The 60,948-nt window shown below is 39.9% G+C and overlaps 4 protein-coding genes across 4 annotated transcripts in view; 1 reads left to right on the top strand and 3 right to left on the bottom strand.

Moving 5' to 3' along the window:
- Positions 1-581: 581 nt before the first annotated feature.
- On the bottom strand, positions 582-28,593 carry LOC310949878 (frizzled-3-like; the record flags this gene model as incomplete). The annotated part of the gene is made up of 10 exons (XM_083917477.1): positions 28,438-28,593; positions 9,087-9,283; positions 8,182-8,484; positions 7,870-8,032; positions 6,932-7,231; positions 6,416-6,667; positions 3,246-3,394; positions 2,710-2,824; positions 898-1,061; positions 582-804 (listed from the first exon to the last, which is right to left on the bottom strand). The coding sequence occupies exons 1-10, from the start codon at positions 28,576-28,578 to the stop codon at positions 582-584; spliced, it is 2,007 nt and encodes a 668-aa protein (XP_083773603.1). The 5' UTR covers positions 28,579-28,593.
- Positions 28,594-34,092: 5,499 nt separating this feature from the next.
- Positions 34,093-36,738, bottom strand: krtcap3 (keratinocyte associated protein 3; the record flags this gene model as incomplete). The annotated part of the gene is made up of 6 exons (XM_083919963.1): positions 34,093-34,164; positions 34,421-34,555; positions 34,761-34,958; positions 35,080-35,139; positions 36,214-36,398; positions 36,726-36,738. 6 exons carry the CDS (start codon positions 36,736-36,738, stop codon positions 34,093-34,095), a joined length of 663 nt encoding a protein of 220 aa, XP_083776089.1.
- A 1,487-nt stretch (positions 36,739-38,225) lies between these two features.
- LOC310951331 (nuclear receptor-binding protein-like) lies at positions 38,226-52,887 on the bottom strand. The gene is made up of 18 exons (XM_083919506.1): positions 52,757-52,887; positions 52,005-52,423; positions 50,868-50,990; positions 49,911-50,012; positions 49,352-49,441; positions 48,766-48,806; positions 48,526-48,620; positions 47,225-47,308; positions 46,235-46,293; positions 46,049-46,147; positions 45,128-45,260; positions 44,598-44,685; positions 44,425-44,475; positions 43,737-43,872; positions 43,499-43,552; positions 43,289-43,352; positions 40,525-40,580; positions 38,226-40,155 (listed from the first exon to the last, which is right to left on the bottom strand). The coding sequence occupies exons 2-18, from the start codon at positions 52,368-52,370 to the stop codon at positions 40,096-40,098; spliced, it is 1,701 nt and encodes a 566-aa protein (XP_083775632.1). The 5' UTR covers positions 52,371-52,423; positions 52,757-52,887; the 3' UTR covers positions 38,226-40,095.
- A 1,003-nt stretch (positions 52,888-53,890) lies between these two features.
- kctd3 (potassium channel tetramerization domain containing 3) overlaps positions 53,891-60,948 on the top strand; it is a 15,251-nt gene continuing 8,193 nt past the window's right edge. Inside the window, exons 1-13 of the mRNA XM_083916723.1 lie at positions 53,891-54,208; positions 54,408-54,461; positions 55,375-55,420; positions 55,687-55,760; positions 55,876-55,934; positions 56,755-56,835; positions 56,977-57,135; positions 57,761-57,851; positions 59,066-59,256; positions 59,407-59,522; positions 59,672-59,759; positions 59,934-60,050; positions 60,263-60,433. Coding sequence (XP_083772849.1) covers positions 54,138-54,208; positions 54,408-54,461; positions 55,375-55,420; positions 55,687-55,760; positions 55,876-55,934; positions 56,755-56,835; positions 56,977-57,135; positions 57,761-57,851; positions 59,066-59,256; positions 59,407-59,522; positions 59,672-59,759; positions 59,934-60,050; positions 60,263-60,433 — 1,318 coding nt within the window. The 5' untranslated portion in view covers positions 53,891-54,137. The remainder of the gene's footprint in view (positions 54,209-54,407; positions 54,462-55,374; positions 55,421-55,686; positions 55,761-55,875; positions 55,935-56,754; positions 56,836-56,976; positions 57,136-57,760; positions 57,852-59,065; positions 59,257-59,406; positions 59,523-59,671; positions 59,760-59,933; positions 60,051-60,262; positions 60,434-60,948) is intronic.

Here is a 60,948-nt window from a genome sequence, read left to right as displayed (position 1 = left end):
GCAGTCCAGAGCAAATGGGAATAAACAAGTCTCAGTCAAGACTGAGACTCAAGTAAGTCAACTTTTACGTGAGACATTACCAACCAATTAATATAGTTACTAAAGCAATACTCAGTTTTTAACAATATCCACGTAGGTCCTGCAAGATGGTGAAAGGTCCATCTAAGTGTTCTTGTCCATAAAGTATGATGACTTCTCCTTCCAACTTTTTCAGTGTCTCCTATCCAGTGCTCTGGGTCACTTGAGCTCAACAGCAATGATCATAAAGATTCATAATGAATAATGTCAGCATCATTGATGTCATCAAATATGAGTCAAGCATTCAGGAGTCCTCCGCCATGTAAAGTCAAATAGTTACGTAAACAAACTTCAGTTTTACAATGTAACAACTGAATCTTTGAGAGATCAGTTAAGTTCACTGACTGAACTGTGTTAGCCACACTGCTAACTTATGTGGTACACTGTCCACCTTCACAGAGAAAAACACTTTGTTTACACACTCAACAGACGGGTGTGTATCAGCAGAAGGCAGATCTTCCTTTAAAAGGCATCGAAAACATCCTTACAATAATTTCCTCTTCTCAGGCGCTTGTGCCGTCATTCTCAGCAGCCTGGCTGTCACTTCCCGTTGTTCCGTGGGTGATGAGGGTTGGTGGGGCCTCAGATATGTCCCGCTGACTGCCGTGCCTTGACTGGCCATCTATCTGATGGAGGCTGCTGTGAGCAGAAAGAGGGTGGTTGAGACGTGGCATGCTGCCATGGAAACTGCGCTCCTCTGTACCTCGGTAAACCATAGTATCACTCCTAAGAGAGGAGAGGCACAGGGAGAAAGATTTAGTTTCCACTCATCCACAACTTTTGACAAATAAACAGGAAGTCATGGATTTCCTGCTCTACCTGTCATCACGGGTGCGGCGCAGGCTGCCGTGGTAGCTCGCTTTGCTGTGGACACTGCTGGCCTTACTCCTGGTGGAGGTGGGTTGGACCTGGTGAGTCCGGACTGGCTCGTCAAGGTCGTCTAGGACAGCCAAGTGGGTGGAAGAGGCATGGGTAGATGTGCCCTACAGGTGGATGACAGGTCAGATTGGTGTAATAACTGCTGGTATTAAACTCTGGAGCAGAGATTTGCCAAAAACATTTCTGCTCATTTTTTGTTTTTTAAGTTAGAAAAACAGAATTCACAATATAACAAAAATGATATTCATTATCTGTTCATTGCATAATTTCAATGAAGCTATTATACTGTAGCTTCAGTGCAAGTGATATACAGTAGTACACAGTAAATCTGCTTGAAACATAATCTAAAGTTCTACCCAACCAAAGGGCTTCAAGGTACGGTACCTATATGCCATAAAAAGGTATTTCATAAAAACTGCAATAAAAATGTCATAGTATAGTATCTCATGAAACCGTCATAAGATATGTCACAGTGGGCTGAGCAGGCACAAAAAAAGCCATAGTACTATGTAGTATGTTGAAAAAAACGGGAAAAATTTCATAATATAGTTTGTTGAAAAAAAGTGAAAAAAGTCATAGTACAGTATGTCAAAAAAATAAAAGAAATGTCATAGTAAAGTATGTTGAATAAGTGAAAAAATGTGATAATATAGAAGAAGAAGAATTACTTTATTAATCCCGCAACAGGAAATTCAATTTTTTCACTCTATTATTATTCATGTTGCAAACAGGACCTATATACATCCAATTAATGGAGAGATTTCAGAGCGAGGGGGCTGCCAGTGGACCGGCGCCCCGAGCAGTTGCGGGTTCGGTGCCTTGCTCAACAGCACCTCGGCAGTGCCCAGGAGATGAACTGGCACTCGAACCGGCGACCCTCTGGTTCCCAGCAGAGTCACCTATGTACTGAGCTACTGCAGCCCCCAGTATGTGGAAAAAAGTCATAATATAGTATGTCAGTAAAAAGTGATACAATTTCATAACATAGTATGTTGAAAAAAGTAAAAAAAAAAAAGGCATAGTATGTATGTAAAAACAAGGGAAAGAAAATGTCATAGTATTTCAAAAAAGTGAAAAAGATTTCATAGTATAGTGTCGACAATAGTGAAGAAGATTTCATAGTATAATATTTTGAAAAAAGTGAAAAAGCACCATAGTGTAGTATGTCGGAATTTTTTTGTCTCACAATATAGTATGTTGAAAAAAGTGGAAAATTGTCATAGTATAGTATCTCATATACAGATATATGTCACAGTGGGCAGAGCAGTCATGAAGAAAAGTCATAGTATAGTATTTTGTAAAATTGTTATAGAATGTTATGAAATGTTATCAAGCAGTAGTCAGTCAGTGGGTCAGTGAGCGTGATAATAGTTGTCAAATCTGGTAGGATTCCATAAATAAACCAAACAGAATCCAACTACTCATCTACACAATGATTAAAATAATTCAAACTTTAGCATAAAACATTTTTGGACAAATATGCATATTGAAAACATGATTCAAAATGACAGAACATATTAGAAGACTGTTTAATACTTATTAAGGGTTATTAAGAATAATTTAACATCATAGCGGTAGGAGACGTTCAAGCCAACTGATGATTTAATGTGGTCCGTGCTTTTGCCAATCATCTGATCATGCACCATGTGTTGCAGGTAGATGCCCAGTGGGAAGAGGAAACAAGTGTGGCCAATTTAGTATCGCAATGATACTTTTGATACTGCTATATGACTGCTGTGTTTGCAGTCCTACCTGAGTGGATGTTCCTCTGGACTTCCTAACGATAGGGGTGTTGGGTTCACGCAGCAGAGACTGGGCAAAGTCTGGCTGCTCCTGCAGCACCTGACGGGACTCATTCACCCCGCTGCTGCAGAGAGAAGAGTGTGAGGGAGGCATTTAAAAATGGGAGAAGAGAGGAAGGTGGAGGGGAAATAGGAACGATCCAGAAAGAGCACATAGAGAGTTTAAGGACAGAGGGAAGTTGGCGGAAATACTATTACTGCTGGTTTATCTCTGAGTTTATTTTGGAATAGACACAGACAAAATGAAAAAAACCAAAATGATCTGATATCATAATCAGATATACAGGACGTGCCCTCACAAATTTGTTTTAAAGGAACAATGTGTAGATTTCAGGAGGCTCTATTAACAGAAATGGACTATAATATTCATAATTATGTGCTCTGTGCTTGATTTTCTATCCCTGGGGAAAAAAACTGGCCTAATAAGCCTCATCACAAAATTATACAAGGGAGGAATTATCAGGCCTAAAAACAAATTCATCTTACTCTTTGCGTCTGCGTCCATGCAGGAAGTTGGCCCATTCAAAACAGGTCTTCTTGCTGCCCACCCAAAACACAGAGGGGATCCCCACCACCAGCATCATAAGATATTTCATTAGGAACAATACCATGGCTGGGCGGCTGGTCTGCTCCACCTAAAGAGAACACAAATATTAAGTATTAATAACCATCCAATCAAGACAAAAGACTGTTGAAACAGCCTAAAATATAGAAGACATATTTCATTATTGCATTTAAGTGCTGAAGTGCAGAACAAATAATTCCTCAACAGTAAAACACACGGTAAAAACAAAACATTAAATGCTTAGGATGCCACTGAAACAACTCGCACATTAAGCAGACCAAAAGTATTCAGCAGTGACAAGTGTTTTTAGCCCAGTCGGTCAGTTTGAATGATGGAAGAGGGGAGGTAATCCTAGAAAAACCCAGCTGTTTCAGCAGCTGAACTGCAGCTACTGCTTTCTTCTCAGTTGGACTTGAACTTGCATGCAGGATACAGTATCTCCCACCAGAGGGCAGGAGTTTAAAGCAGTTGTGTCGATTGGGCAAAAATACAGCAGTTCACACTGTGAATTCATAACCAGAATATTTTACTCATTATATTGGAAACAAATTAGCAGTGCTCTCACACTGCCAGGGTGCTGCAATGTGTACTGTATGGAAAATACAGCAATATGGGCATTTTATGTTTTGATGTCTTGTTTTCAGTTGAGTTCAATTCTGACGGACATGGTGGTAAACAGATGACAGTGGTTTATGGGGATAGTGCATTAAAATCTAAATTATATCCTTGCACGGACGTTATTGAGAGAGCATTTGAACTCTCACAACATATACAGACAACTCCTTGGGGAGGACTTTAGGCGCTTTTGAAATAAACACACACACACACACACACACACACACACACACACACACACACACACACACACACACACACACACACACACACACACACACACACACACACACACACACACACACACACACACACACACACACACACACACACACACACACACACACACACACACACACACACACACACACACACACACACACACACACACACACACACACACACACACACACACACACACACACACACACACACACGTCACTTGAACTTGAACAATGGCCACAAAATCTTCAATTATCCAAAAACATGCAATTGTACACTCTTACACATACAAACATTTGCACACAAAACCGCCCTAGGGTTAAGGTCAAATTACGCATGGCAATATTGAAATTCCAGAGCTACAATAGCACATAAAGGGAGTCCCTCTAGATGAGCTCTCACACACACACAGCTACAGACACATGCATGTACATATACACTAACAAGTAACATAAGCACTTGCACCTGCCTTCACCCCCTCTCATACAGTCTGTCAGTCACAAATTAGCTGACACTTTAGTGTTATAAAACAACTGTAAGAGCCCTCAGAAGAATGATAGAAACATAAACAAACACTTGAAATAAACATTTAGTTACAATATCTTATGATTTATGTGAGAAAAGCTTACATTGCCTTGTGTGTTGATTAATCTGTTGGTTATTTTCTTTAATAATCGATTAGTTGTTTGGTCTATAAAATGTCCACAACTCAAAGATATTCACTTTACTGTCAGAGAGAAGTAAATAAACCTGAAAATATGTTAAAGAAGCTGGACTTTGACTTTTGTTTTCTTAAAAAAAACAAACTTAATTTGATAAATCGATTGAAACGGTTGATGATTAATTTAATAGTTGACAACTAATCAATTAATATTTGCAGCTCTAATGCAGCGAAGTGCATTGTGCATTGATTCAGTTATAAGCATCAGACTTTATAAAACACCACACTCCCACCACTCTTCACAACTGCTACAAAGAATTAATAGATGACAGGCAGCAGAGCATGACTGAGCAGGCCCTGAGAGAGACACAGAAAGTAGAGAGGTAGCCGGGGGAGACTCCCTGAGAGAAAGAAGTAAGTATGTGAGAACCAGCAGAGAGAGGGAAAGACAAAGAGACAGAGAAACAGAGATGGAAGTTTTGTGTGGAGTTGAGTCTTGAGAGCTGTATTAGCTGAGCTAATGATGCATACTGCACTCTGCTCCCTCCCCTCCACAAATACCTACTCAGTCAGCCCACTCACATGTGCAACTGACAGCACAGTGCCCACAAAAACTGAGTCTGGCAGTGCAAGAAAAAGAACTGGTCAGAGGATAAAACAGGTTGTAAATAAATCCAGAGGTTAGTCACTTATTTAAAAGAGGAAACAAACCTAACTGACCGTTCTTAGACCCCTATCTGGTTTGAATGTGATCTGACGGTTTACCGTATATACATGTTTTTCTAGATTAGATAATCCATCTGAACTGTTGGTTTGTTTACACCTGTTGACCTTGTTGTAGCAATTACGTCCTGTTAAGAATCTCAGTAATTACTTGACTGAGGACATTGCATCATAACTGATTTATGATTTATGAACAAAATTACAGGACAATAAGGCTCAAATTTAAAAAAAGAGATGAAGTATCCTTTAAAGAATTGGCCATTGGTCCGCTCTTTCACTGGAGAAGCATCTTGTGCCCTCACTGATACTGGTATGTTTACTTCTCTCACAGACTAATAAACACACACATTTCCTCTTTAATAAACACACAAGGATGACTTAAGGATAGACAAACACTATATCCTCCACAGTGCAGGACTGAGTACTTCACCCCAACTGACTTTGGCAGTGTGACACTGTATGCATGTGTGTGAGCGAGATGAAGAGAGATCAAGGGGAGTTTGCATGCTGCAGCATGTGCTGTGAAAGGAATACAGCTGGATAGCCTGTCAAGAGTGCGCCAGTACATTTGTTTTCAATGTCCAACTGAGATGACAGGCAGACCCTGAGAAGGCATCTGTTTTCAGACAGAATGTAATAGAATAGTTTTGAGGAGCTACTTGACAGGTATATTCATCTTGTGAGATCTAAGAATAAAGCTACAAGTGCAACTGATCACAGATGGATAATCTGGTGGTGTCCACTCTGATCCTTAAGTCTCACCTTAGACCTACACTCGGCAAAGTGTACTCAAACATCTTCACAAATAAAATGAATCCCTAACTGGCCAATGATACATATGTGGTCTTACACAGACACATCTCTCCCTACCTTGTATGGGCAGGGGATATGATAGCGCCTGCAGTTCTCTTCCATCCACGTTATTTCCCATAAGCTCCGGTAAGTGTGTTCGTAGAGGTAGCACCCGATCACGGTCAACAGGGGGACCAGGTACAGCACCGAGAACACTCCCATTCTGATCATGAACTTGACTAGTTTGGTCTGGTTCTCCTTCTCCAGAGGGATCTCCATGCGCACCCGATTTAGAGCAACAATGCCCACTAACAGGAGAGAGATGCCTACCTGGAGATAGAAAGATGAATGAGAAGTTAGACTCTGTGACAGATTCACAAAATAAAAATGAATGATTATTCTTTTTAAAGAGCTGGATGAAAGACTGTCAACCATCCGCCCGTACATTTGCTTATCTCTCCATACTTTCAGCCAACAATACACTCTTGTTTCCTTTCATCCAGCAACCCATTAATCTGTTCACCCATCCATCCATCCTACTTATCAACTCTTTTCGTCCACCCACCGACTCATTTATCTTCTGACTGTACTCACCGCCACGTTGAGGCAGAGCGGTGCCAGAACAAACCACCTCAGGGCGTCTATGTCATACAGTCCTATGAAACACACTCCACTGATCCCATCGCCTTCAATTTTGTTCAGGGCCAACAGGGTGACGGTCAGGGCCCCTGGGAGCCCCCAGGCGACAGCATGGAAAAGGAGAGCTTTCTTCTCAATGGCCTCGCTGCCCCATTTAGGAACAGCGGCCAGAAACCAAGTGATTGTCAGTATGACCCACCACACGCTGCCGGCCATGGTGAAGAAATACAGAACCATGAAGAACAGGGTGCATACCTGAGAGAGAAATGAGAGAGAGCAGGAGCCATAACATTTGATTAATCAGGTAGGAGCCATCAACTAGAGAATTCTTGAGAAAGTTAAGCATCTAATAAGCATCTTACTGGAGTTGATAAAACCTACATTTCTGAGCTGCCACGAGTTAAAAATGTGTCTTAAATATCTAGATTGGTTGTGATCAATTATGTAAGAATAACTACATCTATCCAGACGTAGGGTCTGGCCATGAGCAACAGACCTTCCCAACTCAAGGGGCGGCACCGATGCATGCGTTTCAAAATACCACTGCATGCAATTGGATAGCACTTCTATTGACTACAACCAATCAGAGCAATGAACAATGTGACGTATCTAGCTGACTTTGACGGCACATCACTGTCGTCATCGGTAACGCTCGCCCATTACAGATTTGGTACGATTTGATTGATGACTTGGGATTTTTGACATAGTTAATGAGTGCCAACGGTGCTTACCCAGAGGCAGCAGCAGAGCAAACTGAAATTTGCAAGCAGTGCATCTGGATTTTCAGGATAGAGATAGTGTACATCTTACACCAAACAGGCTTTTTAAAAAGGAAAGGAAGGTGTGTGATGTAAATGTGGTGATACTAGATATAAACGAGCTAAAACTCTCACCTTGTTGTGAGAGCCCTGTGTTATGGTTGAAGCTCTGAACTGGGAAGGGCTGACTGCGTTGCATGCTACCCTGTCTTCCAACATGAACCCCAGAAAGAAAACCAGTGACACCATGACATAACACACAGCGTAGAAGATTATTGGCCGCTCAGGGTATCGGAACCTAAAGAGGAAGATGAAAGATAAAATCACAGTGAAGAACTTTTTTTTTGTATGACTTTATGAATCTTGTGCAATAATTTTTATAGGTAATAGTTCTGTTATCATCTCAATCCTTAGTTAAGATATATTCAAACATTCAGCCATTCAAACCTGGTGACATCAATGAGAAACGTCAGGAAGGTGAAGAGTGTTGCGGACAGACAGACAATCGAAACGACGCCTATAAAGTAGCGGATGAAGGTCAGCTCCTGCTGGTTGAAGAACATTGAGGGACACGGGGCGGAGCAGTCCTTCTTGCCCATGAATGTGTATCCCAGGTCTGGGTCAACCTTGAGTTCTCTGGGGCACCAGAAACCGTAGTCTCTCTGGACAGTCATGGATGACTGGTCGGTGGGGTCAGAGCCTGTTTGCAGGTCCTCTCGACGAGGATAGGGCTCATCGCAATCTGGGAATCTGAAAAAGGATAATCATGCCGGATCATGCAACTTAATCTGAGGAGAATAATGAGAATCTAATTATTGACTGATTTATCTCAGAATAATCAAATACAATTCAACAACACTGGAATCTACAGCTTGCAAAATTACCTTAAAGTTGTCAACACCTTTCAACAAAAACTAAACATTATAACCTTTATGAAGGTAGAACTCATTGCAGGTCTGTTGTATTAGACTAAACAAGTTTCAGCTTGGTGTACATAATAAACTGGCCACCGAGTGTAGACACATACAATCAAATAAGCTGATAGAAAAGACATGTGAGACATGGGCAGATACCAGAAAGATAGCTGAATTGAAATATTTTTCAAAGTGAGAGAGGTAAGAAGAGAAAGAGGAAGAAAGGGGGCTGCTCTATGGAGATACAGAAGAGGTGAGTCAAAGAAAGTTAAAACAGTGGCGAGACGCTGAAGTGCAGAGTGAAGTTAGGCATTGTGGATGTGGCTTGAGTTCCAATAGAAGCAGCGGGCACGGTTACAGAGCAAATTTGAGGCATATGTAGAACCGAAAATATACATATATTCAAAATAAAACAACCAGAATAATATACATACACACCTGCTACACTCCATGTCATCTGGCCAGGCTAATCCAAATACCTCCATGAGTTTGTGGCACTCGTCCTTTGCTCGCTGACAGAGGGATCGACACGGCATGGACACCTGGCCGTACACGGTGCACACCGGAGCGTACAGGGCACACAGGAACATCCTCAGGTCAGCACTGCACACTAGGTTCACCATTGGATGAAAAGGCTGCGCAGAAGAGATTTGTATTTAGTTTTTCATTTATGTTTGAACCTGCAACAAAGTTCTTAAGGTGTGAACTGAAAAGCATTGGCTCGTGCAAAAAATACTATCATAGTCATGCAATCGTCTCATGGCTCTCGTGCAAACATCCACACATCCTTCAAATGTTCCCATCCCAATATCAGCGGAAACCAGCTTGACAAGGTTGTTATTAAATCTGTCATGCGTGCGGGAAGGAAGGTTAAAGTCAACTGCTATCAGTGGCAAACATGAGAAGGCTCATATGTAACCTGAAATAGCCATCAAAGAGGATGGAGGGAGCGCCAAAAGGAGGACAAGTGTGTTCTAACTCCTCTGCTGCAACTTAAACTACTCACTCAGTATACCATCAATATTTAGAGGCTCTTGAAAGATGTAGAGCAGCAATCATATTACCAAACATCCCTTTGAAGTAAGGGACAGCCAAGACGGACCTCTGAAGGTTGGGCCATGTGCCAATACACTGAACAAACAAACAGCAGGGCTCTCCACACACTACAGATTATAGATTCTGTCCCTGTACTCTAAAGGTTTAAGAGTCAGGTTTGTGACCTTTGCAGACTGCTGATTCAAATCCTAAGAATGACTGAGAAAATGTCTGATAGAAAAGACAAAAAGCACCCCTTTAAAACTACTGCTGACACACATCTGAACAAATACTCTAAGTGGGGAATTCAGTGAGAGCCGTTTAATTTCTATTCTATATAAAAACACAGAGGCAATGGATCCATCACCAGAGCACTGAGGGCACTACCGTAACACCTCTTTCCTGTTGATGAAGTTTACCTGGTGGCTACCTCTGCTCATGCTGACGGATGAATTAATCATCAATAAAAAAAAATTATAAAAACAATCCCATTCCATAGAAATTAAATTTAGACTTTAAGGGCCCACTTTGTCAGACTGCTTTGGAATATTTTCATCTGACCAAATCTGCAAACACTCCACCTCCGCATCAGAGCATCTTTTAAAATGTCCGTTACTGGGAACAGTCCTATATATACAGACACCAGGATCGCCGTCAATGCTCACGCTCATGCTTGTACACATGAGCATGCTTGTGCTCATACATGTGCATCTGTGCTTTACAAAAGCCCACCTCGCTCAACCGGGCCGTGGCCGGCAAGCGTGCCGTGCCTGGGCACGGAAGAGTTGTATTCACACTGGTCAAACGAACTAGACTTTAGCTGTGAAGCATGCATGGGCACGGTAAAAATGGACAGTGTGAGTGCGCCCCAACACTGAAAGTGCACAGTGCTGAGACTTGTGAATGTGTACAAAGATTTAAAACTGTGTGAGTAGCTCTCAGTTTTCGTTCTTTCTCTCAAGTCACAGCCTTGTTTGTGAGCTTCATGTGGGAAGAGTAACACTAAGTTCAATGAGGGTTAGTATCATGAGACAGAGACTCAATTTGTCTGTAGGAAGTTTATTTAAAAATAACTTTTGCCAGCACCATTATGTGCCATGTGCGCTGTGTTATGGTTGTGTGTGAAAAGTGACCTGCATCTATTCAGCTGTTTAAAAGTTTACATCGGGCAGCACTGAAGCAGAGTATTCAATGCAGCTTTCACGAGAAATCAGAGCAGAACCACGACAGCAATGGAGACTTGAACAATGAGCAATGTGTGTTTCTGTGTGTGTGTGTGTGTGTGTGTGTGTACAGTATGTAAAATGTGTACATGAGACACAAAACAGTGCACTTGTGCTTACCAGTGCACATTGATTGCTTACCACAAAAGCTACAGTGTATGCTTACAGACTGTATGAGTGTATTTGTCCAAATACTCATGCATCAGTGAGTGTGTATGTGTGCGTGTGCGCGCGCATGCATTTTATGCATGTTTCTGTGTGGAGCCAGGCCCTGTGAGTATGTTTTGATCGTTCTCAATTGCTGTGTTCAAGATCTGCACATTGTAGAGATGTTCCACCAGTAAATGGGTGCAGCGGTGCATGAGCTGCGTGACATAGTTTTGAGTATTGCACAGAAACCCACTTCACTCTGCTCCATTCAATAATTCACACATTTTACAACCCATGTGTGAACACGCAAGCTTCACTATGTAGGGACAGGATGCACATGAGCAACGATGAGACTAAAGCCCCATTCAGCGTGCCCTGCATTTGAACTACAATGTTCTGAGTACATTTATGTTTGTATACTTAATATTGAATGGGTTAGCATGCTCATTAGTAGCCCGATTTTAAGCCTCTCTCTTTATTGTTTTCTTCTACCCTCTTTCAATCCATCAATCCATCCCCGTACTCCAGGTAGCTGGAGTTCTCCTGGTTTACATGCAAAACACACATAACCGGAATATTTCAAAGCTCCAATCGTAAACAGGATACTAGTGCTCAGGGCCAGCCACTGTGTTTTTTTACCAGACAAATTTTATTTGTGCCTAAAATAAAAGTGAACGACTCAGAAAATGCATAAGAATGGTTCTTGAACTTGTACAGAATACACATTAAAGTGCTGTTGAGTTAATAACCAACTTAATCTCATTAATGACAAGACCTACATAATGACTTACAACTGTATCTGACATGGTGTGGCAGACATTTAGAATAGAACATAACAGAAATAAAAACTGTCAATCATCTCATTGATCTCATTTATGTAGTTAACACCCAACTGCAATCAATTAGTCATTGTTTCTTTGTCACTGTAGTGTCATTAGATATCCAGGCTCAACATTTTTTAGAAACATTACATTTATAACAAATTACTTATAAATGTATGTTGCTTTTCAAGATTACATATTTTGACGATTTTGACTGGATAACATTTAGATAAACAACAATAACAATCATAATAATTAACAGAAACCATACTACATTACACTGTAATGTCAAGGTCAGACAATGATTGAAAAACCCTTTTCACAGAGCGTAGATTATAGATTGAGGGCTCTGAGTCCTCAAAAGAGGAGGAGCAGACACTTCCCTCTGCTTCCTCCACTTGCCATACATAAGGCAATCCCGACAGTGCATCTCCTCTGTTGTGGCGTCGTACACAAGCCAGTCGTGAACCTTGCCCTCCCTTTCCAGTTTGTATTTAAATGTCTTTCTTTTTTTAAATCTTCCTCCTCATCCTCTTTTTGTTCTGTTGCAGCTAGCGGCCTCTTCCCGCCAGCAATATGCGGCCACATTTTTTATTTTTCTTCTTCTCGTTTTTTTTTATTTTGAAAGTCCAAGAAAACGGCGGGGTTTGCGTAGCAACAATAGGCTACCTGATTGGTCAACAACTTTCTCAGTGTTGTGTTGTCATAATGGTGATACGCCATTGTGGCAGGTATATTGACAGTTTCACTCGCCAATCACAAAAGCTACCTGCATTTGCCGTGTGGGCGGGTACCAATTTCATGCCCTGCTATTGCTTATGTACTGTAAACACAGTCACTCACAAGCACTATCTTGTAATTTACAAGTGGAAAAATGGTGGGATATTCCTTAGGAGCCAGCTGTACAGGACAGGTGCCTGATTCATTAATACCTGAAACACTGAGGTGTTTAGGGATCTAACAGTCAGTGAAGAGCGGAGGACACCATTAGCCAGTGCAATCCCAGATTTGAGACATATTCTTTAATAATAGTAGTCATGCAAAAAAGTTAAAGTCCCGAAGGTCTTCAATTGTCCTAAACAAAATTTGCTGTGGCCATTACTCTGAAGACTGTCCTTGTCTGTCCACCTCTCTCACTCATATTCCGGGTACGAGCCTAAGGGCACACTTAACGGAGTGGTAGTTGCTTTCTGCATGAGCGTGTCTCACTGCCCAGCAGAATGAAGTCTTCCTTCATGTTTCCTCACACTGAATCTACAGTGAATATGTGTGAGACTCCCATTTTGTGTGTCCCCATTCTGCCCAGTTACACACGTGTGTGTGTGTGTGTGTGTGTGTGTGTGTGCCCCAGTTATTGTGTTTTCCGGTATGCAAGTGTGCGAGGCTGGTGTGCATGCACAAGTCAGTGCATGTGTGCAGATATCTGTGTGCAATTGTTCTGACAGTCAAGGCAATTGCCCTCCAACTCCAGCCACAAAGAGAATATTGATATTAAGTGGCCTAACTGTGCCACCCGACGAGCGAGGAGGGGGGAAACAATCAGCTTTCCATGGAGGACGACTAGAGTGAATTGTCTGGCATTTTGTAGTCAGTTGTGATGGAAGAGGCGGGAAGCGAAAACGTAAAAGCCCTGAGGTTGCAGACTGCTAGTGAAGGATGTAAAGCTGTAGAAGGAGATGGGGAGAAGAGACAAGATAAAGAGGAAATCTAGTGCATCTGCTTGTTTCTCTCTTTCCTTTCTTCAATGTGTAGTGGACAGAATCCACTTAAAGGGATTGTGTGTGCAGATGAACAGTGATAGGCTTCCCTCCGTAGTGAAATCCGTAGTGTAGCCAAAATCTGTCGGATGACCATCTACGATCCAGCAGATCTCAGAGGACATCTGGACACACTGCCCACATTGCCATGACACAGAACTGGATTCAAATCATCAATATATCTCTTTAATAACATACGAGTCATTACAACAACAAATACATACTAGATTGGAAGCACAATTTTATCTCAACTATAAAACCAACAGTGCTCCTACTTGGTGAAGCTACAGTATAGTGGTAAATGGGCTTAGCCATTATGTATTGCCAAATGGAACTTCTTAGTTTGTTGTGTTTTACTGGAATAATGATTAATTAAATAGCTTTGGTTCATTTCACAAATTTACAAGGCACTGCAATGACTGAGCAAATAAATTTGCTGAGAAGTTTGTAATTCACCACAAGCAAATCATAATTTCTTTACCATTATGTTCCCTAACCTAGCACCCATGAGTTACGAGTAACCACAATTTACGACTGATAGAACAGAGCGGCAGTCTACAGCTGTTAAGTAACAATATTGGGATCCTTCACAATACCAAGCTCTTTGTAATGTGTCATTAATGGTTGTGGATCCCTCTATCACTAGAGCTCTCTACATTTCTTTTTAAATGATTAGTGTGTTTTTTGCTTTAATTTTACACTGCCACACTTTGTATGATGTCCAGGTACAAAAACTGCTGACTAAAGATTACGGTAAACAAGGTCTCTCGTTTTGAAAAAGGCAACAAAATGCAAAAGGGCTCCTGACAAAATGGTCAACAAACATTTTTTTTTTTGGCTTAACTAAACCTTCATAATGCTGAAATTAAAATCTAATATCAAAGGTCATCCTGCAAACCACATGTTACCCAAACACCACCCATCATGCAAAGCTCCAACTTGACGTATCCTCCACAAAGCTTTAAAAGGGTATGAATGGCGGCTTGACCTCAGCCATTTGGCAACTATATTTGTGAGGACCATTTCAGAGAAACATTTTAAGATTCACAAATGCATCCCTTATAAGTGCACATACTGCAGCATGACTGCTGTTGATTCAAATGCTGTGCATCCTGAATTATGCCATCCAAAAGGAGGGACAGGTGTTGCCCTCAATCATATCAAGTCATATTAGAATCAAACATTATTTAATCATTAATTTATTGAAAAAATGCATTTAGGACGTTTTAATCTTATCAACAATAACGGGCACCCAGCGATTGACAAAAAATGACCCTGTTGTCTCCCCATATACGATTTATAACAACCCAATTCCATTTGACACCTTCTGATAGATATCCAGAAAAATAAAAGATTGTTCTAACCAGACATATGCCACTAATAGGTTGTACAACAAGTAATTGGTAGGTTAACAGACAATATTGGTTGGGAAAAAAGATTGCCTTTGTGTATGTGAGTGTGTGATTTAGAGGGGCAATTGTAAGCAGGAATGAGAGGCAGGGTGGGTTTTTTGACACAGAGGAAAATGAGAAAAAAAAGCCCCTGACTGGTCCACCTCTTGTTCAATAGAGGGATTAAGTTTCTTTCTCTTTGCTCCCTCTCTCCAAAGAAACCTAGGGGGAGGGAGAGAGAAAGAAATAGAAGAGGGAAACAAAAACTTCACGTTTAAAAAAAAAGAGAAACAACAAAGAAAAAACAGGAAGAAAGAGTCATATGATTACCGGTCACGTAATGCATGCAATTACGCATTTGGCTAAGAAAAGATAGATACCAATAACTGGTGTAAAGTAGATAGCCAAAACAAAAAGCAGTGCACAACATTAAAAAGTACAGGGGCTGTTTCTTGTGAAAACTTTTTGCACCAGTACTTTTCTGGTTGAATTAAGTGTCCTGTTCAGTGGGTGTGTTGAGGATTAAAAATGGCAACAATACACCAGAGCACCGTTGCACATAAACTCCAGTCATCAGCTAGTCTGTTAGCCCAAGAAATGCTAGCGCTGAGATTTTGGAAGTAAGTGACCATCAACAGCCGATCCCTTTTCTATGGCTACGCTTTCCTAAAAAGGATTATATAAATAGCTGATCTCCCCAATCCCATGCTAATCATTTTCAGTGTACTTATTACACAATAATAAAACATTTTGGGAATCATACATTAAGTGGAAGATAAGATGATTAGTTGTTTTGTTTTGTCTTTAATACATGGTTTACAACGTAAGGCCTAGATTTTAGCTCCAAAACAGGTAATGTCTTTTTTGGCATGTGTAATATCTTTGAGTAGTCTGTTTACCCAGTGTGAGTGTGTGTGTGTGTGTGTGTGTGTGTGTGTGTGCAGAAAATCCAGTTAGCCAACTCTGCAGAAACTCCTACACATTTCCAAGTATGGAGGGAGGGAGCGGTGGCAGAAAAAAGGAAAAAAACTGGAGTGGCATAGAGAAAAGAGTGGTGGTTTTCTGGTGGATTAGAGAGTCAAATGGATTGGAAAGAAAGTATAGAGTGTGAGAACCTCAGACAGACACACATACACTTCCTGAAACTGTCACCAGCTTTGTGTTATGGTCAGATCAAGGTGACAGGCCAGTGGGTCTAAGCCTCTAAAGAAACAGCTACTGAACTGGCAGCAATGCCTGCTTAAAAAAAATCCCAAATGGTCCAGCTGGTCTATCTGGTATTCAACATAGAGAAAATATCAAATGTGCAATCTCTTAACTGGTTCTGGATTTCCACATGCAGAGATGCTGTATTTTTGTATTATCAGTGATTTTAATTGACTTTATGTTGTTGTGATTATGACCGTAAAGTGCTCTTTTTTGAGTGCTTATAGCCCTCAATCATGATGCGGAAACCACTCAAATCACAAATCAGATAATCTTGACTGAAGTAAACCCCAATGAAAATGTTTTATTATATTATAACATATTATATTATATTAAAGTAAATTCCCTTTTAAATGCAGGCACAGTTTTACTCTGGTAATAAAACCATGCATACATGTGGCATGTGTTCTTTCCTTAAAGTGTTATGGAACATGTACTGTATGTGCACTGACGTCTATCAAATAACAAATCAGTAACCTCAATCTCTTAAACTTGCACATTAAAATGAATAAAATGTTGATCTCTTAATGCACTGGTAGATGCAACTTACCATTTCTTGCACCTCTTTCTGACAGAAGAGGAGGAATTTAGATGAGCAATACCAGGCTTTTTTTTGCTACTAAATCTTGCCAAAGTCCATCTGGACACATTGCCCTTGCGCGCTCTCTGTCTTTTTTTCTTCCTCTTGTGCCGTCTCTATCTCACACAGTAACTCACTCTCAAATCAGAGTCGGTCAGGCCCTGCAGCACAAATGCTGTCAGACCACATCAGCTCTACCTCCATTAGCTAGCTACGATATAACATCCCTGCAACATTCCCTCTACACATCACAATTAAATCCTCCATTTATGTCTGAATTTCTGCAGAAACTAATATTCCATTCTGCTTCCATCTCTCTACTGCAACTCAATCCCACTTATTATTCCACCTCAAACTCAAATTATTAACTGCATCCTCCTTCATTGCATCTATACATTAGAGCCAATTACATTCTCCCTCTCTCTCTCTACAGCATAAGAGAGGTGCATCGTTTCACATAGCGATTATATGATCTCTCCATCTCCCCCTCCTTTCAGCAGCTCACCTACTATTTTCTATTTTATTTTCCAAGCATAGCATTTTTTCTTCCTGCTGCCCCTCTCTTCTCCACTTTAACTGGATTTTTTTAGATTTAATCTCAAGCAACATGTTCTACTCTCTCGCTCAGTTAACGCACACATGATAAATGTGTTCATAGACAAATTCACACAACAACACACACTTTCTCTGGCTATGTGCCTGCCTCTTCAGTCCTCTCACAGGCTCGTGAGAGAGACAGGCGTTGTCCATGAATAGATGAAGTGAAGACCGTGATGCTCTCCTCCCTAATCTCTGAAAAGACAGTTAAGAAAGGGGCACCCTTCTCTCACACTCTCTCCCTCTTCATTCATTTGTTCGTTTATCCGTGCCCATCCATCGTTCAGTTGGGATGACCGGACAAAGCCGTTAATGGCATTCCCCTTCACGTTCACTTCCCCTCCTCCTCTCCTCCTATCTTCTTTCTCCTGTATTCATCTCTTATTTTCCTTGCCTCCCATTTACCCATGGCAATTATGCTGACATGCACTTGTCCTCCTCTTCCTCTTTCCTTTCCAACATCAGCATTCATTGATTGATTCTCCAAACTATTGAACCTTGTTAACAATTAAATCTCAGCTTTATAGATATATTATCAGGTATGAATGACCCATTTCTTCAGTGGATTGTTTTAACTTTGTTCTGTGTGGAAAAATATCAAATTAACTGCACCTAGCAACCACTACTGCAGCTTCCGTGTTAACTGAAAACGACAGAGGGCAGACACTCACTGCTGACTGGATAAGACAAAACAAAACACTCTTCCTTTACTAACAAGAAATCAGCTAACTTGAACACAATGTCAGGTTGAATCAAGACGAACAAAATGACAACTCACTTTAAAGCTCAGGCTATGATAGTTTAGGAGAAAGCTCATCCTAAATTAAGAAGAGAACTGTCAATTATCTTAGAGGTTGAAATTACTTGAAATTAACAATGAGCGAAGCAAAAATTGTGATTTGACTTTTCAAGGCTGCTGTATGTCTCCACGCCATATTAACTGTCATTGGCTTGGGTGGAGAGGCATTATATCCTTCAAGTACACCATGTCTGTCCATAATTACATGGCTTTGACTGCAAATATCGGATTTTTCTGACTTTCCATTACTCTTCCAAGACAAATAGAGTATTTTTTTCAAACAATGACTACCAGTATGAGCCTCCTTTCTTTCCCTTTTATTACCAGTCCTTTCCCTCCTCCTCTCCTTGGTTTAGTCCGGAACATGCAATCATCATCCAATTTCCCTCTCCTCCCCTGCCTGTCTGTCTCCCTCCATTCCTCCCCTTCCTTCTCTGCCTATTTAACTGCCATGGCAACAGGTGATATAGTGGCTCTCACAGGACCATGTCTCATTGAGGATAACAGGACAAAGCACATGCATGTGTACAGACAGACAGATAACACACAGACATTGTGGTAGGTCTTCTATAATGTGCGATACCATCCAAAAAGTATAGCAAGCAAGTTTGGACAACGAGCGATACAAAGGAAGTGTGAAAGTGAGCGTAAGAGAAACTGAGAGGCGTAGGAGAGAGTGCCAAATGAAATGATAGAGATGTAGATGGAGAGCCAAGAGTGCGGTAGTGGAGCTTAATCAGATAGCACCCACACACGTCCTCACACCATACAAGCTGCCTGCGCATATCCATCTGCCTACCACTTACATATATACACTCTGTTACAGCCGACAAAAACCTGCTGTTTGAATCAAAGAATTATTGTTTTGTTAACCGATGGGATTTGGAGAAGCCTTCAAATTTGAAACTACAAAATCTATTACTTTATTAATACATTCTTTTAAAAAATGTTGGTTGATGTTTAGTTTGCAAAGCACCTCCTTTCACAAATTAATTTATACGACAAAGTAACAACTCCCCTGGTGAATATCATATCATACCAGCTTTGTAATTTTGACCATTAATATGCTGTGTGTTTAGTTCATAGCGTACCTCCTGTGTCTATAAAATCAGACCATTACTCAGGAGGAAAAAGGAATACTGCTGCTGCTTTGCCCAATGGGTTTATTTAACCTTTTTCATCCGGTAATGAAATTAATAATTACAAAAATCACAATAATAATGGTAAATAAAAGGCGCAGCCATGTTGATTACAAAGTCAATGCATCAATGTTGATGCAACTAATTGGATGAGTCACAGAGTGAGTGGGATACTGGGGTTGGGAGGACTTGATAGGAAATAGATGTTCACATGCAGAAGTGCACCATTTCCACTCAGGCAAACTGTGGCTAAATTGCTAAAAACTTGCACAAAAGCAAAATAAAATTACTTGCAGACCATGCGGGATAACAGTTGTTGTCAGACAGCAGTATAAGCAATATTACATCCTAAAAAGGGAAACATGTCTGCAGCACTGTTTAGCTATTGACTGTTGTCACTGATTTGAACTGTTAAAAAAATCCATGTGACTATAAGCATTTATAAGTGAGCTATTTCAGGAGAGTTGAGAGTTGCACTAGAGCTCTTAAAGCTGATGCTGGTCCTGACCTGCAGCATGCTGAAAATGTTAGAGCTGCCTTGTGTTGAGTGGCTTTGCGTGAGAAGGGGATCAATGGTGTGTGTGTGTGTGTGTGTGTGTGTGTGTGTGTGTGTGTGTGTGTGTGTGTGTTAGTGTTAAGTTGGGTTTAACAATGAGGGTTAAACATCTTTCACCACACGTACATACACACATACACAGTTCCCAGGCTGGATCATGGGTTCAGATTAAGACCATAAGACATGGGTAACCTATATTTATGCGTTTTATCAGAGCTGAACATCGCAGGGCTCCACACCAATACAACACAGAATGGACTATACGTCATACAGAGGTAGCGAGGGGTTCGTGGAGGAGTACTAAGCAGCCCAAATAAAACATGACACAAAAATCTGGAAGGAGAGAATAACAGGTGGACTAAATAAAAATAAGAAGAATGCAGGGAGAAAGATGGACCTCCACTGTCATCAATACATCACTGATATCAGGATGGGGGTGGAGGTTGGATGGAGCATATATGGACAGCTAATGTAGATCAGAGCGCTTGACAAACTCCATGCTATAGGGCCTACTTAAGTGCTGAAATGATTCGTCGATTAGGTGATTAGTCAATGATTCAAAACAATGATTCCGGATGGCAACATATGTTGAATGTCATACATAATGTGTCTTTTACCACACTGTCACAATCTAATAAATGGCCTCATGCCAAAAAAGACCATTTGGAAACATGAATAATTGATGTCATTTAGCAACCAAAAAGGTCAAAAATACACTGGTGCCAGCTTCTCCTATGTCAGGATCCTCTGCTTTTTCTAGTTTTACAGGTTAACTGGAGAGGAAATAATGGAGACAAATAATGAAAATAAGTTGGCTGTATTATAGATGACAGAATAAGCTCACAAAGAAGGATGGATATTCGTGGTGTATGTTTTTTGACTTGGCACAGTTACATCTGAAGTAGCACGCTGAAAAGGATGTTATTGGGTTGGGGAATTCAAGCGGCATAGACTAGTGCTTCACATATTCCTGAAAACCTGTGGTGTTTTATTTACAGTGGGCTACGGAGCAGTATTTGAGCAATGCAAAATCTCTCCAAACTTTCCTAAAATCTCTTTCAACTTGGCATTGTGAGGCTGGATAAGCAGCGGTGGCAGCTATGCTGATGGGAACATTCAGCCAAAAAAACAGCGCCAGGCAGTGCCTTTGTTCCACGCATAAATAAATGATTGCTTCATTTAGGCTGGCAGTTTCAATAGAGTCTGTCGGAATAAGCAGGATAATCAAGAGTTCAACTGAAATAAACAAGAACTTTTAAACTGAATGAGGACCTGTCTATCTTTGACAGAGTGAATGGGGTAATGAGACTCTTTAGACACACACACACACACACACACACACACACACACACACACACACACACACACACACACACACACACACACACACACACACACACACACACACACACACACACACACACACACACACACACACACACACACACACACACACACACACACACACACACACACACACACACACACACACACACACACACACACACACACACACACACACACACACACACACACACACACACACACACACACACACACACACACACACTCTCTTATTCATACAAAAAACACAACAGGCCATGCTTAAGCACCACAAGCTTCAAACTCTCCAGATTTGGCACACACAAGCTCCCTCTGTTGTGGGAGACCTGGTGACCCGGGGGTGGCTCTACTTGAACAGAGCAGTCTTATTTTGAAGGACAGGACCCCATACTGAGAGAAACACAAACACCGGAGACAGTAGGGCGTAAGGACTTTACACAACCTGTCACTCTGTCAGTATTTACCCGTGCTTAGTCTATGCCATTCGGTTCCTGTTCAACTGCCCCATTTTCTTCTTTGCCACAAAGTTCAAATCACTAAATCATTCTCTCAGTATGATGAATATGTTAAATGAGCCCACATATTTGCATAAAGAAAAACAAGCACAGTATTTTTATGTCATTCCTTGAAACATTGTAACCAATAGTAAACAAAAAGAAAAATCTACTTTAATCAGCGCTCCATTCTGGAGTAGGCGGAGTTATGAAACAAGAGTGGTCTTGTGGGATAAGAAAAGCTCTTAAGAGTCTTTTCACAGTTATTAAGTCCTGCCAGGTCATCATATTCTATTGATGTTTTTGAACTTTGACGTGGGGCCCACCACAGATATAAATCTTAGAATCTACGTGGCTCCAACAGGTCACATGACTGCAGTAATGTCTTAATAATACCAAAACCAAATATTAATATATTAACTTGGAGGACAATTTTAAAAAGGCCCACATGGCCTCCGTAAAGAGAAATATCAATGGACAAACCACATAAGAGATTGTGATTAAGCGTCAAACTCCCTGCATCTAATCTAAGGAGTTAATAAGCTTTTGTCCTCACAATAAACCAACTCACAAGAAAGAAAGCACAATCTCAGTTCAAGTCAAATCAGCTTCCAACCCTTAACAACATAAATGGAGAGCTTCATATCATATATCTGACATTGACACTAAGCAATGTACTGCTGTATAAGGGAATTACCTTTTGTTGGATATGCCTTGTTTCTTGGCCATGTATATAACCTTGGCCTGAGTTTTAGTGACAGCAGTGTGTTACAATGAAAGAAAACATAATTACATGTAGCGATGCATCCTTGTTCATTAAAAAAAGTTACACTGACACTAAAATATGAGTCTAAATAAGATATCCATAGCTAAACAGTTGACTGTAAATTTCGAGAGGCATTTTCAAATACAGTACCAGTCAAAGGTTTGGACATGCTTTCCATTCATTTTCAATTTCTTTTCCTTTCCATTATTACCTAAACCTGATTTCTCCCAATAACTTGGTCTTGTAAACGTAGTGACAGACACATCTAAATCCCTTCCTTCAGGGCTAGGGTTGCTGTCTATTTGCTTTGTAAACAGTGTGCTCTGCTCAGGCCAAAATGAGCCTTTCTCTAACGGACCGTTAGACCGGGGGCTCACTAATCTCTTTCACACCAGGATCCAAATGACAAAAGATTGTACCCGAATTGTCCAGACAAACTCAATGAGCTATATTGTCAGCAAAGAATATCCTTCTGCTGTGTAGTTTCATTAACCATTACAAAGCCACCGTCTCAATAATTACTGCAGAGTTCAATCAACAGCTCTCTGACAATATACGCTTCATAAACTGCAGAGCTCCTGTTTTTGACAATAATAGAGAAAAGATTTCAGAGAAAGCGAATGATTCATACCAACAACAACTGTATTTTTCTAAATTGCTAAATAAAATTAATTCAACCTCCAAATAATTTGTGTATAGCAGATTGTTAATGGCTAAGAATGCCATTTATCTCACCTAAATAAAAAGCCAAATATCTTCCCACTAACTCAAGAGAAACTCCCTGGCCGAGCAGACATCTGGGCTCCAGAGGCCACAGGCATGGCAACTCTTGCATGATATGTACCTATTTATTTATTTAACAAAAGCAGAATAATGGGCACGATGAGCTGTTATCTGCTTCACAACTGTCTTTTCTTTGAAGGACAGTGCAAACATCAAATCATCCCCGCATTTCTGCCATCTTTCTTTGGAACTCCACCAGAACCTCTCTACACATTTTTCTAATTAACTTGTATAATTGACAAATCATGTCAAGTGTATTTTTTCCAAACGTGCCAACAAACGATGTCTTAGGAAGCATCAATAATAAATAATAATATATTTTATTTCTAAGTGCTTTCTGAATAATCAAGGAGACTATCAACAGATAAAACCTACACAAAATGATAAAATGGAACAATGTCATTAAAGAGAGTATGATCAGACCATATGTCATTCTAATATGAACTATAAATGTGTAATTTTAGGAGGAGGAATTTTGTATAAAATAATCTTCACTTTTAAGAAGAACTCATTAGGTTCAAGCCATGTGATCAGTTCTGGTCTCTTAGCGCAGACACACAATCCCAATGATGTCATATGTCTAACATGCAGAGAGCTCAAATAATGTCACAACCTACAGCGCATCCTCTGGGAACTGTAACATGCAGCGGCAGATGGACAGCACAGGTCATATTCCTACGTGACATGCAGGCACAAAAGCATGCAAGTACACACCCCCACACACGAACATATTGCTGAGGAAATAATTTCACAAGTCATACAATCTCCCACTAATTTCATCTCCCTTCTTGTCCACTTTCCCCTCTTATGTTTCAGTCTCTCCCTCAGGTTTAATTGACTATTGTGGCAGATGGGGTGGCGGTTGGTCTGTGGGAATCAATGTCTTCATTGTGAGACTGAGAGAGAGATTAGCAGCTAGTTAGCACTAGTGAGAGGTGACAGCTGGCACTGTTAACTTCCCTGTCACTCATACGCTTACGCTCTTACACACACGCACGCACACGCACACGCACACACACACACACACACACACACACACACACAGTTAACCCTTAGCTGGGCTAAGCAATAATTACACACAAGAAAAATACTGCACCTTGAGCATGTCACTCAAACACTGAATAATTGCGGCCTAGTATGCTAATCGTGCACACTCACACATATTCTGGGATAATCCATTTTTGGCTTAGCTTGACATTTAAAAAAAGGAAGGAGCAGGAAAGGCAGTATTTCCAATGTCAGCCAAAAACTAAGGACTCATCGAGGGCACGTCTCCACACTATTCTAAAGAGAGCTGGGTGTAAACATGTTTTTGCAATCTAAGGCTTGAGTATGTCTCAAACTATGACTTGAAGGCAATTCACAACAAAAAGAAAAGTAACATGACAGCTCACTGATGTTTGAAAGGAAGCCAGGACACGAAGGCTTTGCCACTGAGGCAGAGCAAACATTCATCATGAGATATATGACCCAAAAAGTGACTACGACAGCTGCTGACAATGGCTCCAGTTTCATTAAGGCATCTGAAATACGTCACGCTGATTTGGCAGCAGTTGTTTATTTTACATTTTGCACAAGTAAGATTCCCAAACAAGCACTCACACAATCTCAACCGTCAGTTGGTTAAAGACTTCCCAAAACACTTCTTCTATTCTAGACGAGGCTGCACAACATGGGAAAGTATGCAATAAGCAAAAACACTCTTGAAATTTGTGATAGCGGTATTACTTGCAATAAATAAACGGCTCTTAAAGTGTACTCAGCTCTGCTTTTTTGCTCCTTTCAATATACAGCATTAAACATTTTGCTTGTTGCTTGTGGAATTAAATTTCTTTTAAAGGAGATTATCGTATTGAGCAAATTGAACTGAACACAAAAAGGCCCCATTAAAAGATGGTTGTCAGTTGTCTTCTGATTCTCTCTTTACTAAAAAACAAAACAAGAGTCTTTTGTGATTTGTTTACTGTCCAAGTTGATATATTTATGACAATAAATCAAATTCATGTGCAGTCCTAATTGTAGGGCATCTTTGAAACCACAATTGGCTCCATCAGGCCGATCATATATAAGGATTTAAGCTATAATGTTTCACACTAACCAAATACAACAGCTGAGTTAGACAGACTTTAGCACTGTCATAGACCAAAATGGTTCATCATGAACAGTCTATCATCTTTCACATCTATTTGTATTGCACCAAACCACAACAACCCCTGCTAAACACATCAGAGCACAGAAAGCTAAATCCTCAGATTTATGACATTGAATGTGCTGACAATGAACATCCAGATGTTAGCCCTGCTGATCTGATGTACAGCTGCTCTGGACCACAGCTCCTTTTTTATGAAATTTCTACTGATACTGCGGTCTGCTATTACAGTAAAAGAAACAATTTCATCAGCCCACTGGGGATTTTCTTAAAAAGGAAAAACAGTTGCCATGGCTGTAAGATTTATGGACGTTGGGATCTGCTGAATTAACTCTGAATTTATTCCAAATCACTTGAATTACACGTTTCCTATTATTTTTCCTAGTACAACATGCCAACTTCATATCACTTCCAAATTATAGTGCCATATAGATGTCAATTAACCAGGAATGCTTTCTGTCTAAAAGGTAAAGAATGTAAAAGCCAAAGCCATTCATCATATACAATTGGAAAAAACTACAACAACTTGGTAGTGATAGTCTATTCACTAAATTAAAATAAGTAAAACAAAATGTGGAATCCTTCCAAAAACCTTGCACACTTTCATACCTGCACATAAACCCATTCATATACATGTATAGATCTTTCAACACACACAAGTTGGTATTATACAGCCACTGTCCCATGAGAAATATTATTAAATTTCCTCCAGGGTTCCCACCAGGACTGACATGCCTGGTCAAAGCAGACCACAGCAGGGAAACTATGAGGGCTCATGTTGCTACGCCACCATCTTCAGAAAGCTGTCTCTTCCATGACTGGAGGGTGTCAGTTACTTAGCTCCTTCTTCATCTGGGTCAAATCAAGTTCAACAACAAATGCTTCTCACAAGCTCTGACACAGCGTGTTTTGACATGACACCGGGGATTCGACTTGATTTTAATATTTGCACGGCCCTTAATGTACCGAGTGAATCCTATGACTCAAGGTGTTTCGTCATCCATTCAAAACACACACACCACGCAAATTCTGAATGCTGTCAACCCCAAATAAAGATGTTTATCCTAATTCCTCAAGAGGAACAAATGGAGCGTCAGACAACATCGATCCGAACGGTCTCCTGAAGAGACCTGCAGAGTTTAACATAAGAAAATGTTATAAATCCCTTTGTGTGATTAAATATTTAGAGAGCAGCATAGAATATTTTTGATGTTTGGATATTTTGGATGACATTCAGCTGGTTTTGACATGGGAAAATATAAACATTAACCAAAAATAAAAAATAAACACCCAACATGCTCAGCCAAAATTAGCCCTGGGTAATTTAAAATGCCAACTATGAACATTTGGAGGCAGATTTAAATCACAAATCACTGTATTTTCCATCTTACCAAGTTTTTCAAAAGCATAAGCCACAGTGTATACATGTTAGCCAAAACATGGGTGAAACTACGCCAGTCAGCATGTATAGTGGGACTGACTGGATGGACAAAGACACAAAACATAACTAACATAATATGATCTAAGTTTAGAGATTAAAACTCAACCTGTTTTTCCCACTACAACAGGCTGGGCCTTGCCTACAAAGATTTTTGTTTCTTTGTATTCAATGTTTGTTTAGAATAAATGATCTTTTATCGTTAGGAAAATGACTAGGTAGTCCTAAAGGTAGTTTATCGCTGTAAAACTGACTAGGTAGTCCTAAGGTAGTTTATCGCTGTAAAACTAACATACCTACATGTCCAAATCCCAAATACAGTCCCATACAAACCTTTGTTACTAACAAATACTTTTCTGCAAACAGGTAATTACAGTGTAGTTATATTGAACAACACCTTACTCTGCACTCTATCTCCCTCTCCAGGGCATAACAAAGGAGAAGGAGAGAGAGGTAACATGATACAGATGGATGATGTGCGTCTACTGTTGCACTCAGACAGTGTGTAACGCAGCACATTTCCTCTTTTTGCTTGAAACTAATGCCCTTACACTCAAAAATATCAATCACAGAACCACCTAATTGATTTCCGTTTTAAAATATCTCCCACTTCTGCTGCTCAGATTGCACCTTCAGTCCGTCAGCTACTGTTCAAATTTAAAAGAGGCGGTGAGTGCCTGAGTGAGTACACATTCATCTCCCAGGAAGAGTAACGTGCAGCGAGAGGATAGAGCTGTAACATGAGGAGCGCAGATCGGCTGTCACCTTTTCTCAACTGTTTCTCTGCTCCTGGAACTCTTTGATATTCCATGCATGCATGAAAACCTACTTAATTCCCACTGTGGCTTTGTCTGTGTATCCAATTTGTTCCACTGTAGCCTACAGATTATTCAGAGCGATGTTTTAAAAAAAAGCAACCTGTTTCTCTTTGTGTAAAACAAGGCCTCTCCATTGTTTATGTGCAAACCATCTCTGTGTGCTCTGAGGATAAAGGATATTGGTGATTTGCTGGTTGATAACTTATAAAGTGTTATATTTGCAGAGGATGTAAACAATGTCAGTCTATGAATTGATTGTATTAACACAGAGCTCATATTACAACACTGCCTTGATTAAAACCAAAGATTTTATGCTTGAAAGGGTGAATTAATTAAGGATATAACAAGAAGAGTGAACATCTTTTGAACCTCAGCCAACAATATTTGTTGTGACATTTGTTCAATTTTCCTTTACAGATATAATTATATATGAGCCATTCCACTCGTCCCTGTCCTTTTGTTCTTAGCAGGTGCGTGACACTTAAATGTGAAACTCTGCAGACTGTTGGTTTGTATTTCTACACCTTGTTGCCAGACAAAGATGTGTGCCTGTGCTGTAGGTGGTGACTTAATGTTTGTGTCCTTGATAATATAATTACAATGTACATTTTCTTTTACAAACAATATGTAATTTCACCTCTCTCATTCATGGCAGCAGCTATCCATTTCCCTCTCTTATGCAGTGACACACAAACAGTAAACAAAATAATGACACACACACACACACAAACAAAACAACCTACCTCCATGGCTAGTGCGGCCGTTTGCTGGTCGTAGTGATTCAGGAGATTGGGCATAAAGGTGTTGTTGTAAGGCAGATCCTGGCACATTCTCAGTCTGATGGGCTCACAGCTAAACTCACTGTGGCTCTCTATGGACTCCATATGAATGGACAGAGCGGGTGTGACCAGGGTGAAGAGGAGTAGTCCGGGGATGAGGAGGACAGAAAAACAGACGGGAACTAGCTGTCTGCAGTAAATCGTTGTAGTTTTTGAAAACCAGTCTTTCATACATCCTCTACCGACAGGTGCTTGCATCTTTGTGTTAGGCATTTCTGCAAAGTGGCTCAGTCTGATGACTTTATCATCACCCTGACAACCACTAGATAGCCCCGAAAACATGCAGGGATTGTTTTTAAAGCTTCTTAACCTCAGAAGCAATGGAGACAATTTTTAGTGTCAGCGGTGAAGGTAAAAGAAAGAAATCCACAAAGCGGGTACACTCTGTATGCACCCTGAGCTGCACATGTGGTGGAGTCCTGATTCATCTGTCAGCTGCTGCTTTTTGTGTCAGTCTTTGAATTCACCAGTTTCTTGTAGCGTCTCAGAATGTGCTTTTACATTTTTTATTACTCTTTATTGTTGCTCATTTTAACAAAAAAAAAAAGCCATGCCCTGCAGCTAATCCCCTGTTCAAAGACTGAGGATGAAACAGGCGGAATCCAACTGAAAGCATGACGCTGAGATAGTAGATCCCCCATCAGCCGTCTGCCGGAGGTTTCAACTGGGCTGCTGGACGTCCTCTCACTCCATCTTCAGTGATGCTTGAAACATCCAAAGTTGAGCCATGTCATTATCCTACAAATGATTTTTATAGATCCCCCTGGAAGACATAAAATCATGTGTCTTTCACATTCAGTTGCCACACTGGAGTGGATCCATCCGAGCAGGTCCTGCAGGTTTAAACACACAAAGAAGAAAGGCCTCATGGTCAAACAAGCAGAGTGGGCTTGGTTGAGATCAGGGGTGGGGAACCCTACTCCCGGAGGGCCACGGTCCTGCATGTTTTAGGTTTCTCTCTGCTCTAACACACCTGAGAGCAGGGACAGACCTAAAACACGCAGGGCAGTGGCCCTCCTGGAGCATGGGTTCTCCAGCCTTGCTTTAGAGTGAAGTTACACTGTATCTGGTATCGTCTTTGATCAGCCACACCTTTGTCTCTATACAAGTCAGGATTAAAACTTCTGATGAAATGTACAGCAGCCCATTGGGTGGTCGTTGGTAAGAATTTCTGAAGGAGCATGACTGACTGTGTATTGAACCTGCAATGTCAAATGATCTTCGTCTATGCGCGTTGTGTCAGCGGGGTTCACGCACAGTTCATGTTGCAGCACATGTTCAAAGCAAACCGCAAATGACAACCGGGGCATGCTTTCAAGCTGCTTCATAAGAACGTTACACCTGCGGATGATCAGACACTCCCCCGCTCTCGTGTTTGTGTGAGGTTGGCCGGGCAACAGTAGCGTTCCCCTGCGAGGTTTCACACTCTGAGACTCGGTGTCTTTATGGTCGACTACACGGTCTCTCTGTTTTGAAGGAGAACATGGCCAGTTTCTATAAACATTAACCTGTAAAAAGGTGGGCTTCAGTCAGAGGCATAGTCGCTGCGCTGAGACGAGCATCACACACGCTGACACGCAACACGAGACCGGATCAATCTTGAGCTGTGTGTTTGTCCCCGCAGTGTCTTCAGTTCAGCCCAACAACGGCGCGCTGTTCGTGCACGATTCATTTGAAAGCGTTTTTAATCTGAGTCTGTTTGTCTTGCACGCATTGTGTCCTGGCTAACGTTACAATCATAGATGCTCTTACCTTGTGTGAAGAATAAGGAGCGGTGTGTTGGGCGCTCCTCGGCTCCACCGGCTCCGGTCACTGCAGTACTCCGCTGCTCCTCTGTTTGCAGCTGGTTGTCTGTAGCGTGCAGCCGACACGTTCGTGCCCGCGGATTCATCGTGACCGCGCAGAGACAAGAGGGAATTATTGGCCGCACTGGACGTTTGCCTGCAGGCTGACTATTAATGTCTGACAGCACCGATGGGAATATGTGGTAGGTGTTTGTTGGCGAGGAACTGTGTATTTCAATAAAGGCGAGTTGGGCCAGTAATCAGATATGCTTTTAATTCATCTATTTTTGAATTTGCACTTGTCTAATCCTTCTATATCTTCGAGATGTCTGTTATTCATCTAGAGTGTATTTCTCTACTTCTAGGTTTCAATTCATTTACCAGTCATACATTTTTTAATCACTTTATGGAGTTAATTCTCGACTGAGGGAAATTATATACTTTATACTGTCATTTATATTTATTTAACCCTTAGGATCTTTTAGGATTATTGAGAGTCAACTTCATTTGTATCTTTGATTATGGGTGGATATGGTGTGTCGTGTCCTCGAACTGCTCATGTCTGTTTGATTTCATGTGTGAAGAAGGGATTGTTCGGATTGACTGCAGGCTTGCAGCCACTCCCTATTAAAGATGACCTTGCACTCACTTATATGTTTCCCTGATGAAGGTCTAGCACCAAAACGTTGCTATCTATTTATTAAACCACTTTTGCAAGTAAGAAAGTGTGGGATTTAATTTTTTTTAAATTATCATTCGTCTTAACAAATGGACAATGCAATAACTAGCTGGAAACCTTTGTGTGTGCTGGATGAAGGTGGGAGTTGAGGTTTTTGATCGATTTCTCCCTGTTAAAAATGGGTGATAGGGAATTTATTTGTGCATGTTAATAATAAATCCCCCTTAATCTGGCATTCAATTTGTACTGGTGTACTTTAACATTTTACGGTATTAATGAAATTAAACAGTTTTTGTGAACAACACAGTACATTTGTGTTTCTCACTAGTACCATTGAACTCAAAGGCTCCAGAGCCATCAGGAAGTCAGCATCACTCTCAGGTCACATGAAGGCTATTTTAGGGTTAAATGGGATCCAACCTGGGCCTTCAAATATATATATATATATATATATATATATATATATATATATATATATATATATATATATATATATATATATATATATATATATATATATATATATATATATATATATATATATATATATATATATATATATATATTTATATTTATATATATATTTATATTTATATTTATATATATATATTTGACAGTGTCTGTAGCATCAAACAGGACACAAAGAGTGAAAAACAATTTTTAAAAATCTGCCACTGAAGTGAAGGCCAAGCCACTGACTCCCTCTGGGGCTAGGTGCAAGTAGGGACAGCAGTCCTCCTAAGATTTAAACTGAAAATATATGATGCATTGGCAAGACTATAAGCACAAAAAATACCATGACAGGTAACATTATTAAAAATCTGGTTAAAAACATCTCATCTCATCTTCATCCGCTTATCCGGGGTCGGGTCTAAAAACGATACATTAAATGCAAATATCGCTAGAAAACCATAAAGAAAATATTGAAATGTACATGACATGTATATGATACATTCAAAAGTTTAATAAAAAAAATAAAATAATCAAATAGGGGTTAAAAAATACAATACTTTTAGCAAGTTTACAGCCAGGCTAAAACAGGACAAAAGATGAGGGATGGCATTTGTTTTCCTGTCGGGAAATTCCAAATTCTTATTTGGAAACAACAATGCAACCAACATGCATTAAAGTGCACTAGTCTACCATAAATTCAAATCAGTGCATTTTTAATTTGTATAAAATGTAGGTTTTCGAGTCAATCAATTTCAAGAAAATAACAAGATCACTTTGTAACTGAGAATCTACGTAATTATAAATACCCTTTCACAAATGAGTGATTTTCTAAACGGTCAATTATTGAAAAAAAAATATGAACAGGAACAGGAAACGATTTACCCAAGAACCAACTGATAACACACTCAAACATAAATTTCTGAAGATAAACACATCCCAACTTACAATTTTCTAGAAATCAGTTCATTGGTCCTGACACCACATCTGCTCTTACCTCATATTCATCTTGTGAATTTACATACACATTTTATTAGTTTACAGTGTGACATAAGCATCATACATCCTGAAATGGCCAAACATATTTGTTGGGATTTTATCAGTCAGCACTATGTCAATATTTATCCCCAGCAGCTTGAGGATTAGTAGACTACTGCGTGCTATGATTCCCTTCCACACAATTGAGCACGGCATTAGATTAACCGTTTTAACGCTGATCTGATCTTCTCGGTCGAGTTGAGTTGTGGGGGGTCTGTGCCAGCTGAGGCGGATGGCCCACATACTGGTTTAACGTCTTCATATGACCCTGCTTGACATTTAACCGCAGTAGACTGTACTTACACAAATACATTCTATGTACATCCACACAGCTATGCTGCAATCCAGATTACTTTCAATCAAGGGCATGTTTACTAAAACATCTTTTAACATCCCTGTGACACAGCCTTTAAGCGATCTCAACTGTAACTCTGGGACCAGAGAACAATATTTAAATTTGCTAATTCGTTTTCTCCATTCTCGTCGTTTTGTCACTGTATGTCTTGAGCCAAAATCAACAATCAGAGTAAATAACATGTTTATATAACAGTTAAACATACCGTTTGATTATATCCTGTGGGAGTTTATCCGCCTTAGATTTTCACATAGCTTTTCAAAAATGTGTTTTCCATACCATTAACACAAGGCTCACAATAATGATGTCATCGGAGGAATATTAAAAATAGAAAATGAACACAAAAAACTAAAATAAAACATAAAATGTGGTGTTCAGCTGCGACATCAAACCACAGTGGACTCCAGTGACCATGTCATAACTGCAGTTATCTTTATAATTATCTATAAATACAAACTACTTTCAAAAAGTAGCAGCAATTAAGCATGTCCAATTTAATTTGAAGCCATAAACTGTATCTGCATAGGATTAAAGATAATTTGTTTTTTTATGTCAAACATGATATGGCACCACATGACCATTGACGAGTATGGTTTGAAGATGCATCTCAGATGCGGCGGAGTGTTTTAGAATCTATACAAATGGTAAAATATTAAAAACATTTAAAACGATAAAATATGTTTTGGCGAAAATCTAAAATATTTTGCTAGATATAAAAACGTATTTTCTTCATAAAAGATTTCTTCATATTGAAAGATGTGACATATTGGGTACTATTGAACCTAAACAGTTGTGGATGGATACTGATGAGACTCCATTTATCATTGTAGCTTCCACACACATACAGTATATGCACACTGAATCCCAACACAGGTATCTGCACTTTAGACCTTAAGACCTACTGAAACGTACATTTTTTGATGTGTCACTATTAATGAATGTACCATTTCTGGGTTTTCACAGATTTTCGACTGTATTCTGCTTACAGCTTCACACACAAGATAAACTGTTTTGTGTATAAATGAAAACAAATACAGCCACTTGGTAACCCCCATCTGTGAAACAGAGTATGTGGCTGTATGATACTGAAAAGCAAGAACCACTTTCTCAAAACTTCACTCCTGTTCCATAGAGACACTCACCGAGCTGACTGTAGGGAAAAATCTATTGGTCTCAATACAAGGCAGCAATGCCTTTTGGGATCTTGCTGTGCATGTCTACATGGAGTGTTGTCCTTCTTGCTTTTTGTTCTGTTAGGCGTCAGGGTTCAAGCGCTGTCTAATCAGGCGTTGGCTGTGGGGAGCACCCTCAGCTTCTTCCTCTAACTGGTAGAGAGAAAGGAAGGATACGCTCTATGTTATTATGAGCGAGTGACAAGGGTGTTTCTATGTTCTTTTGACTTAGAGGAACAGAGCATGACAGACTTAGTGGGAGTAGATGAGTGTGGATAAGTGTTAGTCTGTTTTAATTAGACCAACTGAGTCAGACGGAGATTCAGACAGACACACACCACAGCTACACCTCTCATGCACGCACGCACCCTCCCCCCCACCCCACTCACACATGCACAAAGACACACACCTGCTCTTTGATGTAGCTGTTCCCACAGGGTGCCAGCCCTCTGAGAACCAATCCAACAATGAAGCACCAGAGAGACAGTCCAGCCTCAACTGCTGCAAAGACAGCACAAGTGACCCACAGCGCCAGGGTGGTGTCCTGACAGACAGGGAGTGATGGGAATAAGGAGGAAAAAGTGTGAAATTAAGGAACAATACAACTTCAATTCACAGTTCTCCTGTGATGCTTTTTTTGAAATTTCATGCCTTAAATGTTGCCGAAAAAATGACATTGGGGAGAAACAGGGGTAACACCGCAAAAGGATGAAGTGAGGTGGAAAGTTAAAAAGAAAGTTTAGACTCACATAGATTCGTGTTGTATCAAATGGGCATCTGGAACTGACAGGAGACCGAGCGTTGATGGGCACCTCTGTGTCATTGCATCCCAGCATCAAACCCTCACCATTGTGGGCAACAGTGATACTAATGGCCAAGAGGAGCCCAGTGCAGCATGCTGCTGAGAGCAGGGCATTCAGGAATGATGCAATTAAAAGTCCTATTTGCTGTAGACACATAGACAAAAATCATAAAAAAACAACAATAGGTGAGGTTACTATTGAGTAGACACATAATGAATGCCTGAAGTGATTATAGCAATAGTTGATAACAAATTCAATTCTTTACCAGTTTTAACACATGAAGGTTCCTTGACATCACAATGGCAATAATCCCAGTGGCAATGCTCTGGAAGATTTAAATGACAAGAAGATTGTTGCAGCTTTGGAGTAAGGGTTATTTAATTATGTGCCACAGTAGTAATCCTGGCCCCAAGGATCTGAGGCTGAATTTTTCATTTGGGAAGGAGACTTCAAACACAAAAGGAAGAAATGAGTCTTACTAATGACAGTAAGTGAGAGATCACCGATGGAAAGCGGTGCTGGTCTTTTGTCTAAATTGTGTAATGTGTCATTAACACAATCTTAGCATCAACAGCTGCCAGTTTATTTGATGTCTCGATGTAATGAAGCCTGCCCTGGAGCAACTAGTAACTGGTTTGAAAAACCAGCTCCCTTATAGGCAAGTTCAGTCTTGATTGCTGAGGAAAATACAAAACACTATATAGAGCTAGCAGTGCAAATCACTTGGATGTTTACTGCAGGTGAATACACTGGAGATCAATATTAGAGAACAAATTATCAATACTTGTTTTATTCTGAAAACTGTTTTTTTATTGTTCAGAATTTGCACATCTGCGCACACAGGTCATCACTAGTTTCTCTCAGTTGTTCCTTGGTCAATTCTTCTTGCAGTCTCTTTCACAGTTTGGTAACTGTAGTGGGTTTCTTAGACATTACTTTGTTGCCAAGGATTTTCAAGAGATTCTCTGTGGGGTTTAGATCTGGACTCTGACACTTCCTCCTCTTAATTTTAAGGACTTCTTTGGACACTGGGTTCAGTCGTTCCCAGTCTAACGTCAAACATAATGTTTCCCATCAGACCCAAATAAATTTAACTTGCAATGTCATGTCATGGTTTGGGGGATACTTTCTGCAGCAGGAGTTGGGCCTCTTGTGCAGCTACATGGGAGGGTAAAAGCAAATGTTTATGTGAACCTCCTTCAGCAACATGCAATAGCTTGACTGCAATTGTCTCCCAATCGGATGCACAGAGCACAGAAAGTCGCAGGGATGAATTCAACATAGTTATTTTCATAACTCACCAAATTCATGGTAAAAAGTTCAGATCAGAGTTGCTTTGCTTTTGCTTAGGTGCACACTGTAGATAACAAAAGGATGAATGTCGCAACTATAGACTCACCAGCAGGCCAGAGGTGACAGAGATGATGTTGGCTACAGTGTATTCAGTGGTGATATGCTGGCTGGGTTTGGAAATGTGGCGGAGGACACTGCCATGGACAATAGCGCCAAGGATGAAGTTAATATGGCCGACCAGGATGAGAGTTAATCCCTTTTGCATCAGCCTCCTTGGCCCTTTGTCCTTATCTGGATGACAGAAATAAAAAAATAAATAATGTATTATTATTGTTATTATTAACATTATTATTAGATACAGCTTATATGAAAATAACATCTGAAACACCGCCTGAGAGAAAGTTTGAAACCGGTTGGTTAGAGTTTCTATACATTCTGATACAAGATTTTTAAGGGCCAATACTGATATCAATATTAAAGAGTTTAAAAAGTCCAATAACGATATCTCGACCAATAGTAATTTTTTTTACATAAACCCTAAATATCAACAAACAATCTTGTTGAATACTGAATGACATCTTTTTGACTTCCTTTTCTATTGACTACATTTATGTATACCTGCACATTTCATGTAGATATCTACCACCAAACTCTAAAGCCCTTTACTTTGTGAGGCAAATATACATCATTCTATGTGTGAACCTGTAAACTAAAATACTTTATAGCTACTGTAAATCATTAAAGTAAAACATTGTTTCTTTATTATTTGATTTCTTTATACTGTTTTACACATTTATTATATCTTTCATTTGGACTAATGCTTTTGTCATCCACTATTTCCTTCGCTGCTGTGACACTTCAAATATCCCCCCTGTGGGACTAATAAGGCATTATCTTCTCTTAAGACGAAAATCAATTATTAACCACTGCAGCAACATGAAAGGAAAAGGAAGTCAAACATTAGGCTCACAGAGATAAAACATTACAAACTATACACTTGCAACAAATGACAACATAAACTTTAAACTCAAGTTTGAAGCTTAGTAAATTATCCTTTTTAGACATGGACACCTGCTGATCGGGGGTTACCAGTATAATATAGTCCCTGTTTCACAACAGACATTTTCATTTGTTAAAGCAGTGAAAGCACAGTGACTGCTTCCCATATAGCGAGCCTGATCCAGAGCTCTGGTATTGTGCATGCTCACTCACTGACTTGGCTTACTGGAATGAAGCCATCTTTAATTTGATTATTTAAACCTGTTTTTCCTGCTTTAAAAGGCCAAACTGTCTGCTGTGACAGGGGTCTATTGGACATTTCCACAAAACATGTATCATATTACACGTTACATGGAAGTTATAAAAGTTCAACTGTAGCCTACCATCCTCCCTGCTGCAGGCCTGTGGTCAGTTACACCCGCGGGGGGAAACTAGCGTCGGACACACATGCAGTTTAATGACATTATACCGAAAGAAAGGCGGTTTTCTGTTGCATGTAATGTTACAATTACTCACCAAAAGCGCACATCTCTCTGCTGCGTCAGACGTTTCCCTTTGAACAAATGAATGGCCGTAATTTTCGAGCAACTGTTCAACAACAGAGAAGCAGAAAAACTCCAACGTCCCTCTGCCCACTTCCTGTATGACGTCAGGAAACTCACCTGTGAATCACCTGTGGCTCGCTGGACGCTGAGGGACGCGCAGTTATTCCACACTCACAAACATCGTATCAGTCACGAAACCCCAAAAAATCAAAACACACATAACAGCAAAAAAAGTACATCAGAAAAAGTGAAGCATTTCACACATTTATTTGAAAGAACAGTCATACTTTGCAGATTCTGTCAGGATACACGTCCCAGAAAAGACACAAACATTTACTGACGCTCTGGTCACATACAAAATAGAAGAATACACAAATATAACCAAAAGCTCACATCCTTGAGTGACAGGCTAAAGCGGCCCACCCTGTACGATTATTTAATAACCAGTTTCAACACCACCAGTAATTTGGGTGGAAAAATATATATGAGAGAGAGAGAGAGAGAGAGAGAGAGAGAGAGAGAGAGAGAGAGAGAGAGAGAGAGAGAGAGAGAGAGAGAGAGAGAGAGAGAGAGAGAGAGAGAGAGAGAGAGAGAGAGAGAGAGAGAGAGAGAGAGAGAGAGAGAGAGAGAGAGAGAGAGAGAGAGAGAGAGAGAGAGAGAATAAAGCTGCTCACATTGGTTGGTTTTTATCCACTTATCTATACAGTGGCGTGCACTTACATTCTCCTGGCTGACTTTAAAACATATCTTTGGAATATACATTCTTAGCAGTTCACAAATACACATACAAAGAAAGGGAAATAAAGTAAACAATGCATTAGGATGGACCACACATGGATGAATGTGTGTGTGAATGAAAAAATACTTCAGAAATATACTGTATGAATGGAGATTATAGATGATATGATCTCACTGGTGAAGTGACCAATTTAACATTAGAACAGAGGGAGGCTCTGGTACTGTGTTAATAGGACACTTCAAGTATAATTTCAATAAAATGCCAGAAAATGTTGTATTCAATAGTATCATAACCGTTGTTGTATTTTCTGGACATACTGAGAATGTTATATGTTCTTTGCATCCTTGCTGCCTGTTTAAGGTCCTGAATTGTGCGAGGTTTCAGACACAGTAGTACCAGAAGGCCACAAACAGTTCTGAGCAAAAATGTCACAAAAAGGCCAAAGGCAACTCCCTGATCTGAATGCATGTCTAAAAAGGATATTTTTGTATTCAAGTTTAGGAGCCTCTGCACTCTGTCAACTCGCTAGGTCCCACTTTTATCAAATGGTGATCAAATGAAAACAATAAAGTAAAAAAACAAGAGGAGTCCTGTATTGGCTCAGACTACCCACCAATGTGGTCACTGTGTGAAATCACAGAAAAAACAAAAAGGAGATAAGTAAAGAAAAACACATGCTACACAGTGTCTGTAACATAAATAAAACATAACATGCTCTCACACATATGTATCAGGAAAAGGCTGGGTCCTCTTTCTACAGCATATGGCAGCTGAGTTCAGTACACACGTCTCACATGAATGCGTTTTACAGGCAGAGTAACATGTATGAACCCAACAAGCAGCAAATGGTAAAACGATGAATAATATAATAAAATCTAACAAAGAAAAGAGGACAAGAAGGCATGTGCGTAGGCCCAGTATAAGGCAGAGTAAGATATAAAAACAAACACACAAACAGAAATTTAGTAACACTGAGCTCACAGTACCTCAAAGTAACTGAGTAACCAATATTCAGAGAAAACTGGTATGATGCCTGTGTTCTGTATCAAAGGCTTATTTTAAATATTTATCATGGGTTTATCATAGTCAACTGAGAACGTTGCATCTCTGCCATCCAGTTTTCTATTAAATATATTTAACCTGATAGGTCCCAAAAATCCAAAAGTTGGGAATGTCAATACATCATATATTCATGTTCATATGAGGCAAAACAAAAAAGGGAACCAAATGAAAGGGGGAACCACAAGGAATGAGGCTAGAATTTGCTGGTGGTCAACGGAAGTAACACAAACAGGCTGGGCTATTCATTATGTAAACACCTCACATAAAAATACACCTGTGGCTTGAGAACAACTAGTAAGTAATGTCGTCAGTACTGTTGGGATCAAGTGTCTGTTGCAGCATTAATGAGGTTTACCTTATAGCCAAACCATTCATGTATGTTTAAACTTTTAATAAATATGTGAAATCATTCGACTGTAAAATTGGCTTTATGTTAAAGGTTTTCGTGTGCTTTGAGGAAGTTTTAATCCCTGATGCAGAGGAATAATCCCACCCTTTTGGTCACATTACCACCTAAGGCTTAGAAGAAAAGACATTAAAAACACTAAATATAATCACCGTATTGAGTAACCAAAGAGAACACGTAACAGGGTTGAGAGAGTGTACTTATGAGTTGACAGTAACATAGTCAATGAAACTGTCGCTAGTGAAGAGCTTGGCTGAAGGATTCTTCAAGTAGAGAGGCTATTTGGTTTTGGTCCACCTGTGAAGAGAACACAAACACTTTCAACAACCCAGGACACTACAGATAACAGATACATCAATATATAACATGGTGGAGATAATTAGGCTGAATTCACAGACTCAGCTAGATCCAGGAAATTGCCACAGGGTTGTCCGGTGGTGGGCGTACATATACTGTCGCCCCACAGAGAGAGGAAAGTGACTATATAACATTAACATGGGTAGGTGAGTGGGCAAAAAGAGTATATAAGTAGCAGTGAATGTGCATAAGGCTCTGAGAGGGGAAGGTATAGAAGTGGTGGAGTGTCTGTACGAGAGTCAGGGGTCAACTCATCTTTTTAAACCAACACAATTTTCACATAGTTTGGTACAGAAATAGCGATCTCACCTCACTGATTAAGCCCAGCTGTACCAACTCTTCAGCCAACCCTTGAACGTTCTCATCTGAAACGCACACCGGCATAGTTAATAACAGTAATTCATGCATACAGATATAACATCACCTTTATCATCAGATCTACAGGTCACACATTATCTCTCGCAAATACAATAACCCACACACACCTACGGCTGAAAACAGGTCAGGCTAAGAGTAAAAATACCAAATTCAGGCAATACGGTTCAAAAGGCTTTTGAATCCATATCCCACCTTAAAACATTAAAAACCATTAAACAGCAGCCATTGCTATTGCTCTTTGTATCTCTGAACATTTTCTTCCGGTGAACATCTGGCATAGTGTAAATCAAAGGTTGAATATGTAATACTTTATTAAAAGCTATATCTAAAAAAAGAAAAAAAAAAAAAAACACCCACAGGGGCATTTTGAGGCGTACAGAATGAAAGTATTGCTTTTCCATAAAAAAATATATTTAGTCAGAATTAATATTTTAAAAAGGTTTTGACGGGTTTGACAATGACTTTCTGTCACGTCCTGTTTACAATGTACCAGCCAATAGCGTTGGGCAGTGTGGGTTGCCAGGATTGTCTGTTGTTACTACAGAAATAAGAAATAATTTTGAGTTGAGAGCTAGCTCAACACAAAGAAAGACTTCCAGTTGAAGACTGGCTAAGATTAAATACTGTTGTAAAATTAATTGATAAGTCGAAATTAGTCGTTACCCTGTATGACTAATCACTTGACATGGCGCAGGCTGATTGCTTGACACTCTCGGCAACGAACCTGGCAACTCGACTTCTGGAATTATTTATTGTTGTGGCGACTACGATCTTGAGACACTAGATGGCGGTGTTCTGCTTATTCTCCATATTAAACCTTTAAGTGATATCCAATACAATTAAAGAAAAAAGTCTAGAACGGGACTCATCTGGAATGAAAATGAAAAAATCGACATGTTTCAGCCAGCATGGTCATTCGAGCATGATCTGTTAAAACAGGTTAGCTTTTTAAATATTCCTCTTCAGTCTTGCTATTAAAGGCTTAAAGGTTTAATGGACAGCCCTAAAGCCCTTCTACTTTAAGATATACTTTCATAACCCTTCTTGCAGTCCCTGACCTGTTTTTTTTTCTTTTTCAAATGGAAACTTTATATGCAAGTGTTTTTTACTTTTATTTCAGTTCCCACCTAAATTGAGACATTCTTTGCTTGTGCCCAGTGAGCAGAGGAGTTGTGGTCTACTGATTCTTAATAACCTATCTGGCAATTTACCACTTTATCAGGAATGTGGGCGGGACAAGACAAACAAGTGGAGGAGCCGGAGCATCCAACAACTTTGACATTAAGAAAAACACCAGCAGGTAGCCGCCAATGGCTTTATGATGAAGGGATTGATTGATTGATATTGAAGCTGAGTGAGAGGTTTCCTTGCTTGTCTGTGTCTTTTGGTTCAAAATAATATTATCATTTAATTTCGAGGGGAAAACTAGCTCAAATAGGGTTCAATGAAAGAAGTAGAGCAACGCAAAAGGCCAAGGGGGTGAAATTTAAGTGTCCCAGTTAGCTAGTGACCCTGCACAGTGTTACTTGTTACTACAAAGTTACTTTGGACTTTGGCGTGTTGATAAGTAAAGCTTATGAATATCCCCTGATAGCAGCAGGAAGGACTGTTTACAATGAGGTGTGTCTATGCTGTGAAGTTACACTATGTGTGCCAGTGGTATTAAGGTGTGAGTGTGCAAGAGAAGACATATGATGTGAGAAACAGTGGGAGAGAAAAAACAGGAGATAATGTCGAGTGAATGCGTGTGTTTGCGTGTGTGTGTGTGTGTTTGTGAGAGAGAGAATGAGAGACAGGGAGATGAAAGCCTGGGAAGAGATGGGCAGATCTTGACACAGGATGTGACAGCTGTCAGCTGCAGCCGTTCACAGGCCCAGCATTCCCCACGCTCCTGCAACTTTATGCATGCCTACCATACCTGTGTGTGCGTGTGCACATTGGATCATGCTGTCTACATTATTCTGACCACTGCGTCGGTTGTGTTTTCTTTTCTCATTTGCCTTCCTTGGGTTTCTAGACTGCCACACAGCATTATGATGACAATCCTCAATTTCAAATAAATTAATTCAGTAAGTAAAACATTCAGAATTGGTCAAGAATTATTGTTAATTTCCAAGACAATGTATAAAACACACGTCATGCCTGTTCAAAAGCCACTATGGCTCAAGAATGTTATAATAATAATAATAAATAATACATTTGTCCAAAATAGAGGTGCAAGGTTTTCATGACACATAAGCGACAGTTAGTCTCCTAGCCTAAAATAGTCTCGCTTACAGTATATAGTGACACCATTCGTGTTTAAAGCTCTCCCTGGAATATCACTCTCACTTTCCTACATGCCTCAGTGCTAACACATGGAGAGGTGCTGTATATTAAATATCTGTGTGTGTGTGGTCAAATCTGACAGTATAGTGGACTTAGCTTGTATTTCATACAGACATAACCTCATCTTTTATCATCACCTCAAGTCAAATGTAATTCTACCGTTAACCCTAAACCCTAAACCTCCCAGCTCACATTTGATGCACTGAAACTTGATTACCTGTACTTGATTACTTGACCACAGTACTATTTCAGCATTGAGAGGGCTGGATGTAAATTTTAGGGTGCTCACAACAACAAAATTAGTGACTGCATCTTTTAGCTCACAGAGTGATTAAGTGTCATTTTTTCAAAGAAGAGGTGGACTTACCGGGTAACATGTCACAGCTTAGATGTCTATTCAGTTTATCCTCCAGTTTCAGCAGTAATGTTAGCTGAAATAAAAGAAAGACAACACCAGGCAAAATGAGTCTTATTCTTATACTTCTTTATGGCAAATGGTTTGAATAATAGGTTGTTGGTCAATAATGAAAACCCAAAAGTTGCATTTTTAATTTGTTAAACAATAAATGAGTCTTACATGATATTTTGCGCCCTCCTCGACAGATTCAACGTTACACTGCATATGAATGACCTGCAGAATTAATATCGAAATCTAAATATGAAGAGTACTAAAAATAGTAGTAAAATAATACACAGTGTATATCTTGATTCAGTGACAATTATGAAGTGTCAGCATCTGGATGATTACTTGTGAAATGTCACCATTGTGATTGTGTCTTCCTTTTGTAACATGCAGTATAACATGTTGTACGCACCCGCCGTGTCTCGAGCTCTACAGGTTCGGGGGTGGGGGATTTGACCAAGGGGACAACAATGGGTAATTTTACAGTCTCCTGTTGAGGTTGCTGAGGACAGGGCAGTCCGAACGCCGTCATTGGATAAATACCGTTCCTGATCCAGGGAAGGAGGGAGAGGAAAAGACAGGGAGAGGAAGAGAAAACGTAATACAAATAGGCAATAAAGGAGAGGGGGGAGAGGAGTTGGGAAAAAAGAAAGTTACACAAAAACGAAGAAAATGTTTGAGGTAAGGAAAGTCAGAAAGAAAAAAAAAGATATGGTAGAGAGGAGGTACATTTTGTTTTTAAATATCCATTTTGAAACTATATTATATACATAAGGAAACCAAACAAGCAACAACAAAAAAAAAAATAGTCTTTGTTTCTCTTTGCATATAGTCAAGCGTTTTACAACCCTAATTATAAATATGTACCACAGAAACATTAGTCAATCCCAATTCATTCATGTGTCAAAACCTTGGATTACCTGTGGCCAATTCAGTTCTTCGGCCATGATTTCATATTACACAGAGGTCTCAAATATGACAGTTGACAATTTTTGGTAGGCATATACTGCCCCCATGTGGCCAGACAGTGTTTATCTTTGGGGCATAAAGAAACGGAGAACATCTGAGTTTATGCAGACTCTTGCTGCTTTGCTTCTTACCTCACATCCTCCAGGAATTTATCAAGCTCCAAGGCAGGAAACTGTGAAAGTCTACAGAATAAATAAATACAATTAGACACTACAGTTTGAAGTCTCTACACCATTTAAAATAAGATCATTTCCAAAAAACTCAGAAAATCAATAAACTGTGGATACAAGCTTCCGGCCCTTACTTGAGCTGAACCGCTTTCTTCTCAGCTATGACGAGGTTTGGGTCCAGATTCTTAGTAATCTCCTGCAGGGCATTCTCAGGAATCATGTCTGGACAATTACAAACCATTAAAAAAACTGATTAGGTTATGCTAGTTGTTAAGATACATCCCTTTTAACGTATACTTGCTTAGTTTTTCATTGGTAGTATCTGATGACATGTGAGAGGCAGGAAAAGTCTCATGAGAATATATCCAACTTTAATTTGTGAATTAGCTTTTTTTATTATGTGTGTTAGATTTCCCAGTTCTTAAGCGTGCATCCGTATGAAAATAATGTATTATGATGTGACTATACTAGATAGATAATGTAACAACCAGTCAGTCATTATAACAAGTCATTCATGTAAAATATAACACAGAAGCAAAAACAATCAATATTTAATGCTGCACAGACTTCAAACCCTAAAAGATATTGATTTAGACAGGCAAAGTAAATCAAAAGGATTAATCTGTGATTCTGTGCCTTTGGTTTGTGTACGTCAAAGACTTACGGTGGTGGCTGACAATACAATGTGCGGCCAGTAGTTTTAGCAGCGGTACTTCAAACAGAGCTTGGTTAAACAGCAGTTCTCGGGCTGTAGGCCTTGTACTGGGATCACACTCGAGGCACTTCTGGATTAACACCTACAAAAACAAACACCTTGGTCACACACTTTTGGAAAAACATCTTTTGACAAATGGGACTTTCAAATAAACACTGAGGACGCACTCACACTGTCCGCCCGTACTGTGCCCCGGGCTTTAGGGTACTTGTCCCCCCCTCCTTCTCCACCCGCTGGCCAGCCCGTTTGTACTCACACTGCCTGGGCCTCGCGCAAATGCTTCTTGCCTGTCCATACGTCATCACGCCGTAACACGCCACACGCATTGATTGACGACATCGCAATGTGTTGCTTTGTTTACAAATCTTTCCATAGACCTCAGAGTTTTTGTGCGTCTTGTCTGACTGTTTTTGAATATTTTCATCGACCAAATTTGCAGTAAACACTCCACCTCCGCATCACACCAATGTGAACCTTTCGCCGCTCATTGTTTTAAATGTCCGCGCATGGTCCGTCCTTCTTTTTTCTATGTCCGAAACAGGCGCACATAAAATGACGTCAGAGCCGCCGAAGGCATAGTGCTCGCGCTCGTACATGTGCATACACGCTTTACAAAAGCCCACCTTTCTCAAATGGTCCGTGAACGGCCAGCTGGCCACAGCTAGGCGCGGAGCGGTTGCACTCACACTGGTCAAACGAACTAGGCTTTACCCGTAAAACCTGTTTGGGCACGGTACAGAAGGACAATGTGCGTGCGCCCTAAGACACTTATATGCTGTTTATATGCACACGCATACACAGTTCTTAATCTGGTATAATTGCTCAGGATACTCAAACATGCAAACACATACATCACTCTCTCTATCTCACCCTCTGCAGTGGGTCCTCTAGTAACTGTATGGCATTGTTGATGGCCTCCTGAGAAACAAAGGAGGAATCTCCATTCCCCTGGATTTCCAAGAGCGCCATCTGCAACAAAGCAACACACACATGAACATATTGCTTTAAGGAAGGGCTCGGGCCATTATTTCATCTATCATCATGGTTCCATCTCACCTCTAAGGCACACATGCCAAACGAGTAGATGTCTACAGCCGTGGTGACATCGTCAACAGCTACAATTACAAAAGGAATAAAAAGAAAACTAGAATTACTGCTTTGCAGTTGTATGCCTTCACCAGACATACGTATGTAGTGACGACTTTGTAGGTTAATAAAAAGGTGTTATGTGTGTTTTTTGAAAGTGATGTTTCCCACACAATATTTACCCAGCATTACAGAAGATTTATACAATCAGCAGTTTCATGATTAGTGTCACAAGTATCTGACCAAAGTTATGACGTTGATTAACGACCAGAAAAGCATTTTTGCAGAACATTATGTCACAGTGAAGCTGACTTTTGACCTTTTTTAATATAAAATGTCATAATTAGTGTAGACATTTTAAGTTAAAGCCAAAAACCTGTTTCATATCAAAGGTCACGGTCACTTGACCTTTGACCTCCAAAATCTAATCAGTTCAAATTGAGCCCAAATGGACAGTTGAACAAATTCATAATACTGTGTTCATGAGAATGGTCTGATGAGGTATTTGCTAAATCACTGAGATTATTATATTTAGACAAAGCTCTTGCAGAGCTGATTATGTTGAGACAACATTCAATACTACTGCACTGAGAAGTCTGCCATAAATTAAAAGACTTCATAGAAAAGCATATTCAAAAACAATATATTCATCATCAAACTAAGGCACTTTACAATACCATGCACTACTTGTAATATTAGAAAGATGTCATAAGATATTACTTTTTCAAGGACTCTCTTAATTTTATCCATTAAAGTATGTGGTTTCTCATCATTCATTCATCTTCAATGAATGAATGATGAGAAACCACATACTTTAATGGATAAAATTAAGAGAGTCCTTGAAAAAGTAATATCTTATGACATCTTTCTAATATTTCTATATCATCCAGTTTACTCTGGAGGTCAGGAGTTAATATCAGTTACAACAGAAAAGACTATAAAGTGTAATTTTGGTCATACCTCCATATTCTGGGGCAAAAAAGTGCAAGTTCTTTTGTTCCTCGTGACACGTCTTCACGTTGTTATTAATGGTGTCTGGGGCAACTGCAGGAGGAGAGAATATGGAGGATACATAGAAAAAGAATAAAAAACAGGGAGAGAAGTGAGATAGAAGCATGAATATACAGACCTAAGAAGTCAAGAAAGACAAGAAACAATGTGTGATTGGAGGAGGAACAGCAGCCAAAAAAAAATCAATAACACACAATGTAAAGATAATATTGAAATTCTATATTGATACGACTATAGTGCAGGATGTTTGGAGGATTTTCTTTAGAAAATATGGAGTACAAGAGGTGGAACGGAGTGCAGAGAAGCTTTTGTGGCTGGACTTGAGTCATTGCTGAATGTGTGAATGCAACAGTTGTCCTCTCAACCACACACCATCTTTTGTCACATGAGAATTCTTCATCGTATAGTTTAAGTGCAATGAGACGATGAAGGTCCAAAACCATTAGTATGTAAATTGCATACTATTTCCAGTGAAATATAATACAAATGGACAGCGACCAACGCCTCTCCGTAATAGCCCTTCAATTCACATTAAAAATCAGTGATTTTGTCACCTGCAGCGGTTGGACCAGCTGTTTACCCTTTCAAAATAATTTAACCATTATTTGACGATGATGACAGAGCTGAGGTGGGCTCGGGTTACCATGGTTACCAACCAGAAAATACGCTTTTAGGAAGTGACGTTGTAAATGCAGCTGTTTTTTCGAATTTATTTTGAAATACGTGATTTTATTTTGAAACGAGCAAAACCCGGAAGTACCGCCTGTTCCGTAAGCTTCACACCGAGGCCCGGGAGCACCTCTAGCGGTGATGTTACCAGCTAGGTAGTTTCCTCTTTTTATTACTCCACGCTTCGTGGTGTGTGCTACAACCCTGTGAATGCTGCTATGAGAAGTGTAAGCGGAAGAATCACATTTGACCGTGAAGGCTGCCTCTGGCTAACGTGTTGTACGGTGTTAATAAACATCTGTAAAAGGAACCAGAGTCCTGCATCAAAACTAATTTATACTAACTTTTATTTACACATAGGTATGCTAAACGGTAATATACATATTGAGTATTTAGTGCATGATAAGCAATATCGGACTCAGCCAATTAAATTTGTACACACAATACTGGTACTGTGTAATAATGGAAATTGACTGAAATTTCCAGTCTTTAAATCCATAATTCAGTATCATTTGACTCCATCAACGGCACTCCAGCCCCACTACCTAACCCTCTAGGATGAAACCTGTGTAACTATATACCTGATCCAATCTTGATGAGCCCGTTGTGTTGGATGAAAATGGTGTCACAGGTCAGGTTGCCGTGGAGGATGGGAGGGTCACATGAGTGGAGATAACTGCAGTAAAGGAAAAACAACAAAACATCCACATACACAAATAGAAACTTCATTAGAAAGGGATTGGGTTGTTTTCCATGTGAGTGCATTTTTCTGTGAGTGACCATGTTGAATTTAGCATAATGTCTGAAAAGGGGTAACCAACCTGAGAGCAGACAGGATCTGTGTGCACCATCTCTTCCAAGCCTGTAGGACCATACAGCTTATCAGAGTGCTTACTAGCTGGTTTCTAATATGGAGCAACTATGACTTACATTACGTGATTTAACTTTGCTCAAAGCTGGCACATAGTATATATGCAAATGATTTGTTTTCTTTACCATATGCTAACAGAGAGACGCCCATGACTGTGTTAACAAAATGATTGGTCCTCGCTGTGAAAAGCCCATCTTATCAATGCTGTGAATAAGGGGCTGTCACTTTTCACAAGATATAAGATAACCCTTTATTAGACCCAAAGTGGGGACATTTGTAGAATCCCAGCAGCAAAAGGAGTTACTGCAATAAAGAGACAAATGGATACAGGTATGCCATGTATTTGTTTGTTTTTCAATCACAATTGTCTTGGGCGGAACTAAGCACATGGTGCCCTTACCAAACAGATAGCGGAGGGCCACATACCAGATATCCTGCTACACGCTTGATATCAGGCTTAATCCCAGCACTGTATATCTGGTAAGCCAGATGACTTTCCTATACCATTCCAATATTTAAATACAGTCAGTTATTACCTTTTCATTCATGGTTTTGTGATTCTTCTTTGTCTTCTTTAAAAACTGCTTCAAGCTTCCTGATGACATATATTCAGTAATGAAAATCACCTAAGGGAGAGGATGAATTAGAGGAATCCTTAATGGCAGACATTATTCAAAATAAAGATGAAAAAGATGCACAATTCATTTGTCGAAAAAGTTGAAGACAGACAGATCAATAACAAGCCTATGTAATGGTAAATGGTAAATGGACTTGTACTTATATAGCGCCTTTCTAGTCATCTGACTACTCAAGGCGCTTCACAGTGTCTGTCACAATCACCCATTCACACAGACATTCACACTGATGGTAGTGGACATCTACATACCATCTAATCTGATCTAACCATTCACACCACATTTACACACCCATGCGCAGCACGGGGAGCAATTCAGGGTTCAGTGTCTTGCCCAAGGACACTTCGACATGTGGACCGGGGGGAGATGGGGATCGAACCACCAATCTCTCGAACAGAGGACGACCCACTCTGCCACCAAGCCACAGCCGCTATGTCACTGACCAATCACAGAGACTCACCCTGGCCCGGTTCTCCTTCGTATCAGCCCAGTATTTGTGAAACTTGACGATATTTGCATGTTCCAGATGGATTAGGTTATCAAATACGGCCTTCACTTTCTCCTAAACACACAGGAATAAAGGTTTTATAATATGTTATAATACTAAAACAGATACACCCATTTAACTTTTGACTCTTCTGTGCCTGCGTAAAGAGTAATAGTTGTGAAAGACCTATTCATGTGAAGAAAATATAAAGAATCATTACTTTTCTCTCATGTTGTCATGAAGTTTTGACTTTTTTAAGACACCAAAGGTGATAATGTGATAATATACATAATACATACATGAATCGATAAGTTGATCGAAAGAAAATTAAACTGCATTAGATATGATAAGCTGTGTTCAATTATATAATAATACAGTATATAAAATACCAGAACTGCGTAACTTAACTGTACACAACTTATCTCTGTAGCCGTCTGTACCTGCTTTATAACAACAAGACAAGACTCAAGAGGAGAGTGGTTTAAAAAAGACTTAGACTTACTTAACTTGATACATATTGTAATTAGGCTCATTACATGTCAACAACAATCAATCACTGACTGTCCAAATTCATGATCCTTAAAATATGTGAATATTATTATTTTTTTAAAGCTACATGCTGCATCTGTACGGGAGGAAACCGCTAAGATTTCACTGGCATTTCTTAACACTGGTTTTTCCACAATGCAGGCATAGAGCTGTGTCATTCTTTAACTTGTTTCTGTGTAGTGAAATAAGTGTTACCCAACTGATCTTCACACTTTACAGAAGATCAGTGTGTCTTCACTGTGTATGTTTATGCACTACTGGGCCACAAAACATCTACGAAAATAAGAGAGCGTTCTTATCCCTTTTCACATTTTGAGGTGAAATCCCCACCACACCTTAGTGAGTACTGTTGTATTGCTGTACTGTAACACGGGGCCTCACCTCCAGCAGTTTGAAGTTCTTTCTTTCTGAGATCATGACCTCATTCCAAACTACCTCTACTCCTTCCTCTGTGTCCATCGCCAAGTACGCAGCATCTATCCCTGGGACATTACGCTGATTCACCTACAGTAGAAGTGAACGGAAAAAAGCTGATGAGACAATGTATTTTAATAGAGAAATGACATAATACACAATAACCTGTGGGGTTTGGAAAAAATAACTATCATTCTATTTTGACTCTGTATCTTAATACTAATAAATAACAATAATCCAATTACCTTAACCCTTTTGCAACATTTATTCCAAACTGATACACACAATGATATGTGTTAGATAAAACATAAGCAATTGAAAATGACAGCTCAACAAGTTGTTCATTCAATGCAGAATTTAGGAATTGATAGAATTTATTTATATTTATAGGAATATTTGTTGATTGATTTTGTGTCACTTAAAAGTAGGAAAAAGATCACAGTACTACTGCGGCCATTAATCCAGTTTAGTGAGCTCCTTGACTGGTTTACAATATACTCAAGGGCAAAGATCTTTAACAGGGGTCCTCAGAGTTACTGCAGAAGATCCTCCAAATTGTTTTATAATCTTTTCAATGTTTTAAAAAAAAAACTATGTCTGAAAATATACATTAATATGAATGCAACATATTATTACCAAAGTTACAGAAAAATGTAATAAATACATTTACACAACTTTTATGATAGGCTTACGGGCATATAGACAAGGTAGCCACTAAAATAGCCATGCAAAGATGCAGTTGAGCTGAATGATTATGTTCCCTTCATAATGAATGTTTAACATTAACACATGATGTATAAATATATGAATGTCAATAATGATCATTGTAATAGGTAAACTCTGTGTATAGGTTTTAAGCTACCCTAGCAGTTTAATACGCAACTCAATTTATTACAGTATTTGTAGGGGGTCCTTGTTTCGCCTCTCTTGGCCTTGGCCTAAAAAACATTGAATACCTCTGCTTAAGGGTAAAAACAAAAGTCCCTCTTATGCAGAGAAGTGCAATGCATCTCAAAATAATGTTTAACTTAAGTTCAACAGTTAATACTTTGTCCATCATTTTAATTTGATGCCACAAAAGCACAGCTTCCTAGCCACCCTCACCTCCTCTTTGCGTTTCTGCCAGCGACCACAGGGACTCTCTTCCAGGATTTCTGACTCATCTTCACTCTCATCCTCATCCTCCGTTGCTATGGCAGCAGGAGACTGAATGGATGTCACAGGCGAAGACACGGATGTCCCACCTTCCACCTGTTGAATGTTACTGGACACGTGTCCTGCTGTGACCTCTGGCTTGTTTCCCTCTGTACCTGGAGGTTCTGTCTCCTGTGTCCCCGACATCATGATACAACTTATATGCTTGTTGGCTTTCCTATTCCTCGGAACCTGGGCTGCAACAAGTGATAGAAAGCCTCTTCTCTTCGCTTTCTCCTCTCTCTCTCTCTCCTTCTGTTTGAACTGCTCACACATTCATTTTCCTCTCTGGCCTGGCTTTCAGTAAGGAAGAGCTCAAGAAAGGAGGGCTGTAAACAAATGACACATGTTACAAGTCTTTTCTAACTAAGTCCTACTTTCCCATCAAACATGAGCTTCATTGCCCATCGTCACTGAGAGACGAACTTATTTCGTAGCTTGGTGTCAGAGGCAAAGAAACATTACTGTTACAGGACACTCAAACATAAACTAACGTTACTGCAGCTCATTTAGCTGTCAAAGGCTATTGCTAAATGTTCAACGTTAGCTTAGAGAAGTTCAGGCATTGGCTAACTTTCCCCTGGCTAACAGGCTAATGAAAGATAAATAAACAAATAACGTTAACTGACATAAAGTTAAGTAGCGGTGTATATAAATCTTACCGTGGAACAGAAAACTACCACCGTCTAAAAAGTCTTGAGGTTACATACTGATGAAAAAGCATTAGATTTTTTAGACAGAAATGCTAGCTAGTTCGTCATAAAATAGGTTGTTGGGTTTTCAAGTCCCTTTCTCTCAGCAGAAGTGGGAGGGGCGGGGCAGCAGTTGAGGAGCGCTTGTTTGCGTGCTGAAAACGCAGTCGTGTGTAGTGGCCACTAGTGACCATTTAAAATCAAATAAAACGTTAAAAAAGTGCCATATAAAGGCAAAATATATATTATTTTAATATAGGTATTTTTTTTACAAGTCCCCATCCAACCATGACACTTAGAAAAGAAGAGAAAAACAACAACAAAACAAATTCATTAAAAAATACAAAGAAGATAAAATATACATTTAAATAAATTAATATTGTTAATAATCACAACAATAATAGCATATATGATTGTATACAACAAATGTTCCAAGTGTGTAGCTTAGTCTGTAAAGTAAATAAAACGACGCACCATGTATCTGTTTGTGTGCTTGTTTTTAACTCCAGCACCGTTACAACAAACATGACAGTGTGGAGATAGTTCAGCTAAGGTTACAGGTGTGAATTCTTTATATTAAAGAAGGAAGATTTTGGTCAACACGTGTCGTATCATCCTTGTGTTTAACAAAAACCCACGATTAGAATATTGGATCCCCCTTAAAATATAGTCGCGGCTCGATATTAACTTTCATAAAATCAAGCGCACTCAAATATGGTCGCGATGGAAAGGGATGGAGCGCGAGAGTAGCTCGAAGAACAAACAAGATAGTTCACATCCAGCTTAGAGTGAGCGGTTCGCTTATGGGCCCACCGTTACAGCTATGAGTAAATGTGTCTATATAATATTGTACATATAGATATTTCAGTAATTAGTTCATTACAGACATACATTTTTATGCTGTGTGGCTACATTGAAAACAACCTTTTCATTAAAAAAGTACTGGTCCAATCTACGTTAAGCGAAAACGGAAGTTGTCAAAGGCGAACACTCTCGCTTCGCTTGAAGACGGTTTGTACAGCTGTTTCACGTTGCTAATATTCTGCGCAAGATGTTATCCACGATTTACATGCGAGACAGTGATGCAAACAAGCTCGCTGGGAAATAAAGGGATTCTTGTGTGACTGCCTATTTGGATAAAAAAGACCCCTGTCTCTCTCGCCCATTATGCGGAGGCTTAACGTCACCAACGACGTCCGTTTGTAACGGATATTTCATGGAAGGTGGGACGAGGGAGAGGTTGTGAGGCTGGGGAGTCGGGACATCGGCTGAGCTAACGTTAGCTCTGGTGACAGTACAGTTACAACGGTGCAGGGACTTTTCCGTACAACAACCCCTCGGCTCGGTCATCATGTCCACGAATGGTAACAACTTAACGCCTGGGATGGGAGAGATCATCCAGTTAAACGTCGGTGGGACAAGGTAAGCTTTGTCAACAGGACAGCCCGACAGATGATGGTCATCATTTGGTATGTTGATATATCTGCATGCATGCCATGGATGTAGCTACACTTCTGGTGGAAGTAGATACACCAGGTTGTGTATTTTATCATTAATCTCTCTCTCTCTCTCTCTCTCCCTCTCTCCCTCTCTCCCTCTCTCTCCCCTCCCTCCCCTGTAGGTTCAGCACCTCCAGACAGACTCTGATGTGGATCCCAGACTCTTTCTTCTCAAGGTTGGTTTAATGATGCATTGAATAGACCTGGGCTGTTTTTGCAAGAGTATCTATCTGAAGAATCAGGGAAAGTACCAGCAACTGAAGTGAAATGTTAAGAGTATACATTATGAGGAACATTTGGATGTGTATGGACAAAAAAGGAACTAAATGTGTCTGTGTAACCACAGTAGGTGTTCTAACGTGCAGGCTACTGTACATATTTCAACACATGCTTAGACCTTATTTACATGAGACCCTAATTGAGTCAATTTAATACATCTAGGCACCCCCTGAAATTAGGCTAATTAGACAGTACTAACTCTAATGTTACAGCATGTAGGAATTCTACTTACTACATTATTAATGTTATGTAGGGATGTTCCATTATCTTTCTCTGTCTTGCTTCATACTTCTACCCTCAGCCAATATTAAACGTGAACACTGTAACAGTCATTCCATTTAAGATTTTTCGCAGGTTTGGAAACATTACAATACATGGACTATATGTGTCTGTGTATGTGGGCGTTTTCACATGTATCTAGTGAGTTATTTAGGTGTGAGGGAAATCAACTGTTGAAGTGAAACAGCTGATTGGGGCTGGGTAAATGCCACAGTCGGAATTAACTCAAACACTGGACTGAGCTCACAGTTTGACAACAGCTGACCAAGTAGTGTTAAATGTCTGTCAGTCTGTCTGCCAGTGCACCTGTCTGTCTGTCTGCCTGCCAGTCAATCCCTCTGCCCACAGCTGTCTGCAGTGCATAGATTATATAAAGTCATTCTTCATACACACTGTAGTTCAGATTCAACAGGTCAGAGTAACTGTGTAAACTTTATAAACTTTCGCTGTCTTTGTGGTAACTGGACTCTCTCTCTCTCTTTCTCTGTGTGTGTGTGTGTGTGTGTGTGTGCGTGTGTGTGTGTTTTCAAGTTTGCTGAGTGGAAGGATATCCACTCTTCGGGATGAAACTGGAGCAGTGAGTATAGTTTTTATTGCTTCTTATACAAAAAAATGGAACATTATTTACATGTAATATCTGAAAGCAGTAGATAGGACATGACATTTATAAGATTTTATGTGTATGCTCAAGAAAAATAAAATATGACATCATACCAGTTGAGGCCGTATTGGACAAGTTATGTGGCCCGAAGCCTCAATGTTTCATCATTCAATTTCACCCATTTTCCATCATTAGATTAGTGGTTGATTAAGCCTCTGCAATATATGTTTCTCCACTTCCAGATATTTATTGACAGAGATCCTACAGCTTTTGCACCAATTTTGAATTTCCTCCGAACCAAAGAATTGGACCTGCGGTAAGGAGCCACGACACCATGCAGAAAACATTCCTGAATGTTTATTTTAGGATGGCATTATGTTGAGTTGCAACCAGTGTCTGACTGAATACCTCTGCTGCTTCTTTCTCTGCAGGGGTGTCAACATCAGCATCCTGCGACATGAAGCAGAGTTTTACGGGATAACTCCTTTAGGTGTGTTGCTTTACAGAGCCTTGTTCTTAGCATAGATACATATAGACCTTATGGATACATCATATTGTACCTTCCTTATACCAAGGTTGTTCTGTAGCCAGTACATTTTTTTGTCACAAGAGCAGTCATTCCATGTCAACAACATCACCAGGTACTGCATAAAAGCTGAGCATGTGGGCTTTTAGTTACAGTTTGAACAAATATAATACAAGTTAACTGAAAAAAGAGAAATGTTGTCATGTAACATCAAATTCAAATATAACAAGACAGAGGTCACAACCTTATTATTGTTAGTCCATGTACTCTAATGTTGTTTTACTTCCTGTTTCAGTGTTTGTAACTTCCCTGCATTGTCTGTACTTGAATGGGAAAGTAGCCTTTTTGAAAACTGATCACCTTCTCAGAATCATAAAATGCACAGCAATACACATGATAGGATGCAATGCAAATTAATAACATACTATTTAAATTACAGTGGATTGCTCCAACTCAGACAGGAGCTAACCAGCTATGAACTTCATAGCTTAACAATAACAACAATACATTTGTCACAATGAAGAAAATACAAAATGAAGAAACAGAGTATGAGATTTAAATCCCCAGAGCAAAAGGAAAATTGATTATATCAGCCATCAATGACAGAACTACTATAATATTACTGTGCATCAGTAAATATTATCATCCCTTACATTGCCATAATTTGTTATTTTTCGTCATGTTTAACAGTAATTAAATAAGTATTCACTTCATGTTGAAAAATATCCATCCTGTTACATCATGGGCTCATTGCAGATTTGTGTTTGTTTGTACATGTGTGCAGTACGGCGCCTGCTGCTGTGCGAGGAACTGGACCGTTCATCTTGTGGTAGTGTTCTCTTCCATGGTTACCTGCCGCCCCCAGGTAAACACATGAAACTGAGCGATACATAGAGTGCACCAATTAAGTGTGAGTCTCGCAGGACGAAAACAAGTCACAATAGTATAAAAATAGAATTCTGCCCATTTTTCCATTTATTAATGTTGGTGTATCCTTCCTTGACAGCCATCCCTGCCCGTAAGTCTAACCCTGCCTCAGCAAGCTCTGGCCCCTCCTCTGATGAGCGGCCGGGACCAAGTGGAGCAGAGGGCTTCACCCGTCTTGGCCCCCCTCCTCACCCTTCCCTCTCTGGCTCGTCAGGAACAGATGACAATCACAAACTGGGTGAGTAACCCGGGGCAACCTCATGAAATGTGCAAATTCAAAAGATAAATAATGGTGATAATCTGTACATTATGTATGTACTTGCACCTGAAATTCATCTCAGTACAAACTTCATCATCTTCATACTGATTATCTCTGAGCTTGTGTATTCTACATGTTCATAGGTGTCACATCTGTATGTGTTTGACAATAAGACAGTATAGTATAGTATATATAATGTTTATGCTTGTCCACATGTGTGCGTGTGTTTCTATGAGTGTGCATTAATGCTGCAGCTAATGTGACCTGACATCCTTTTAGTGCGCTGACTGAGGTCGCCTAGTTTCCCCATCGGCCTGCTCTCTGTTGAGGATGACATCAGAAACTATAGTTAGCTACAGTAAACAAAGAGTGTGTGTGCTCTGGACTGAGGTCTGGGTGTTTTATATCATGCAATAATTTAAAGTAAACATCACTGATCCCTTGCTGGCTCTCAACACCTTTGAATCGCTGCCCACGTTACCATTTTTTTCAGCAATTCAGATAATGACAAATAATTAATAAGTAAGTGAAAACAAAAGGGGAATTCAGTCCAACTATCAGGCTATGAAAGCAGTGTATTTACTAGTATTTTGTGTGTGTGTAGGTCCTGTGGTTGACCCCAGGAAAGTGCTGATTATAGCGGGACATCACAACTGGATTGTAGCAGCTTACGCACACTTTGTCATCTGCTACAGGTAATACTGCCACAGCATGGTTGGTTAAAACATTTCTCATCCACTCTGTAGTTCATGAGGGGCAAACATTACATTATTGATGATGGGAAGATGGAGTCATTATCTGTTGTGTCTCACCTTTCTCACTCAATGCTTCTGTACCTGTGCCAGTACACAAGCTGTCATGACACTAATACAAAAGAGTGAACTACTTATCTTGATTAAAACAAACAGACTAGTTAAGAACAAAATGCCATTTGGTTTATAGCTGTTTAACAAACTAGTTACGCATTGTGAAAATGTGCCAACAGCTTGATAGTTTTCCACCCTCCTATCGTTCCTGAGTACTATTGTTGGTGCAGCTGTTGCCAAGACAACCAGATAGGGATCTCTTCCTGTTTTCATCAGCGCTAAGGACACAGGACACACTGCATTTGTTTACAAACAAACTGCCCAACAGCAATGGCGATACTTTATGTCGTTGATTTTCATGTAAACAAGTAGATGGAGCAAGTCAAGCTGGCTCTCCAGTCACTGGATACATCAGTCACTTGTTCAAATCATTAGGAACATGGCTATCACTAGCAGCTTGGCTACTGTCCAAACCAAGAAACAACTGTGAGTATCCCAGTTTGAGCCAGAAACACCCATCTCAGTGATTTGATAAAGGCAGAGTGAAATACCCGGCAGTATTATTTGGTAGGCAGATTTGTTTTGTTACTTACTGGTATAGTTTAGTAGAAAGAAGCACTTTCCTCTTCCTTTGTACCGTAAAGCGAGTCGACATTTTGCCGTGAATTTCGTACCATGGATATACACTGGAGATCAAAATTAGAGAACAAATTATAAATACTTGATTAATTCTGAAATATTGTTTTTTTTATTGTTCAGAATTTGATAGAATAACTGCTGTGGCTATACCACTGCCGTACCCGGTAGCAGTCAGTAAAAGCGAGGCTTATAGGGAATCAATCTGAACACAAGTGGTGTCATTATTCGATAACCATTAACTCAAACACTGGACTGAGCTCACAGTTTGACAACAGCTGACCAAGTAGTGCTAAATGTCTGCCTGCCAGTCAATCTCTCTGCCCACAGCTGTCTGCAGTGCATACACACTGTAGTTCAGATTCAACAGGTCAGAGTAACTGTGTAAACTTTATAAACTTTCTCTGTCTTTGTGGTAACTGGACTCTGTGTGTGCGTTTGTGCATGTGTGCGTGCGTGTTTTACAGGATAAAGGAATCTTCTGGATGGCAGCAGGTGTTTTCCTCCCCCTACCTTGACTGGACCATTGAACGCATTGCGCTTAATGCCAAGGTGGTGGGCGGCCCACACGGAGACAAGGACAAGATGGTGGCAGCCGCCTCTGAAAACAACATCATCCTCTGGAGCATCCAAGATGGAGGCAGTGGAAATGAGATAGGTAAACAGTGAGTTACTGTATGACTGTGTCTGTGGACCTCTCTGACTTTCCGCCATCTCTGTGACTCAGCCTTCACTCCACATCCAATAGCCCCCCCCCCCCCATCCCCCCAAAATTCACACTTACTCCTACCTCTCCCCACCACACCAGGTGTATTCAGTCTCGGTGTACCTGTGGACGATCTCTTCTTCATCGGGAACCAGCTGGTTGCTACAAGCCATACAGGGAAGGTCGGGGTGTGGAATGCTGTCACACAGCACTGGCAGGTAGGTAGGTAGGGGTGTGTGCGTGTGCGTGTGCGTGTGCGTGTGCGTGTGCGTGTGTGTGTGCGTGTGTGTGTGTGTATACATTGTACGTACAATACAATTGTACCGCACTGATTGTGAGCTCACCTTTTTGCGCGTATATGTTTCAGGTTCAAGATGTGGTTCCTATTACCAGTTGTGACACAGCAGGATCCTTCCTACTACTGGGCTGCAACAATGGGTCTATCTACTACATAGGTATACACACACATACACACAGAAACAGGATTTCCTATCTTCTGTTTGCTTATTAAACCACTTCTAAAAGCCCATTGGGTCAATTCTGAGTCAATGCAAGGATTGGATACTGGAGCTAGAACATAAAATGCTGTCAAACCTCAACACATCAACATTTTGTCTTCTTCTTTTCAGACATGCAGAAGTTTCCACTGAGGATGAAGGATAACGATCTTCTAGTTACAGAGCTTTATCATGACCCTTCAAATGATGCCATCACTGCGCTGTCTGTCTACCTCACACCTAAAACCAGTCAGTACAGTACCAGTTGTTTTTATTTATTTGTCTGTTTTTTTCCTTTTGTGTTTGTTTCAGCTCTGTCCTTTTCCTCCCTCAGTTTAACCCACCAAGATTCAAACAACCAGTTTTGGGTGTCACAAGAATCGCAGTACATTAAAACGTTCTGTCTGTGTGTATTCGTGTCGTGTCTTCCTGTCCTCTCCTCCCTCACTCCGCTCTGTCAGGTGTGAGTGGGAACTGGATAGAGATAGCCTACGGGACTAGCAGCGGTGCGGTGAGAGTGATCGTGCAACACCCGGAGACAGTGGGATCAGGCCCCCAGCTCTTTCAGACATTCACTGTGCACAGAAGCCCGGTGACAAAGATTATGCTGTCTGAGAAACATCTGGTATCAGGTGAGGAAGGTGCAACAGGTTGGGGGAGGGGGGTATGGCAAAAAACATCATCAACATTTTTTTTACAGTAAGATCACGATTTTATCACGTTTTTTTACATTGATTTTTTAACTGAACAGTGCAACTAAAGTGTTTCCCTATGTTAAAATATAGCCCTAAATACTGTATATACAGTACTGTGTATATATGTATATACCTTGTGTGTGTGTGTGTGTGTGTGTGTATGTATATATATATATATGTGTGTGTGTGTGTGTATGTATATATATATATATACACACATATATGTATATATATATACACACATATATATATATATATATATATATATATATATATACACACATATATGTATATATATATATACACACACATATATATATATATATACACACACATACGTATATACAGTATATATATACACAAACACACATACATATATATATATATGTGTGTGTGTGTGTATATATATATATATATATATATATATATATATATATACACACACACACACA

Source organism: Echiichthys vipera (genome assembly GCF_963691815.1).
Source record: "Echiichthys vipera genome assembly, chromosome: 1".
NCBI lineage: Eukaryota > Metazoa > Chordata > Actinopteri > Perciformes > Trachinidae > Echiichthys > Echiichthys vipera.
Note: the sequence above shows the minus strand (reverse complement) of the source record. Positions and strands in the feature narration are given on the sequence as shown.

What these genes read in the sequence shown, in the direction of transcription:
- LOC310951331 (XM_083919506.1), bottom strand. Translation starts at nt 52,370, where the DNA reads ATGTGTGAGCAGTTCAAACAGAAGGAGAGAGAGAGAGAGGAGAAAGCG. An exon ending in CGAAGGAGAACCGGGCCAGG is followed by an intron (nt 49,442 to 49,910) that starts GTGAGTCTCTGT and finishes CCTCTCCCTTAG; the next exon opens with GTGATTTTCATTACTGAATA. An exon ending in AAATTCCTGGAGGATGTGAG is followed by an intron (nt 43,873 to 44,424) that starts GTAAGAAGCAAA and finishes TCCCTGGATCAG; the next exon opens with GAACGGTATTTATCCAATGA.